General features: G+C 46.0%; 2 protein-coding genes across 3 annotated transcripts; both read left to right on the top strand.

Annotated features, from left to right (window-relative positions):
- Positions 1-17625: 17625 nt before the first annotated feature.
- On the top strand, positions 17626-49289 carry LOC120703583 (kinesin-like protein KIN-14L). The gene is made up of 23 exons (XM_039987702.1): positions 17626-17992; positions 18666-18789; positions 19031-19117; positions 19219-19389; positions 19554-19660; positions 20808-20939; positions 21061-21239; positions 22177-22338; positions 22500-22591; positions 22897-23048; positions 24828-25001; positions 25719-25865; positions 39635-39820; positions 40508-40579; positions 41269-41324; positions 41425-41641; positions 41885-42076; positions 42190-42408; positions 42708-43058; positions 43266-43364; positions 43532-43672; positions 43759-43917; positions 48577-49289. The coding sequence occupies exons 1-23, from the start codon at positions 17780-17782 to the stop codon at positions 49003-49005; spliced, it is 3861 nt and encodes a 1286-aa protein (XP_039843636.1). The 5' UTR covers positions 17626-17779; the 3' UTR covers positions 49006-49289.
- A 1012-nt stretch (positions 49290-50301) lies between these two features.
- LOC120703582 (mediator of RNA polymerase II transcription subunit 6-like) lies at positions 50302-56720 on the top strand. 2 transcript variants are annotated; one of them, XM_039987701.1, is made up of 6 exons: positions 50302-50713; positions 50801-50975; positions 51188-51257; positions 55879-55988; positions 56254-56460; positions 56491-56720. In XM_039987701.1, the coding sequence occupies exons 1-5, from the start codon at positions 50457-50459 to the stop codon at positions 56410-56412; spliced, it is 771 nt and encodes a 256-aa protein (XP_039843635.1). In that variant the 5' UTR covers positions 50302-50456; the 3' UTR covers positions 56413-56460; positions 56491-56720. The 2 variants fall into 2 exon arrangements, with proteins under 2 accessions (XP_039843635.1, XP_039843634.1); XM_039987700.1 differs by having other exon boundaries at positions 56254-56716.
- Positions 56721-72089: the final 15369 nt, after the last annotated feature.

Here is a 72089-nt window from a genome sequence, read left to right as displayed (position 1 = left end):
ACTTATCCGATTTGGGTGCAAGCTTGTCAGAATGTAGACGTTTGACAAATGCTTCACAGCCCCATATTTTCAAAAAGACAAACTGGGACTCTTCCCAGTCCAAATCTCATATGGTGTCTTAACTACGGATTTAGACGATGCTCTGTTTAATGTGAAAGCTGCTGTTTCTAGAGCGTAACCCCAAACCGATAATGGTAGGTCCGACTGGCTCATCATCGATCCAACCATGTCCAACAGAGTTTGATTACGTCGCTCAGACACACCGTCTCTCTAAGGTATTCCAAGCGGCGTAAGTTGTGGAACAATTCCGCAACTCTTTAGATGACTGCTAAACTCATGGCTCAGATATTCGCCTCCACGATCAGATCGTAAAGTTTTAATTTTTTTTGCCACACTGATTTTCAACTTCACAATAAAATTCTTTGAACTTTTCAAAGGTTTCAGACTTATGCTTCATCAAGTAGACATAGCCATATCTACTCAAGTCATCAGTGAAAGTTATGAAGTATTGGAATCCACCTCTAGCAGTCGAGCTCATTGGTCCACACACATTAGTATGTATGAGTTCCAGTAAGTCCGATGCTCTCTTTGGAAAACCTGTGAATGGCGTCTTGGTCATCTTGCCTAGCAAACAAGCTTCGCATGTCTCGTATGACTCAAAATCAAACGAAGTTAGAAGTCCATCCGAATGGAACTTCTTCATGCGTTTCTCGCTTATATGACCGAGACGACAATGCCACATGTAGATAGGATTCAAATCAGGAAGTCAAGGCCTTTTAGCATTAATATTACAGACAGGTGAATCATCGAGATTTTAAACAAAAAGCCCATTCACAATGGACGCAAAAGCCACAAACATATTATTCTTTGAGATAGCACAACCATTGTTTTCACTCGCAAAAGAATATTCATCCTTCATCAAATATGAAGGAGACAGAATGTTTCAACTCAAACTAGGAACAAAATAATAATTACTAAGCTCCAAGACAAATCCTGATGATAGGTGAAGTTGCATCGTCCCGACGGCTACAGCAGCAACTCTTGCATTATTGCCGACGCGGAAGTCAACTTCTCCTCTTCCAATGCTTCTACTCTTTGTTAGTCCCTGCATCGAGTTGCATATGTGAGCAACCGATCCGGTATCAAATACCCAAGAATTAACACAAGGATCAGTGAAAAATATTTCTGTAATATAAATAACAAGCATGCCTGAGGTGGAAGAACGGTTCTTCAACGAGGCGAGGTACAGCTTGCAATTCCTCTTCCAGTATCCCTTCTTGTGACAATGAAAGCACTCATTATCTGCAGCTGGTCCAGGTTTAGCCTTGGGCGCAGGGTTTGGCTTAGGGTTTGCAACCTTAGCCTTGCCCTTCTTCTTCCAAGAAGAACCTTTCTTCTTGAAAGTAGGCTTGTTCTGGACAGCCATCACATGGCCGCCGCTTGTGCTCTTCTTGATGTCACTCTCTGTTGTCTTGAGCATGCCACATAGTTCAGTCAGGCCCTTTTCGGCCCCATGCATATGGTAGTTCGAGATGAAGTTCCCATAAGTTGGCGGTAAAGAGGCGAGAACGAAATCAGTGGCCAACTCTTGGCCAAGTGGGAAGCCCAGCTTCTCCAACCTCTGTGTGTAATCAACCATCTTGATTACATGCGGACCCACTGCTGCGCCTTCTGCCAGCTTGCTCTCGACAAAGGCCTTGGACACATTGAACCTTTCAGTCTTGGCCTGAGTTTGAAACATGTCCTGAAGCGCCACGATCATATCGTGTGCCTCATGGTTTGTCTCGAACTGCATCTATATGTCAGGTTCCATGCAAGCGAGCATAAAGCAGCTTACTTAAAGGATGTTGTCACAAGCCTTTCTGTAAGCAGTCTTTTCCTCAGCAGGTGCATCATCAGTAGGCTCTTCTGGTAATGGGGTATCCAGAACATCTTCCTTTTTCTCTGCCCTGAGAACAATTCTCAGGTCCGCATAGTTAGTCCCATTTAGTTTATCCTTCTCAAGGACCGAACGCAATGAAAAGGATTGGGTGCTGTTGCGGACCATGATCTACAACAAAATAATAATGCAAAATACTAAGACAAACATATTCATGATGGAGTAAACGACATTAAGCAATTAACAGAATTTACTCCCACTAAAATTAATATCCCTCTATTGATTCTTAGCGATTCAAGACCCACAACTATCAAGTCGACTAGTGAGCTTTAGCATCACCGCTAGAAGACTAGATAGATCGGTAAGCAACTTTTTGCTAATCATATCACATATGACTCTTGTTGTTGGGTGACATCTCTATGTCTCGGCTCCCAACCTTTATTCCCCAAGGTCCTTAACCGTTAAGATAACCTTGTCAAGCTAACCAACCTTTATGTGTGTAAATATCCAATACAAACATGTCTAGCCAAGGAAAACTGGTGGCGCCCTAATTTCGTAGACCCACCACCAATCGTACATGACATGGGACAGTGCAAAGTTTAGTTGGTAGGGCATAATAACTTAAAATTTGTGAGGGATCAATCATTCTACTTCTACCGTATGCATAAAACTCTTTATCGCATATTGAAGTAAAACGATAAGAACGGCAAGCACATGGTTGTGAATCAGTATAGCCCATGTTCTTTTGGTGATCTCCATCTCCATAGAACCTATTTACCATGTTGATCTCCATCTCTATGACTTATGTGCACCGTCCTCCATGTGATGAAGCCTCCAAGAACTATAACTACCTTAATCTAGTTACATTGTTGATACGGATCATCACAAGTTGGCACGCAGGCCATTACATCAAATGTAACAATTCATATGACTGTTGTCGAATTGTCATACTCATGACACGCCGGTCATGAAATAATTACACACATGCGTCTCATACACATAGGAGCCATACCGATCACAAAATCCTGCAAAACAGAGTTAATCGCTTCCGACGTCCAAATTTAAATCGCTGAAAACTCGATCTTTCTGACTGAATTTCACAAATCTAAATTCGGCAAAACTTCCATTGCTAGTCTGCATTGCGTGCAAAAAATTTTGTAGATGAATTTTCATATAAAAATCGCCTCAATCCGAGTTCGTATGCAAAAGTTATGGTTGTTTTACCGAACAACATGTTTTTGCCTCTCTATCACAACTTGATGAGCAGATCCAATCTGCCTTGTGCATCTCATGCATATGGTGAACCATCCAAAGTTTTGATATGATCAATCTCATTGATCTCCTCATGCTATGACTGGATTTATGTGTGTCACTTAACTCAGATGGCGTATACCCGACCGGTATGAGTAATTCGTCACATGACCATCATAGCGAGGACATGAAACAATGATTAGGGTTTCATCTACGCCATGCATATCTCCATATGCATGCACCACGAACCTATAACCAGCAGCATCGGCTCTGATACCACTGTAGGGAATTGGGCACTGAAAAACAAAAATTTCTACCCATACCCAGGAACTACAGCTGTTATAGATCACGGGATTACCACTAGACGCGCGGGTGCGGAACTTCTGTAGTGCGTCGGTGTAGTGCAGATGGAAGCCGGCAGTGCAGTTGCGAGAACCTCCTCACGTGTGGCTCGTCCTTGTGCAGTAGATGCAGCACCTCCAAGGTACCCACACGTACGGGAAGAAGCGTCGCGCTCCGGACAACTAGATACGCGAGAGCGACCTAGGGCTTCGGCGCGCAGGAGGGGCAGCAAGCAAGAGGGGGCGGCGGCCAAGAAGAGGGGCTAGGGCTAGACCCCTTGGGTGCCCCCCTTGCTTTTATAGCCCCTAGGGGCGCCCCCTAGGTGGGCTCCCCTTGGACCCCACCTTAGGCGCCCTTTTTGGGCCTGACGAGGCCCATTAGTGCACCAAAGCCCAGTCTAACTTGGATCTCATCCTTATCAGGCTTATTTCCCTTAAGTGTGTGACCCTATGGGCTCACATGTGAATAGACATGGCCCGAGTACTCTTACATGGCCCAATAGTAGACAGCGGCCTCTAGCAAGACATGTCAACTCCTATACGCATGCAAAGATCATATCAGACCAGCCGTCACAATGTCATATACATGTTGTTCTTTTTGCCTCACGATATTTGGTCTTGCTCTAAGCTGACCTCTCTTTCTCGATGCCGTGATTCAGATCCTTGGTTAACTCTTAACCTTCGCATGGCCATGCACTTCTTGATCTGAATCACTCGAGGGGCCCAGAGATATCTCTCTCAGGTAGAGAGGGGCAAATCCCATCTCGACTGTCCATGTCTCACAGCATGCTTCTTGGCAAACCCGAAAACCACCTTTATAACTACCCAGTTACGGAGTAGCGTTTGATGGCTCCTAAGTAAGTCAATTCACATCTTGAGTACATGCGACAATCTCAGGTCTAAGGACACAACGTACATATTGTTTAATGAGAAATCACCATCTCTTGTGTTGGGTCAGTTCAAACTCATGTCCTACATGAGTTCACACTATTAGTTTGACATCTCCATGTCCATGACCTGTGAAACATAGTTATCAACTAATACATGTGCTAGTTTAATATTCATGTGTGTCCATGCATGAACTCCGACTAGGTACATGTTTAAAATATCCATACAAGTAAAGAGTTTCACAAACAATTCACATAATCGTTAATCAATATAAGTTGCCTTTCATGGATATTCAATGAACACTTTATTAATTAATCATGAATACAAGAAAATATGATCATCTCTATGATTGCCTCTAGGGTATATTTCCTACACATTGAGGTGAGACAATTGAATTTTATGGTGCTCTCAAAGAGGTAATAGAGTTGCAATATAACTCTAGTCTGCAACACCGTCGGTCAGTGGTCCTATTTCGATGCGACTGGTACAATCAAGAGGGAAAAACTGTAGGCATTAAAGATGATTGACATTTCAAGTCCATCAACATCAACTCATTTTGGTACAAGTCTGACCCTTTTATTCTCGCAACACAATCCACAAAGATATTTTATTTGAAGGATAATGATTTAGGCAACGATTGGCGAGTTGTGCAAACATTTGAGCACAGGGGCATTTATGATGTGCCTGAAAAGGATGGAGACGTACACCAAGACGATTACTGTTTTGATACGGAGCGTGCAGTACATGAGGGCGCTAAATATGCTGCTGATGATGTGCACCAGCAGTAGGACGCAGACGTCATTGAAGCTAATCTAGCAGACCTTGTAATGGAAGATTCATCAGATGAGGAGGAATATGAGGATGATGGAGATGACACTATCTTGGATTATTGTACTAACACTGACGCCAATGTGAATGGTGATGATGACGATGACGAGGACGACGATCTCTAGGAGTATGCATTATTGTTTTCGGACGTGTGTCTTGTTGCCTATTATTGCACATTCAGACTTGTCATGAAATTGTTGTTGTACTAGATTTGCATACAGTTGTGTTCATTCATGAAATCAGCAAAATATTGGATTGTTCATTCATTATGTTTCAGGTACAATATAATCTTCACCAAGGAAGACCTTGGTTACAACACTATCGACGCTGACTTTATTGGCGATTGCATTAGCGGTTACATCAAATTGCACAACGAGATCGTCAAAGCCTGCAAGCCCTTCTCCTTCAGGGAATACAAGCTCCAAAAGGAGAAGATTGTGCCCGGTACAGGTTTGCACCACAGCATGAGCAGTTGCAGCCCCCTGCCAGACACCGTGGGTGGCAATCTACCTGGCACGGTTGGGGATGTCCTGCTGGTGGTCCACCAGCAGGTCGCCTCTGGCGTTCACCGTGGTGGTGACGCCGTTCGCCGCTTGGTGGAGGACTTGAATTTGTGCCTCCAGGGCTATAATTTCCGTGCAAAAAAAGAGATGTTTATTAATGGGAACAAATAATCTTCATGGAGAATCAATTATGCTCAAAGAGAAGAACCGTACCTACAACTCTGCCATCGGCAGCGGACAAAATCGCCCGACCGGTGGAGGCCTCACCCTCGGCGGCGGTCAGGGCGGCCTGGGTGACCTCCAAGCATAGCTGGAGACGCACAATCTCACGAGTTGCCTTGGAGTAGAGGTCGCATGTCCCCTTCCACCAATGGAGGTAGCGCCGAGCGTTATCTCCGTTGTAGGAGTCACCGGAGCCACCAGAGGAATTTGCTGTGGCTGCGAATTCGGCGCCGCGAGCACCCCTGTAGGCCAAGCCGGCCATACAGATGGTCCTATATGAACAGAACAGAATTAGTGGTACGAACATATACATGAGACCTCGTAGGATTAAGATTTTCTTACCCTTGCAGGAGAAGGCGGGCACGGAGCGGCAGATTGCCCTCTGGAGCTCCATCTGCCAGGCGCTTGTTCTTCCTACCCATGGGAGATTGAGAGGCCATGGAGATTGACAGACAGGAGGATGATAGAGACTAGAGCAGATGAGAAGGTATAGATTGATTTTCCTGATTTTCTAAGGATTTGTATTTATAACCGCGGTGAAATTGACGGAGAAGGGACGCGGTCGCCGGCAAGTTCAGGCGAGGCCCGCGGGAAAATGAACCGTCGCGCGGGAAGTGGCATATGTCTAGCGCAGTGGTTTTTAGCGATCTCCAAACTGCCAGTTGTTGGCTCCTACCAGCGTCACCACCGGGAAAGCAGTGATGATGCCCGCAGACGCCAATTTGTGGTGGCAGTATTTCATGAACCACGAATGAATCCGCAAGCGCACGGAATACCGCTGTAGAATTTTACCCGGGAGTATACCAGGGTGTCATTTATATTTCCGCAGGGAAGGTGGTGAATGAAGAGATATAGACTAGTTGATGAACTTTATCTAGATTGGATATTCTCATGCATAAACAGGGGTAAGATATATAACATGGTAGGAGGTAGTGTGACACACACACACACAAACTACCCTCTAGATAAATAAATGAAAGAAATGAAAAGATGCTTTAGGCCGGGAGCAAGGTAGAAGTTAGAGCTCGAGTCAACTGTGCTAGGCTAGCTATATCTATGCCATCTTATAGTTAGATCGTCAGAGATTAAACTATACAACAGGGAGACCGCAATCGAAGCAACGGGAGGAGCCCGTACACCCCGGCGGCTTTTTGCACCTCCTACCCCCCATACCGAACGTGGAGGATTACTAGGGCTCGAACAGGGTTGTCACCACCTGCCGGCTACCTCTACAAACCATTGGTATAGTTGACATCCAGCAACTCTTATCTAATCTAGACACCATGTCTACACTAGTAAGCGATACTCTACTGTCCCGCGCGGAGCCCCCACCCTCCGAATGGACAGACATCACACTAGGGCAAACATACGAATACTGGAATAGTTGATAGAGTTTTAAGGCCGATATGTTAACCATCGCAAGCACAGGGCGATCATGCAATGCAAGCATTGAACAATAATGCAACCAGATCGAGAAACATATATCCGATAACTCAGAACATACTTCGAGCAGATATCGGTAACCATAGTCTACTTCTATTACAAACAATCGAATATTACAAGAGAGAGCTAGAGATGAACCCATACCAGAACTCTCGAGCAACTCCGGCGACTCGAAGACTCCTAGACTTCTCCTAAACTCCACTAAACCTAAAGACTATGCAAGGGGTGAGTGTTGTGAGGTGTGTGAGGTGCGTGTGTGTGTATGTGTCCTATTCTCCACCCCCACTTGTATTTATAGCAAGGAGCCACGGGGTGAAACTTGCAGAACCACCTTAGGCATCCAATGAGGAGGTGACACATGGCTGGTTGAGGCGGTGGGGCCCATCGGCCAGCTCGGCCGACCAGGCTGGTCGGCCGGAATGCTCGAGGCTCCAACCGCCCCCAACTTCTTCCAACGGGCTGTCTTGGGCCTCCTATTGTCTGATCACCGGGGCTTGCCTTGTCTTGAATGGATTTGGGTTGGTTCTTGGGCTACACTTGGTCCATATGAGCCTGAATCGTTGCTCTGATATTTTTTTGATTTTATGTCAGGCCAAAGTGTGCTTGCAACCTGCATTTTAGCTTAAAAACACAACTTGCATTTTCTAGAAGGTGAAGTGTGGTTTAGGGACTTTATTGGATAACGAGGCGTGTAAGAAATGCAAACTCTCATGATTTTCTGATCAAGTTGACACCTGGAAATGGTCATTAGTGAGCGTCAACAAGATCCCCCAAGCTGTCCTTTGCTCGTCCCGAGCAAAGTAGGACAAATCAGGTTGTTGATCAGAAAATCACTTTGACTCATACCTTCATGTCATAGTCTGAAGCAAAGATGTTTATCTATAAGCTTAAATAAGTTGGCTATCATACCTTTGCACAATTACCTTACTCCTTCATGGGGCTTCTTAGCTGTCTCCTTGTTTGGGCTGTTGAGAGTTAGAACGGTGCATAAAGTAGTACTTACTTGCTCATAGATCTGCAATCCATCTATAAATACTTTTTGAAAGATTTTTTGAAAACATGGCAAAGTTCCCAGAATGACTCTCTCGAGGCACTCAACTTTTATTATCCTCACCAGGGCAGTATCTGCCTTCGGTCTTTCCTACTGCTAAAAAGTCTTTGTGGAGCTCAAGGTAGAGTAAGAACAAGGCATACTTGCATTCCATATATTGTAAAGTCAAAGAGAGGATCCATGGAGAAACAAGTCATGCAATCTTGATAAAAAAAAGGTGCAAGTGTATGAGTGGATGGATGTATGGATGGATGTGGATGGATGTGGCTTACTCCTGAAGGCATTGGTTTTCTCTCTCGAATCATCCATGTCTCTTTTTTTAGACATGGCTACCCCTTTTTCTTCTCTTTTTCTTTTTTTTGTCATGCTTCTTTGGCATGCCATCTTTTCTCTTTTTGGGGCAACCATAATCTAACTTTATTTTATTTCAGGGATGTTCTACGAGAGAGTTACCAAGACATGGAGCATTTATTAATCGGAGATGGATGGATGGTGGTGCTCAATTCCTAGTGTAGGAATGTAGCAAATGGATGGGATGTGTACGTGCTTATGATCGAGAAAGCATGAAAAACATCTCACTAGGGTCACACAATTTGACAAAATTCAACAGAACATCAAGCAGCATATGTGTAAGGTTTTTCATAAAATATGACATATGGCTCTGGTAGGGCTTTACTTATCACTGGAGAACTTGACTTTTTAGATTTTTAAAAAACAACTCCAGATTTCAAGCATCACTAGAACAAACTTGCACAACTTTATTTATCATATCTATACTCACAACAACTTAGACTCGAATCAAGCATATGCACCCCACGGAACTTTCAGGTTTATTGGCAAGGTATTCACATAACCAACAGATATAAACTCAAGAGAACTCTTATTTCCAAACTGACTACAACAGACATGGTAGAGCAAAGCAAAACTCATCATTTCAACTTTTCATAAGGAGTTAAAACATTCTTACCGCGCATGATGAAAAGGGAAATAAAGCAGTAAATTTTTATTTTGTTTTGGAAATTTTATCAAATTTTATTCAGAAGCATCTAAAGGATACAGTTGACTTAGGGGAGGGAACCTCCCCCAAGCTAGCTCTTAGTTTAGGATCCGAAAAGCAGGACCTTTCTCCATACCTGATCAGGTTGAGGTCATTTCGTCCGTACCTGGAGAAGTAGTAGCGGTCGATGATGTCTTGTTCTTCTTGCGCCATATTTTCTTGTTCTTCTTTGGTAGCGTAGACGGCACATGAATAGGATCCTCGGATGTAGGATAGACGATCTCCAGATCTTCCCATACTGTATTTGTGATGAAGTTGGGGATCTTCTAGTCGTCTTCTACTGGCTCGGTTGGGGGAGTATGAATCTCCCAATCCTCCCAAGCTAGCTTGGAAGGGGAGTGATAATCTTGATCATTCCAACCGGGTTCTGCCCATAACCCCTGTTTCTTGCTATCTCATGAATTAGGAATACTTCCCTCTTGTTTTGAAATTTGAACTTCATGGTCTTTTCCATGATGCGGAGGCTGATTTTTCCTGTCCCTACATCAATTCTAGCGTTTGTATCCTTGAGGAACAGGCGCCCAAGTATGAGCGGGATCCCAAGATCTCCTTCCATATCGAGGACTACGAAGTCTACTAATATGTAGGTATTCTTGACTTTCACCATAAGATTTTCGACGACTCCTTGGGGATATCTCACAATGGAGTCCGCCAGCTGAACACACATAGTAGTAGGGGAAATTGATCGTAGCCTAGCTTTTCAAGCGTTACCTTGGGCATAATGTTAACGCTGGCTCCAAGGTCACACAGGGCGTGATCAAATTCACAATCGAAGATTGAGCAATTTATCACTGGGTTCCAGGATCTTCTCTTACTGTAGCTGCTAACTCGCCTCACGTACCTCTTCTTTGGTGTGTGAGCTTTTCTGCATAGCTGAGGGGTGTCTTGCTAAGTGGCTCTTTCCACATAGCATCTATATCATTGACGCTCTCTAGAGTTGATATAGGTTGCCCCGGAATCTTCCCTATTTCAGCAGCAGGTGTGGCAGCAGCTAGCTGAGCCAATTGAGTTTCGAGCATCTTGTTGAAACTCAGCTGGTTCTTGATAGCAGTGGAGAATCCGTCCATCTTGGCATTGATGGTCTCCATAGATTTGTCTGTAGCGGCCAACTTCTTCTGAAGGGACTCATTGATCTTCGCTTGGCCGTAGACAAGATCTCTCAAGGTAGGTTGGCTAGGATTGAAAGAATTTGAATTTTTATTACCTCCTTGATAGTATGGGCGTGGTTGATTCTTTCCTTGACCTCCTTGTGGACGAAACCTATTGTTGTTGCCATTGAGATATAATGCTTCTTCTTGGGTTTCTGGGCAGTTGTCGCCCGAGTGTCCAACATTCCCACAAACCTCGCACGTCATGCGAGTTCCCAAGGCTTGAAGTATTTGCATTTGAGCTTTATCTTGGGAATAATCCTCGAATTTCTTGAGGAGGAGATCAATCTTTATAGCGAGCATGTTGGCCTCCTTAACGGAGTGCATGCCTCGCTGGCGTGGTTGGAGGCGATCATCACAACAATCTTGGTTGGACACCATCTTCTCGATTAATGATGTAGCTCTTTCAATGGTCAGCGAGAAGAAAGCTCCACCCGCAGCGGCATCCACATGATCATGGGATGATTGAGTCAACCCGTTGTAGAAGTTCTGAACAATGAGCCAATTGTCCATTCCATGGTGCGGACACGCTAGAATGTACTCCTGAAGTTTCTCCCAAGTTTCAGGAATTAACTCATTTGAGGTCTGCTGAAAGTTCGAAATCCGTCCGCAAATAGCATTAGTTTTGCCCGTCGGGAAGAACTTCGAGTGGAACGCTTTGGCACATTTGTCCCAAGTGTCCACAGCAGCCTTGTTAGCATAAAACCATTGTTTCGCTCTCCCCAAAAGTGAGAACGGAAACAGACTGAGCCAGATTGCATCTTGCGATACACCCTTGATAACATAAGTACTGCAGAGCTCCAGAAACTGCTGGAGATGAACGCTGGCATACTCATTGGCCTTGCCACAGAATGGGCTGGCCTGCACCATCGTAATGAGACACGTCTTGATCCCGAAATTTTCCCATCCGGTGTTAACCTCGGGCCCGGTGGGGACCTAGTTAGCAAACAAAGCAGAGTAATCACGGAGTGTCTTCTGGACCATAGCTTGTGAAGCTGACGACGATGCAATGACTGGTTCGGCTGCCGAGAGTGGTCTCTGAGGTGATACGAGGCGAGCTCGCATCCTCCTCAAAAGTGACTCTGGATCAGAATGAAAGTTTTGCGGCAAGTCAAAACCGGTCATACACTACCCTGTTTTCATATCAACAAAGACAAGAAAACAAAGCCAAGTTAGCCTGTTTAGCAAGCGAATACCAATTTCGATTTTGTTCATAACTTTGTCTATATACTTCAATCTGTGCCTTCCCCGGCAACGGTGCTAAAAATGCTTGTTGGCGCCTACCAGTGTCACCACCGGGAAAGCAGCGATGACGCCCGCACCAATTTGGGGTGGCAGTATTTCATGAACCACGAATAAATCCGCAAGCGCACGGAAAACCGCTGTAACATTTTACCCGGGAGTATACCGGGGTGTCATTAATATTTCTGCAGGGAAGGCGGTGAATGAAGAGATATAGACTAGTTGATGAACTTTATCTAGATTGGATATTCTCATGCATAAACAGGGGTAAAATATATAATATGGTAGGAGGTAGTGTGACACACACACAAACTACCCTCTAGATAAATAAATAAAAGAAATAAAAAGATGCTTTAGGCCGAGAGCAAGGTAAAAGTTAGAGCTCGAGTCAACTGCGCTAGGCTAGCTATACCTATGCCATCTTATGGTTAGATCATCAGAGATTAAACTATACAACAAGGAGACCGCTATCGAAGCAACGGGAGGAGCTCGTACACCCCGGCGGCTTTATGCACCTCCTACCCCCTATACCGAACGTGGAGGATTACTAGGGCTCGAACAGGGCTGTCACCACCTGCCGGCTACCTCTACAAACCGTGGGTATAGTTGACATCCAACAACTCTTAGCTAATCTAGACACCATGTCTACAATAGTAAGCGATACTCTAGTGTCCTGCACGGAGCCCCCACCCTCCAGATGGATAGACATCACACTAGAGAAAACATACGAATACTCGAACAGTTGATAGAGTTTTAAGGCCGATATGTTAACCATCGCAAGCACAGGGCGATCATGCAATGCAAGCATTGAACAATAACGCAACTAGATCGAGAAGCATATATCCGATAACTCAGAACATAATTCGAGCAGATATCGGTAACTATAGTCTAATTCTATTACAAACAACCGAATATTACAAGAGAGAGCTAGAGATGAACTCATACGAGAACTCTCGAGCAACTCCGGCGACTCGAAGACTCCTAGACTTCTCCTAAACTCCACTAAGCCTAAAGACTATGCAAGGGGTGAGTGTTGTGAGGTGTGTGTGTGTCCTATTCTCCACCCCCCTTGTATTTATAGCAGGGAGCCACGGGGTGAAACTTGTAGAACTGCCTTAGGCATCCAACGAGGAGGTGACACGTGGCTGGTTGAGGTGCTGGGGCCCATGGGCCAGCTCGGCCGACCAGGTTGGTCGGCTGGCCTGCCCGAGGCTCCAACCGCCCCAACTTTTTCCAACGGGCTATCTTGGGCCTCCTATTGTCTGATCACCGGGGCTTGCCTTGTCTTGACTGGATTTGGGTTGGTTCTTGCACTACACTTGGTCCATATGAGCCTAAATCATCGCTCTAATATTTTTTGTGATTTTATGTCGGGCCAAAGTGTGCTTGCAACCTGCATTTTAGCTTAAAAACACAACTTACATTTTCTAGAAGGTGAAATATGGTTTAGGGACTTTATTGGATAATGATGCGTGTAAAAAATGCAAACTCTCATAATTTTCTGATCAAGTTGACGCCTGGAAATGGTCGTTAGTGAGCGTCAACACCGGTGGCCCATCTTCGAACCCGCGCGGCAGCAGATTTTTTCCCATCTTTTATGGAACGTTCGCCACACATGTTTCCAATGCGGGCCTGTTTCTCTTCCTGGGCCGGATCGAGCTAGACCCCGGTTACACGTGTAAACCACGTCGGCATGCTGCCCGGCACTCCTACACGTGGCTGTCAGCTACACAAACTGGACCAGTCAGCCAGCAACGTGGCAGCTGGTCTGGTTCTATGACGAATCGCGCTGATCGTAGGGACGAGAAGTTAATTGGCACACCTTTTTTATGACGATATGAAATGTTGTTCTGTGACACGCGTTGTATTTTCGTCATAGTTTCGTAGGGGCTGAAGGTTTCGGTGATGAACGTTGATGAAATTCCTGTTTTCACGTGGCGCGTTTTTACTTTCGTCACGGTTGAGCACTGTTTGAGGGATGTAGACGAGGACCTATGATGAACCTGGAATTTTCGTCATAGATGGGATCTGTTCAATGACGAAATTCAAAACGTCATGCGCAAAAACGTCATGGATGCTACTATTTCTACTAGTGTAACTAATATAATCCATCTTAACTCATCCAAACACACACCACATCAAAATCCACCCCATAAAACTCATTTCAACCCAACCCATTAACACGACGCCAGGGGGAGCAGCCTACAAGCCGGAATCCGCATACGCTTTCAAGGGCTATTATTTACGGCGTGCATGGCTGGGAGATAAGCCATCTGAGAAGGCTCATCATTGATCGTAGGAGCTCGCCACAGCCCCTCCCTTCTCTTCCATCTCGGGCTGCTTCCCATCGCCGAATCCACAACTGCTGCCACCCTACGTCCTCTTGTCTCCTGTCCGACCAGCCCAACTAGGCCCAGTCATCTCTCACCTCACTTCCACGTGGGTCCCATGTGTCATGTTTCTTCTTTCTTCTTCAAACACATTACTCACCCAATCTGGGGTAGAATCGGGCGGTGGCAGGAGGGGCTCGATGGGCGAAGCGAACCGAGTTTGGGCGGCAGCAGCGCGCCTTTAGGGTGGCGCACCGCAAACTCGGGCGGCGGCGGAGGGTGAGGTCCATGGCAGTGGTGAGGCCCGTGGGCGGCGGCAACGGCGGCCCACCCGTGCGTAGTGGCAGCACGGCGAACAGGGAGCTCGGTGCACGGGGTCACGTCGGACGGGGAGCTCGGTGGATGAGGCCACGACGGAGAGGCGTGATGACTAGCTTCACAGCGAGGGAGCTTGCCGGATGGGGGTGGTGCGGCCAGGGGGGGCTTGACGGTGGTGAGCTTGGTGGAGGGGTGTGGCGGAGGGAAGCTCGGTGCAGTGGTTGACCGAGAGTCAGAGACGGGAATAGAAGAGATGAAGCGTTATTTTTTGTGTAAAGAGTGGCATGGTGGGTAATTTATCCCAACTCCATCAACTTCAAACTTTGGTGGAGCACCTCTAGAGGAGCTTCAGGTTTTGGGTGGAGTGGAGCTAGTTTTTGGTGAAGTGGAGTGGAACTGGTTGAGGTGTTTAGGTATTTTTCATGAAGTGGAGCCAAATTTGGTGGAGCAGAGTGCTCCCAAACACCCTCTAATTCTTCGATCCACTCGAAGGAGTTGCAATAGAGTGAGAACTGAGGCCGGTCTCAATGAGAATTTCATAAAGAGTTTTGTGGCATCAAATTCTATATCACATCATTAATTTTGGTGAAATGGCAAGGAGAGAGTAACTGTGCCAGATGGTTTTCATGGTCATCACCATGAAACCCATCTACTCCCTCCTTGCGATGTCATAAAAAATGATAATATTTAATATCATAAAACTCTTCATGAAAATTTCACTAAGACTGACCTGAGAACCCCCCCTCCATACCACTTGATAACTCCAACGTTGGCCACTATTTTTCATAGTGTTTTATTGGAAAATGCTACCGCATGCCTCTGTCATGGATGAATCATGAATTCATGATGGAGTCAAAGCCGGAGCGGATATATACAAGCTATGGACTCATTCATCATATAAAATCTTTATTACTTTGATCATTTGGCATACCTCAAATACTACTAATTAAATTTAACAAATAAAAGATGATAAAAACGTATCGAAAATGATTTATCCTATACATTGGCATTACTAAGTGAATTGATTAGCTAAATTTATCCCTGATCTAAGGAGTCCGGATCAATTTGGTCCCTGAACTGTAAAAACGTCCACTTTAGTCCCTGAACTATTCTAATTGACCCAACTTCATCCTTGAATGTGACGTGACACATAGGCTACTTCAATCATCGCTCAGTTAGTTTGAGGTATGAAATGTCCTTTTTACCCTCCATCTATAGAGCAGGCTTAACACAGACAGCTTTTCAGTCTGCGGGTGTGTTTGGTTGGGCTGTGGCTTTTGAAAAAACTGTTGTGAGCTGTGGGCTGTGAAAAAGCTGCTGTGAGTCGTGAGCTGTGAGAAAGATAAAAGCCGTTTGGTGAAATAGCTATGGCTTTTTGGAAATGCTTACGAGCGACCCCACGTGTCATTCGCGCTTCCCCTACTCAACTCTCTCCCTTTCCCATTGACAAGCCGACCCACGTGTCAGTGTCTTCTTCCTTCCAGATCTCACTCCCGCACCGCCCATAAGGCCCTTCTCTCCTCACGCTGGCCTCCGTGGCCCTGCCCCTCCACGCCGGCCGCCGTGGCCCCTCCGTTCTTCCAGGCCGCCGCGGCCCCGCCCCTCCACACCAGCCGCCGCAGACCCGCCCCTCCACGCCAGCCGCCGCGGACCCGCCCCTCCAAACCAGCCGCCGCGAACCTGCCCCTCCAAGCCGGCCACCACGGCCTCTCCGCTCCTCCCGGCCGCCGACGGCCGCCCCGGTGGCAGAGCTCGTACGCGCTCACCAGCGGCCCGCCCGCGACGGAGCTCGCATGCTCGGAGCAGAGGACTGCGCCGGCCGCTGCCCTGCCGCGGCTGAGCACGCACCTGGCGCGCAGCCCCGGCGGAGGAGGACACGGCGGAGGAGCCGGCCACGATGGGGAGGCCTTGGCGCGGCTCACGGCGGTGGAGGACGCGGCGGAGGAGCCGGCGTCGGAGGAACGCGGCGAAGGACCTCGGCGCAGCTCACGGCGGAGGATGACGCGCAAAGGAGCCGGCGCCGGAGGACTAAAGTGGAGCTGGATGCAACGGAGAAGTGGATGGAGCTGGCGGCCCGCTCGCAGCGGAGCTGGATGCAGCGGGGAAGTGGATGGAGCTGGCGGCAGTGAAGCTCCCGGCGGAGGAGCTTGCGATGGAGGAGAAACAAAAGAATGAAGCGGTACCTACATAACCGATGGCAATGGGTAATTTTCATGAAGTTACCGATCTCACAGCCAGAAAAAGCAGCTCCTTACCTGCTGTGAAAAATGAACTAGATGAAAGCTGCTTTTCTTGAAAGCACTTGAGCTACAGCACTCCATTTGGTTGGCTTTTTGGCTTTCCTGAAAAGCCACAGCCCAAAAGAGCTGAACCAAACGAACCCTGCATCGAGCCGACCGCTCCCTCCCTAGCAATAGCAAGGTCGAGCAAGGTCGTCGCCTCTTCTAGGCCTTGTTTGGCAACGCTAGGATTCTAGCACGCACAAATCCCGAAAAAAGAATCTCGCATGCATGAAGTACTAAATGAAGTCTATTTGCAAAATCTTTTTAGGGATGGGTGTAACTTTTCGCGACGAATCTAATGACGGTAATTAATCGATAATTTGCTATAGTGGTGCTACAGTAACCATCCTCTAATCGCGCGGTCAAAGGCCTCATTAGATTCTTCAGAGTCACTAGCGCGGGGGTTCTGAAGTTTATTTTGTAAACTGGCTTTGTTTGACACCGTAATTAGTGGTCAAAAATTACTATTCATAGCGTGCACTAGCATGCCAAACAAGGCCCTAGTAGCGCAGGTCATTAGGAGGAGGGAGCGGCTCGATGCAGTTTTGCCAACACGCCATTTATTACTCCAAACAGTTTCGCAAGGTTTGTCAAAGGGCATTAATGACCCCGCAGGTAAAACACCGGGTACGCCAAGCAGTTACTCCCTTCACGACTTCACCACTCTGCGTCCCCATCCGTGGACCCCGCCGATTTCAAACCACGGTCAGAAAGACAGAAACGAACAGAAACCGAAGCCGGAAAGCTCCCACCACGACCATCCGCCGAGGCGGGGACGCGGGGTCACCCGAAAAGGGGAAGTGGAACAAAACGAAATGCGAGGGCGGAAAAATTTCTGGCCCCTGTCCTCCGCTCTCTCCCCCCATTCGAAGCGATAGATAGAATACCGGAGGCGGGCGTCTCCCTCCGTCCACCACCGCCTCCTCCTCCTCGGCCGCCTCCCTCCCCTCTCCAAAACCCCCTCGCGATCTAGGGTTTCCGGCCGCCGCGGCGCCAATGGCGGGCACGCGCGGCCGCTGGTCCTGGGACGTCCCGGGGTTCGAACCGCCGCAGCCTGCGACGTCGGGGGCGGCGGCGGCCCCGACCGCGATGCCGCGGGCGCCGCCGACGGCCATGGTGCTCCGCCCCTCCGCTGGGGCGCCCCGCGCGCCGCCCGGGGACGCGGTGCTCGTCGCGGACCGGCTCGAGCAGCTCGCGGACAGCGTGCAGGTGCGCTCGTCTCCTGCCTCTTGGGTTCTGATTCGGTGGCGGCGGGTGCTCGTGGCGTGTCCGGGGTTTGCTCGATTCGTTCGCGGGAGCCGCTGTGAGCTGGCGTCGTAGCTTGTAAGGTGCTGGAGTGCCGCCGTTGATGAAGCATTTTGCATCTGTTGAGTTTACTGACGCAGATGATTTGGGCTTCTTTATGTTGTGGTGATTTGATTGGAAACCATTTTGGTCGAGCTCGCCGTGGTGCGTCTGTTGCAGATAAATGTTGGGAAATTTAAATTTTGTTGGAGGGTGCACTAAATTGGAGCGTGTTCGATTGGCACTGCTGTAAGTTCGGGGGATTAGGGAGCCCATTGGCTTCAGTTACTGATGTGGCTGGCCATTAGTGAATAGTGATACTGTGATAGTGTTGTGTGCTTTAATATTGTTCCATTGGACTATTGTGTGATGGGAGGACAGTGTTGGAAGTAATGTACGACCTGATCACAAGGAATGAAGTAGTGCAAATGAGTTATAGAACCCAAAAAAGAAATTTCCTGGGCAACACTGTAATCCAGTTTTATATGTTTACTGCCTTGGTTTAGCAAGACATCACATAAAAATCTGATCTTCTCTTTCTCTCTCTCTGTTGCCATCTACTCATTTATGGCCAACTTACATTTTTAAACTCATTTAGCTTGCTAGAGAGGACTGCTTGGAGCTTAGACAGGAAGCTATCGACCTTCTTGAGTATTCTAATGCAAAACTGGGCCGTGTCACCCGCTATCTTGGATTTCTTGCTGACAGAACTCGAAAATTAGGTAAATTCACTCTTCATGTCTTTCAGTAAATTTAAATTTAGTTGATTGGCATAACATATGGTATTATAGCTGGGATATCTTTTTTCCCCTATTTGTATCCCAGTCAGTTGTGCAGGTGCCAAGGAGGCTTATTGTAGAGTGGCAACTCTCATATCCCCAAACTCATGCTCTCGTTTGAGTTATCATCCTTGTGTTTTGTATTATTTACATTGTTTTCTGAGAAATTTCTTTTCTTGTTTAGATCAAGCTGCCCTTGAGACTGAAGCTAGGATCACCCCTTTGATTCATGAGAAGAAAAGGCTTTTCAATGACCTATTGACCTTGAAAGGTACCCCGCAATGTTCTAGTTTTTATCCAGCTTAAAACTATCTTTTATATATGACATATTTAGTTGTCTGTAATAATTTAGAAAATTTCAACATCGTTCAGGCAATGTCAAAGTGTTTTGTCGAAGCAGGCCACTATTTGAAGATGAGGGTTCATCAGTAGTAGAGTTTCCAGATGATTTTACTATCCGTGTAAACACAGGAGATGAATCCCTAACCAATCCTAAGAAGGATTATGAGTTTGATAGGGTATATGGGCCCCACATTGGGCAAGGTAAGGCTAGTGGAGTGGTATTTTAAATATCCTTTCTTATTGGTAGCTGTACAGCATTGTAGGATGCAATTCAAAGGATCTACATTGTGCAAAATTGTCATAGAATACTATGTTGTCCTTCTATATTGCTCTTACATTTTTCAGTCATTCAATTTTCTTTTTAGGTGAACTTTTCCATGATGTTCAACCATTTGTGCAATCTGCCCTGGATGGTTACAATATTTCCATATTTGCATATGGTCAAAGCTGTTCCGGCAAAACACATACACTGGTAAGCATCGCTTTTTTATGCACATTTTATCCCCCTTAACTCCCATACTAGAAAGTGATGGACTATGGATAAAAGCCCCCACCCCTCCCACTATAACACCTGGGTTTTATGGTCGGGTTGGCTAGGTGGGGTGCGCTAACATGGTACCAGAGCCGAGGTCCCGGGTTCGAACCCACCCGGCCACGCATTTCCGCTGCGCGATTTCCCCTGCGCCTCTCGTGTGCTGAGACCTGCTGCGGGCTACGCCGGGCACTAGAACCTGCTGCGGGCTACGCCGGGCTCGCACGCCGTAGGGGGAATGATGGACTATGGATAAAAGCCCCCACCCCTCCCACTATAACACCTGGGTTTTATGGTCGGGTTGGCTAGGTGGGGTGCGCTAACAGAAAGTTCATTGCTTTGGTTATTTTTTACATCTTTGCACGTACCACTTTATCCTACTATTTTGGATTTAGTCATGTGCAACTTGTCTTTTAGCACCATATTAATTTCTTACCTGATATGACAGATACTGTCTTAAATGCTTCTTCATAGCGCAAGGCTACACAACGTTTGAACCACCAAGATCCCAACTTAATATGAATTGTGGGATCTGATGCAATGACACTTTGATTTCATACTACAATCAAAGTTCATTTCCTATGTTTAGACAATGGCTTACTACTTTGATTTCATACTACAATCAAAGTTCATTTCCTGTGTTTAGACAATGGCTTACTATACGTTGGTCTTCTGTAAATTTACGCCGTCTCACAAAATAAACAAATTTTACAAAGCTACCATAATAAAACATAAGTCATAAGTGTTAACTGTTAATTGCTTGCACAAAAAAAACATAGCAGACTTCTGAAGTGTGACACTCTTACATTGGTTTGGTGGGTAAATGTTGTACGTTATGAGCTGTCATGGGTGATGCTAAGGTTTTTTTGTATTGGTTGATGCTACGGTTTCTTTGTCCGGTGATGCTAATGTTTTAGAATTACTTTGTTTTGATAAATCCGATTTTGAATCCTCGAATATCTATATACCACTTTGTCATTTAGTACAGTACTCGATATTCTGACATGATTTCTTAGCTGTTTTCTGACATGTGTTTAAATACATGTGTGCAACATCTTTTACATAAATTTTCATGTGCTCTTTCCAGGAAGGATCTACTCACGATCGTGGCTTATATCTGCGGAGCTTTGAAGAACTGTTTGATCTTTCAACCTCAGATACAACTTCTACTGTGCATTTTAACTTCTATTTTACTGCCTGTGAGCTTTACAATGATCAGGTGCCTTTGAGCTCTCCAAATGTTGTCACTGATTTTCTTTATTCTATAAAGACATGCTCCATGTTATTTTACTGTGTATGGTATGATAAGGAGCTAAGGTTGCGTATTCTTTCCAACACAGGTTAGGGACTTGCTGTCAGAATCTAGCAGCACTGTCCCAAAAGTTCAAATGGGTGTTCAAGAATCCTTTGTGGAACTTGTCCAAGAAAAGGTTGAAAATCCACTAGAGTTTTCTGGGGCACTAAAGACAGCACTTCAAAATCGATCAGTAAATTCGCCAAAGGCCATGGTTTCTCACCTGTACGTGAAACATTTCTTGTTTTGCTTCTGTAGAATGCTATCACTGTTTATTATTATGTATCCTTATATTTTTTTCAAGTTTACTTGTTTAAAACTCTTGATATAATTATTTTTAGCATGTAATGATTCATGCAAGTTAGGTGACAGATTGCTATCTCTGTTTTTGTTCCTTGAACATAGACTGCCAGCTCTGTTTGCTTGCTGGATTAAAGGCAAAGTAGGCATTATGGTCCTTCAACTTCACTCCAAGGATCAAGCTCATCCCTCAACTTTCAAAAAAGGCCAATTTAGTCCCTCAACTATTGTTTTTAGGTCAAATCCATCCCTAATGTGATGCTCCATAATACCATAAGACTAACATGAAAAGTCCTCTTTACCCTTGGCTATTTCCTCTCCTTCACAATTTGCAGGTTGAGTAGTGCTGCGGAAAGCTGATCAAACATGTGCATGTTCTTATATAATCTAGATTAAATTGAATACGAAAGGGCACTTCAATAAATACGAGAGACAACAAGCCAGGAGAAACAACAGTGGACCTATAATGTCATGTCATTGATTAATTACAACAATACAATAGTGGAAATTGAGTATGAGAAGGAGCCAAGGGTAAAACTGACTTTTCACCATCAGTCTCATGTTAGTAGGAAGAGCCACATCAGCATAACGATAAGTTTGACCTAAAAATAAAAGTTGAGGGACCAACTTGACCCTCGGAGCAAAGTTGAGGGACTAAGATGCCTATTTTGCCATTTAATAATAGCACACTTTCTCTTCTGCAAATAAAAGTGGTGCTCTTTCCTGCTTGCTTGTTAGTCACTTTTTTTTCAGCAGCTGGTTATAGGCTGTTAATACTCTGTTTTGCAGTGTTGTTTCCTTCATCATCACCTGTCTATTGAAATTTGAGTTTTTGGTTTGTTGTTTTGATTGTTCTTTTCAGGATCATTACCATTCATATACACTACAGAAACTACGTAACGGGAGAGCATCTGTACAGTAAGCTCTCTCTAGTGGATTTGCCAGCAAGTGAATGCTTGCTTGAAGAAGATGCCAGTAGGGATAATGTAACAGATTTCCTACATGTCTCGAAGTCACTTTCTGCGTAAGTAGTTTGATTTGAGACCATATTTCTTCTTTTCCGTTTGTTATAATCATTGGCCATTCGATTCCTAGTAAACTGGGCCCTTGTTATGTGGCATACTACCTTTGATGGTGCATTCTTTTCCTTGTACCTAAAGCTGCCCCCATCTTTTGTTTGCATAGGTTGGGTGATGCATTTGCCTCTTTAAGCGCCAAGAAGGAGCCTGTTCTATCAGGGAATTCAAGAATCACACAAATCTTAGCTGACTCATTAGGTAGCGCCGTTCATGGGCTAATACTTTGTTTTGATGCCTTTCTTCTGTAAACATGTTGGAAAAAATTGTTGTTTGATGAATTGGAGGTAATCCACTTGAATAATGGCAACGAACAAAATGAAATGCTAAGTACCGTAGTTAACAATTTGTCTTAGTTTTTTTCCCCAAATGAAATGCACCTTTGTTGTGGAAAACAGTCTTCTTTTGACTATGGAGTGCTTCTGCTCCTCCATTAGAAGCAAAGGCATAATGTAATCCTTGCCGTCTGTTAGTGCCTATATTTTGACATACCTTCATTGGTGCAGGAAGTAGCTCAAAGATCTTGTTGATTGTGCATGTAAGTCCAAGTGCTTCAAATTTGTCAAGAACTTTGTCCACACTTAGTTTTTCTGCAAGAGCACGAAATGCTGAACTGAGCCTTGGCAATCGTGACACAATAAAGAAATGGAAAGATGTGGTATGATTCTGAATATTTTGATTGATATCTTTTTTTTTTGTGAATGTTGATTGATATCTAAATTGTTCCAATAACCTGTGTTACTGATACACTCAACTCAATCCCAGATTTTTTTTTTGTGCATCTACATGTTCGATGCGGTTGGCTTTGTGTCACATTTCCTTCTTGGGTGCTCATGATTAGCATGCTACAGTAAGAGTTTGTAGTGCTGTGGAGGAAGAAGGGAAGGGAGGTGGGAAAGAAGAGCCATTGGGAGCTATGTTGGCCCTGCTATATTCATTATAAGGCCCCGTTTGGCAGAGCTCCTAGAGCAGCTTCTAGGCTGAATCCACGAGAAGCTCTGCCAAATAGTTTTTTTGAGAGAAGTGATTCCATGCTGCTATTTTTTCAGCTCCCAGCTCTTTAGTTCATTTCAGAGAATCACTCCCATAGAGAATCAGAATCAGTTAGAGCTCTACCAAACTGGCCCTAAGAGATGCACTATGCCTTTTGCCCATTTCTTTGCTTTTCTTCATGGGAGCAAATGGTGCACACTGTAAAGTTCATTGAGGCGTATTAATCTGGTTATGTTTGTAGGAAGGACAGATTGCGTAAGAATCGTGGGTTATATTGCATTGAGCCTCGAGGGCGTATAACCGTATATATAGGGGGTACAAGACTTGGGGGGGGGGGGCAAGAACAAGAAGTCTCCCTGAGATATTTCCTATACTACGAACATCCCCCCGGAGTTGTAGAGGTAGCAACACGAACGATCAGACTGGAGAACAATGGAGACATCCCCCGCAGTCGTAATGCTGGTGTGAACGTTTCGACTAGAGTGGAAATCAGCGAGTACCTCATGCAGATGATAGCCCCTTAAACCGAAGTTGCTGAGGTCGAGGTGGACATGGTCGAAGCCGTGGCGAAGGGCGCGGGTCCGAAGCATCAATGAAGGCACTCCATTACACAAAATCAGCAGCTTCTTGTCAATCAGGTCAGCAGGACGATAAACCAACTGCGTGATGGATGGTGCAGCTAACAAGCGCAAAAGCGTCTTCCTTCAGCAGCATCGATGGAAGTGTCTACGAGCTGGTGGCAGTAGGCGCGGACTCAGACCAGGAGTCAGCATGGAGAAGCAGACCAGCAGCATGGGACCGCTAGTGTCTGAAAAGGTAGTGACACCGGCGGTGATGGCCTGATTACAAGTGTTGGCGCTGCAGCTTGGGAAGGCGCAGCGACAATGCAGCAACGACGAAACGGCAGGGTGACACAAACATAGACTTATGATGCCATGTAGGAAGGATAGACTGAGAATCGTTGGTTATATTGCATTGAGCCTCCAGGGTGTATATATAGGGGGTACAGGACTTGGGGGGCAAGAAGCCTAAGCTAAGAGGGTTACGCCCCAACGAGTTTCTTGTGAGTTTCAAATCCATTAGAGTGGCTATTTTTTATGCTGGTTTGCCAAAACCTAACGCAACTCTCCTCCTTTACCCGGGCTTGGGACCGGCTATGCTGAGACGACTCAGGAGGGAGAGAGTCTTCCAGTCAGCATAGGGAGAGAAGCCTCCCCGAGATATTTTCTATACTACCAAATATACTCTAACAATGTTTTGTTAGTTTCAGTGCTGCATACACATCCAATCTAATGGGTATTTTTATTGACATAAAATATATTAGGAAGCTTGATCTTTGGATCCCATTTGTTTGCCGAACATGGCACCCACATGCAAGTCTGGCACTGCAGCAGCATCATTCATAGTATAACTACCTGTAACCATCATTCTGGTTTATTTACAGGCAAATGATTCACGCAAAGAATTGCATGACAAAGAAAAGGAGGTTCTAGACTTGCGGCAAGAAGTTCTGGGGTTAAAGCATTCTCTAAAAGAGGCTAATGACCAATGCACACTGCTCTTCAACAAAGTTCAGAAGGCCTGGAGAGTTTCTTCTACACTCCAAGCTGATCTCAAGGTTGCTTTTGATTTATCTGCAGTGGTTGCTTCTGATTTATCATGATGCAATTAGAAATTCTTCTGTTGAGTTGTCTTAAGTTTAGATGATAATTTCTCTGAGGTCAGATATTTCAGCGTCCTGGTAGTAGTTGATTCTAATATGTTAGCAGCAATAAGACTACACATTCAGATAATATATTTAGTGGAATCTTTTTTCTCTCTCGAACCAGTGGAATCATTTCTCTCAATGGATGAAGCAATGAAACATTATTCTGAAGGTACATATACTGAATCATAATTGCTTGTTCTTGAGGAGCAAGAAGAGGATTTGTTGATATTTCTTTAGGGACAGGCTTTTATATAAGCCATTTTTTTTCTTGTGCTGGACTGCTGGTCATTTCTTGTTGTCTTGTATGTACTTTTTCATTGGATCCTGTGGATCTTAATGCTATTACCAGTATATTTCACTAGGCTCCTTGCCTGCTATTCCCTGAGAAGAAGGCCTTGCTTGCTTAAGTGGATGGTCATATTTGCTTCATCAGTTCATCTTCACTATTCATTCTTACACCTGTTATGATGCATCTATTAAATCCATCCTATATGATACTCTGACTCTTGGTTGCAGTTTACTTAACAATAGCTTCCAGACTTGATATACAGTATTCCATCCGTTTCTTTTTGAGATCTTAAATATTGAAGATACTTGACATTTTAGTTGTCTCCTTGTTGGTTGCAGTCTGAAAATTTAATGCTTGCTGAGAAACACAAGATTGAGAAAGAGCAGAATAACCAGCTAAGGGATCAGATTTCTCAACTTTTGAAAGCTGAACAAGAACAGAAACTAAAGATGCAAGAATGTGATTTAACAATTCAGTCACTACAGGTTCAATTTTATCAATCTGTATATTTTTCTAACAAATTAATTGAATCATGTTTGGCAGCACTTACATTTTTTTGTATTGCCTTTTTTCCGGTCACTTATTTATAAATGTTGTAGGTTTTTGCTATTATTTTTCTTCACGATTACAAACATGCATTTTGACATATATCTGACATGCCTTACCTCCACTGTACTGTCAGTCTATTATATATGGTACTATGAGAGCTAAGATAATATTAGTTTTGTGGTTTATATATGGGCTACTCAATCTCTCATTAATGTATATGTCGGTGTCAGGTAATCCATATAATTGGTGGGCAGTTTAATTTCAATTTAGCAAGTATTGGCTCCATAGTGAAGACAACCATGGGATGGGATCACATCATTTCCTGATGAGCACGTTTCGGAATGCAGCCATAAAGTCTATACTCCCTTTGTCCAAGACATGCTTTGTGCCACATTTAATAACTCAGTACCAGCCTCCTTGAACTTGTTGCTTTTCACCGTGACATTATCCTATATGTGCCTATTTGTCCTGTGTCCAAACATACCAAATTTGAACTCTGCTAAGATTATGTTTTGCCCAAGTGACTTTACATTCATTTACTAGTTGGGCATAAAATATTCAAACTTGATTGCTCTCTCTTTCTAATAGTTCTTTGTTCATTAGGGATAGTGATTAGCGAGACTATTGTTATTGTTAGCCCCTGCTGATCATGTCTACTCATCAGGGACTGCCAGTCAAATTTGATTTTTTATTGGGAGATGTCATTATAGTCTTCCGATTGAGATTCCACCCTTAGTGTAACACTCTTACACTATTTGGAACTGATTTGAGCACGGTGTAGCACCTAATATTATATTCTTCATAAACCTGGAGTGATTCTTTTTTCTCGAATACGCAGGAGAGCTGCGTATCTTTGTATTAATAGAGAGAGAATAAGTCGGCCCCTTACAAGCAGCACACCTCACTCCGAGCCGAGCTGTGAGTGGCTGAGATACAGAAAGTTAGGTTTCTTACAAGTAAAAGAACACTTGACCACGAGACCCACTCAGGACAAAAATGAAGAAACTTATCCTAGTCCACTGGCTTGACCAGCACTCAAGGAGTTAAGGCTCCGAGCGCCTGCAAGGCACCACAAATGATGTTCATCCTTGAAAGCCTGAAACAAGTTGTCCAAGCTCGGTCTGGCACCCTCAAAGACACATGCATTTCGATGTTTCCAAATGATCCAAGCACCTAGCACAACCAATATATTGAAACCTTTCCGTTTGTCTTTCTGGATCTTTTTGGCACTCTTCCTCCACCAATCTGAGAAAGAGAATTCATGTCTTGAGGGGACACAGAGCTTCCAACCAAAACTTGATAGGACGCGAAACCAGAAATCTCTGGTGAATACACAAGTGGTGAGTATATGTTGGATATCTTCGGCTTCCTGATCACAAAATAAGCAGCGTTCAGGATGAGGGAGATTTCTCCTAGCCAAACGGTCTGCTGTCCAACATCTATTTCTTCCAGCTAACCACAGAAAAATTTTGCACTTTGCGGGTGCCCATGTTTTCCAGATTCTGTGCCAAGGTTCAAATGTAGTTGCTCCATTGAAAAAGGCCAAGTATGCCGACTTAGCTGTATACTGTCCTGAGGCATCCAATCTCCAAATGTGAGTGTCATCCTCTTGAGTAAGCACGAAATCAGATAGAATGTCTGTCAGCTGGAACAATTTATATAGCCCGATTAAAGACAAACCTCCTTGTATGTCATGCGCCCATCTGTGGTCAACCAAAAGCATCTGCAACTAGGCGTATGTTGCGAGCACGTGTCGGGACCGCAGCAAACACCGTTGGTGCGAGATCATTGATCGAGTTACCATGAATCCATCTGTCTGTCCAGAATTTAGTAGTAGATCCACTACCAATTGTAGTTTGCAAAGCAATCTGAAAAAGTGCAGCCACATTGGCGTGTATAGGAATATCCAGGGACAGCCAAGGTTTGCTTGTATCAGTTTTTCTGAGCCAAAGCCATCTCACTTGTAATGCCCAGCCCATGATCTCAAGATTCAGAATCCCCAAGCCACCCAATTCTAGTGGTCTTTGCACCTTTTCCCAAGCTACCAGGCAGCAGCCACCCTGTACTTCTCGCCTTCCCTTCCAAAGAAAAGCCCTCCGAATCTTGTATTGGCAGAGCTGAGATCACAAATCGTACCCAAGTTGCTCGACCCGCCATGTTCATCAGATTAGCCTTCCAAATAGGCAACTTGTCACCGATCCTTTCCACCCAAGGCAAAAGGTCCGTTTTCCTTAGTTTCTTGTCGGATATTGGTAGACCCAACTAGGTACATGGGAATTCGGCAACTGAGCAGGCCAACGTTGAAGATATCTCTGTGATTTTAGTTTCTTCACATCTGATGAATGGCACAGCTCTTTTGAAAATTGGTATGGAGCCCTGATGCTTCTCCAAACACATCTAAAGTTGGCCGAATGAATAATGCAACATCATCCGCATACAGAGAAATCCGCTGTCCATTATTACCTCTTGTAAATGGCTGTAACAATCCCAGTCCCTCCGCCTTGGTGAATAGGCTGTTTAAGACGTCCATAACCAAAATAAATAGCATAGGCGATAGAGGATCGCCTTGCCGGAGGCCACGCTGATGTCTGATTACTTCCCCAGGTTCCCCATTAACCAAAATTCTTGTGGATGCCGTTGTGAGCAGACGAGAGACCAAATTGCACCAAGCAGTACCAAAGCCCAAGTGTTGCAAGATTTCCAACAGAAATGACCAAGATACTGAATCAAATGCTTTTGAGATATCAAGCTTCAAGAAAATGCTTGGTACCTTCTTTTTGTGCAGCAGCTTAATGGTTTGTTGTACAAGCATATAGTTGTCGTCGATGCATCTTCCTTGCACAAAAGCACTTTGATTGGTAGCCACTAGTTCCTTGAGCATCGGCGCCAAACGATTAGCCAATATCTTAGTAACCAATTTTGCAAAACTGTGCACTAGACTAATAGGTCTGTAATCCGTGGGCAAATAAGCTTCCTCCTTCTTTGGTATTAATGTGAGATAAGCCGAGTTAAGAAGCCATAATTTCTTCACGTCACCCTGTTGTAGGGTGAGTATTGCCGCCATCAAATCTGACTTGATTATCTGCCAACAGGACTTGTAGAAACGTCTAGTATACCCGTCTGGACCAGGAGCTCTATCTGCCGGAAGTTTCTTGATGGTTAGCCAAACCTCATCTTCAGTAATAGGAGCATCCAAAGCTGAAAGATCAATGCCTTCCCGATGGAAAAAATCAAGATCCAAAGTGGAGGCCCTCACAAGTGGAGTGCCAATTAGGCCATCAAAATATTCAAAGAAGGTAGCATGCTTATCCTCCTGACTAGTGACCACCTCTCCATTTTGTATGAGTTTAGAGATGAAGTTTTTCCTCTTACGAAATCTGGCTTGACTATGGAACAAGGCTGTGTTTGCGTCCCCATCTTTTAAGAACCTAATCCGCGATCGCAGCCGGGCCACAGTTCTTTCCAGGGAAGACAGGACCAAACAATATCTCTTGGACTCACATCTCAACCATTCTTCTTCCGGAGTCAGTGCACGGCTGTCTTGTGCAATCTCCAGTCGATGCAAAATCTCCCGAGCTAGCCCTAGCTGTGTTTTTACATGTCCCACTTGTTTTTGACTCCAAGATTGTAGAGCCTTAGTGAGCCTTTTCAACTTCATGGCAATCTGCTCCATGGGACAAGAAGCTGAGACTGGCTGTTCCCATGACTGTGCAACTGTTTCATGGAAATCTGGGAACTTAGTCCAAAAACTCTCAAAGTGAAATCTCCGCTTACCACGGTTCCCTTCTCTGAGGCCAAGAAGCAAGGGGCAATGATCTGATATTTGAGATGCCTGACTCTGAAGAATACAATCCGGGAAGGTGTCCTCCCAATCTGAAGTGCAAAGGACTCGATCAAGTTTAACTAGAGTCGGTGCCTCTCTTTCATTCGCAATGTTCTCAAGGCGCTGCGGCGACTCGTGGCGACCTACCCCCCTCACAACGCCTAGGCGTATAAGGCGCACGGCGAGGCGACGCCATAGACGTATCCAGGTATCCTAAATATACTATGACAGCAAAAAATTTAGTAGCATATACATACCTTTGTTGAGCTGTTGTACCATAGATTCTTCCCTTCCCAATTGCTCCTGCCATCCTTTCTCTTCTCCCAAGCAGCAAGCTACATAAAGAATGAGCAAGAAATCAATCAGTAAGACCAACAACAAACCTAATTAAGTGAAAGCTGGACATTAGCAACATAAATGCATGGGAATGACAATATAACTAATATCATTAGTTAAGTACTTCAGTCCACAAGCTTAGAATCTAGTGGGCATGATTAATAGGTCCCCACAGTTTTGGACCACATTACATAATAAAAGATAATAAGTAGGGCACAAGGCAAAAGCAGCATGCATTAGTCTAAATCTCTCAACTCCCATCTCTCAGCTCTCAATATCCATCATCAAATTCATTGGAGTTAGCAGCATCTCTGTTTTCTTCAGCATCATTGGAGGGAGAATCCTCATCATCGGTGACATCTACATCATCATATGGATCTTGAAGCTCTTCCTCTTCTTCATTCTCTGAACCCATGTGTTCATCTTCATCATCTTCAACAATTGTAGCAGAACTTCTTGCACGTTTCCTGTAAGTGATTGGCTCACCATGGTTGTTTCTATGAGCTGTCCTAGGAAGATTGCGACCACGAAGTGCTTCTGATGCTCCAACAACTTCATCAACAAGGTTCCATGTGAGACCATCATCTAACTCACAGCCACGATGACCTTGAGGAGGTACATGCAACGAATCAGCCCATTCATTGTCCCAATCAAAATGTGAAATGACCAAAGGATCAATGTTTTTCTTCTTCTGACGCAACATTTGAAATCTAGTTTTCATCTTGCGGTTGTATGAAATGAAGACAATGGCATTCAATCTCTTATGTAGCAGCCGGTTCCTTTTCTTTGTATGGATCCATGAAAGATCATGGATTAGTAGTTATATATTTTGCTGAAAAACAGCAAACAAACTACATAGTACAGTAACTCACTTGTTCAAAGGTACTCCAATTTCGCTCGCAGCCAGCTGAGGAAGCACATAGACCAACAACACGCCTAGCAAATCTTTGCAAGTCAATGGCCAAGCCACCATAGGAACGCCACCAATCAACTAGAATGGCAAATTCAAGCATAGCACACATTAAGAGTAATGAAATCAACTTAGCAAGCTGTAATAAATTGCAGAAATTAACAGCACTTACGAGGGCTCTTTGATTCAATGTTTTCTATAGCCATTTCATCTGAAAATGCATCTCCTCTTTGACACTCATAGTCCATGGCTTGATCATTGATCTTGTTCCGAATTTCCCTCTCCGGTACCATTCTTCGAAGCACTTTAAGGAAGCAAGCCCTTAGCTGCCCAACAGTTTCATCATTATCAGCTTTTATGAGGGGAAACAATTTTCCTGGATTCAAATACAGCGCAGCCCCATACAATGGATGATCCATTTGGTTCAACCAATGTTTCTCAATAATTCCCATGATTTTTTTGAGCAGCCCTGACTTGTTTTGAGTGGCAAAGCTTAGCTTTATCTTTTCCTTTGCTAAAGCCATTAGTGCAGCAACCTCCGGCATTGCCGGCTTTTCATCACCATCAGCAGCCCTTAGCACAATCAGCAGTGGGGCTGAAGCTCTAAGACAATCTTCAACTGAGTTCTAGAATTCAGTAGAGAGCATAGTGTCATGTGCTTTTGTCCCAGCATTAGTTTTTGCCAACTTGCTGGTAGTCCATATGTCGCAAACAAACAAGGCCTTCAATGGATCCTTGAGTGTATACAAGCTCTTCAAAGAAAGATATGAAGTTGCAAATCGAGTGGCACCAGGTCTCACAATTTCTTTACCATTTGTCTTCTCCCTCATTGCACTAAGAATTCTCCCATGCCTATAAATGAAATTGGCGACCCGCTTACCACATGTAATAGTCTTCTTAAATTCCTTCAAATTCCCTATGTCCTCTAGCATAAGATCCAGGCAATGTGTAGCACAAGGACTCCAAAACAGTGTAGGAATCCTCTCCATTAGAAGCTTGCCTGCTGCCTTGTAGTTAGAACCATTATTAGTGACAACTTGAACTACTTTGTCTTTTCCAATCTGATTAATTCTCTCCTCCAACAGATCAGCTAGCAAATAGGCATCATGTACTTCACCTGATGCATCAATTGACTCCAAAAAATAAGTCCCCTCTGGGCTATTCACAAGAAAGTTGATCAAATGACGCCCTCTCCTATCAGTCCAACCATCTGACATAAGTGTGCAACCATAGTGCTTCCATGCTCGTTCATGGTCAACTCTCATGTTACCTGTCAACTTGACACACTCCCAAAGCAATGGCTCCCTGAGCATGTATTCAGAAGGAGGCACATATCCAGGACCATATTGTGCTGTGGCCTCAAGTGCAACCTCAAACTGTCTTGCAGCATCAGCATGGATTGCTATGCCTGCCTCGTAGAAAAACAGAGCCCATTGCAGATCCACATAATGCTTCTCATCCTTAGTCCTCATGCTGTTTTGGATGGTCTTTTGGAACCTCCCTGAATGCCTTTCATCAACAATCTCTTCAGGAGTTCTAAACATAGCAGCAACTGACTTCTTATTCCCATTTGGTTTTTCCTTGCCCTTGCTAGCTGCTGCAGGCTTGAATTGGAGGGTTGATTGTCTTCCTTTAGCTGCTGTTCCTGAACTTGGCACCTTGGTGGTGACCTGGGAATTTGCAGTGGCAGCCCTTGAAGCCTCTTCTTGTACCACCTCCACCACATCTTCATCTTCCTCATTTTCTTGTTCATCCAAGTACAGTAGCCTCCTCTTGTTGCCATCCAAGTATTCTTTCATCCTTTTCCTTAACTCAGTGCTAGACCCTGGACATAGGATCACATCTCCATAACCACCAGCTAGATGTTGCTTAAGCCTTTTAATTCCTCCTGGAATCTTCTTGCTGCACATCTTGCATGTCACTTTATCTCGATCATTAGGATTTTCCCAGTAGCCAAACTCCCATCCTGGATCTTTTGAGTTGGCTGGTCTTCTCTTTGGATCAGTCTTGGGATCGTACTCGGCTGCCACAGAAGCTGGACTTGCTGCTGTGTTGCTGGTGCTGGTGTTGCCCTGTTGGCTGTGTATAAAGAACAAGAGAATTATTAAACTATCAAGCACTTGCACAGCACAACCGAGAGAGCAATATAGTATTATCTAGCAAACATTATACTAATCAATTGACAGTAATAAAGTATACATCAGCTAGTCCATAGCACACAGCAACATCGCATGGCTCAATTAGTAAATAAAAGAGGCACAAATTACAGAGCCACGCACTACTAAAGCTACCAGCAGAGGCATAAAGCAGAGCAGCATACCAGCAAAGCAGAGGGAAGAAAGATTGGAGATGGAATTACCTTGCCATTGCAGTCTTGCAGGGCCAGGGGTCGCACGAGGCCGCAGAGAAACAGAGGAGGTGGACGGAGCCGCGGCCGCACGGGGCTGTCGACCAGCAGATGCGCCGCCGCGCGGAGGCTCAGAGGAGGCGGGGCCTAGCGGAGGCGGAGATGTGCGGGACTGCGGGGCCGCACGGACGGCGGAGATGTGCAGGGCCGCGCGGCGGGTCCTCGCGGACGAGCAGAGATGCGCAGGGCCACGCCGTTCCTCGCGGACGGGAAGTTGAGCGAGGCAGCGAGGTCGCCTTGGCCGCCTCGCCGAGATCCGCTCCGACGCTCCGTGAGTTCTCCCGCGCTCTCCTCTGTAGTTTGTTTCCCTTTCTTCTTTCTTTCCCTCGCTCGATTAAGCCTGCGCTCACTCGATTTCGCGCCCAATTTTCGCCCTCCTTTGTTTCCCGCTCGGTTTCCCGCCCGCTCGCTCGATTTCCCGCCCGGCACAAGGACGGCGCTCGCCTCATCCTCCATGGCGTCCAGAGGACGCCTTAGGACGCCCAGGCAGACGCCTTGCCTCTAAGGCGGACGCCATATGCATCCTGGCAAGGCGATGGGGACGCCTAGCACCCCGAGGGCGCCTGGACGCCTTGCGAACCATGTTCATTCGACCACGTATATCTCCTACCGATCAGCGGTATCTCCTTCAACTCAACGTCGTTTACAAACCTTCGGAATCGCCCCTTCATAGCACGGTTTAAGTTCTTGTTATTCTTGTCCTCGGCTGAGTAAATCATAATAAAATCACCCCCAAGAACCCACGGACCAGTGCAATGGCTTCTGACCTCCCGGAGTTCATTAAGAAAGCCAGCCTTTTCTGCATCTTGGTGTGGCCCATAAACCCTTGTAAACCACCAATCCGGCTCATCATCGATCCTGAATCTAATAGAAACAGAATGACGATGCACCCTATATTGATCCGAGGTGAGAATCCCCTGTCTCCAAGCAACTGGAATTCCACCTCGAGTGCCTTGAGCTGCCAGATAGACAAAATCTTGAAAATCTCGACCCAACATAGAGATAACATCTCTCTGTGTGATGACCGCCAATTTAGTTTCTTGGATACAGACCAAAGCCGGCTTACAAGAGTCTACAACTTTTCTAACCGAGTCTCGACGTGCATGATCATTTAGACCCCGTGCATTCCAAATGAGAAAATTTATATTATCCATTGGGAATCCAAAAAAGAAACACAACCTAGAAAAACACCAAATGTTAGACCACAACAATAGCACCAGATGCCTGCACCGGGAGTTCTTCCGGCAGCTCCTTGTGCAACATGGCTGCCATTACCTTCACGTGATTCCTCTCAAGTGGTGTGTTGAAGAAAACCTGATACTTCTCCATCATGGCCGCCGATACCCTTGAATCATCCTCTGTGAAGCCCAGCTCCCGGCACACCGAAGCGGCAGCCGGATTATGATTTTCAGGCGGTAATTTAGCGATGCGACGGCTCCTCCTTGGAGGTTCGGTCCCCACATAGTTCTGACGACGGCGTTGTTTCACGGTTGGTATAGGGAGGGCAATATCCAGTGGCTTTGACACCTTCTCAATGAAGGTAGAGCTTGCAGCTGGAGGAGGTGGTGTTCTTGGGGGGGGGGGGGACTCTGGTGGCTGCGTTGCATGTTGTACACTTGATTTAGGCCGCCGGGCATAGACCTTGGACAGCTCCCTGCTAGCCGATGTTGTGAATACACAGGGTTCAGCCAAAAATTCAGCGGGAAGAACTTCCTCCGCCGGCCGCCAAGTAATTGGAGAAGAGGCCGAAAGCGCAGGAGGCTCCAACAAAAGCTCCGCAGAGGTAGACTCCACCCGAGCAAGGTTTGGAGGCAGATCGTTGTGCTGTGGTTGCAGGGGACTTGCTGAGATAACCTCGGTATTGCAGTTTACTGGAGCAAGGCCATGCAAATCGATCGGGTCGCAGTGGTGCCCCTCTTGCTGTACTGCCGATTGTACTCCTGAAGTAGGGCTGGGAACTGCAAAGCACACCATGGTTGGGGACTCCATAGAAGGGGATGCGTCTGTCACCTGTTCCTGGCAGACCTGTTTGCTCGGGTTGGGTTCCAAAGGCTGGGAATCAGCCCGGCCCACAGGAAGGCCTAAATCCCCCTCTGCGGAGCCCAAATGGCCATCTATTGTTGCAACGGAAAACTCCTCATGATCGCTGTTGCCTCCTTCGAAAACAGGCGCCGGCTCCTCGGGCGATAGGGCAATAACTTCAACCACCATGTTTTCCACGGGTAGAGGATCGAGGCGCGTCACCTGGGAAAAGGATCCATCCGCCTTAACTGAGCGCGCCACGTGGCTTGCCCCGGAGGCGTCCGGTCCCAACCTATCCCTGGCCGACGGCCTACCCGTCGTAGCAATGGCGGCCGCACCTCCATGGGAGCTCGGCGAGGCCGCCCTTCTCCGCTGCCATCGCCGGCTGCCGTTGCCATCCTCTTCCTCAGCTTCGGAGGCTGCCCCATCAGTACTTTCAGCCCCTGGCTGTAGGATCTCGGTGACACGAAACGCAACTGTATACTTCAAGGATGGCTTTCCTGGCGGGACCAAAATTTCTCCAATGGGCGGCTCAGCGATGTGGAGATCACGTGCACCAGGTATCTCCCTTGGATTGAAGCACCAGGCTGTCAACTATGTTACACGGACACTGATACGTGTATCAGTATCGAGGCCGATACGGATACGGCGATACAGCACTTCCCCAAAAAAACCCCGATACGTGGATACGTTTCAGAATTTTTTTAATAAATAAATAAAGAACAATGCATATCAAAGTTCACAATAATAAAAAATTAAAGTTCAATACCAGTCATACATAGGCAAATACCAAATAGTAGTCAATACATAACAAACATAGACAAATCTAGGAAACTAATATAATTTATTAAGGACAGCTTGCAGGCTTGCAGTTCGATGCTTCATGGCTTATGCTTCTACATCCTCCACAAGGTGCTTCATTCTCATGAATGGTAACATAATCCCACGATGGAGCCTTTATGTCAATCGTGGATGCAGATCCTACACTACCACTGGCACTTGCGCTAGCATTAGAACCTCCAGCAGCAGCACTAGCACTAGCATGGCTCAATGTAGCCATCTACAGAAGAAGGCAAGAACAGATTGAGGTCTCTAGATCGGGGGAGGAATCAGAGAGGGAAACAGAGGAGCAGAGGAAACTCACCGGCGAATGGGAGATTGCAGCCAGCAGTCCTCCTTTCCGGTCGCCGGCGACGGCGAGCGGCGGCGCTCGTGCGGGAGGGACGTCTGGCCGCCTGGTCGGGGGAGTGGACGTGCGTGCCGCTGCGCGAGGGAGCATGGGGGGCAGAGAGTGCTAGGTCACACGAGGTGAGATATGGGGCTCAGGTGCTTCGTGGGCTGGGCCGTATCCCCAAAACAGGCCGAGACGTGTCCAGTCGACGTATCAATGTATTTACCATTTATTTTTTTTCCGATACTCCATAGACACGTCTCGACGCCGTGTCTGCGCCGTATCCGTGTCCGAGACGTCTCGGACACGTGATACGTGGCCTTTTTGCCGTGTCCGTGTAACAGAGGCTGTCAAGCAAAACGCAGAATAATCCTCCTTGTTTCGTGTCTCTGGCTGAAGGAGGTGTGGCCATCCATAGGGGCTGAGCAAGCTCTCTGCTATTGACATCTCCCACGCGTGTTCTGGGATCCCCCTGAGCTCGATATTGGCCAGCACAGGAAGGGCGATGCCATCCGCGAATGATTGGCGGGACCATCGTCGGCAGTGTAGCTGCAGGTTCCCTGGAGTTGGAGTTGGCCCAACATTAGTGAGCCTTCTGATCGTAGCTTCTTCTTCGACGAACATGATGTTGTGGTCGCGGCTGGAACGACGAAACACCAAGGACTCAGGATTGAGGACAAAGGCATTCGCCATCACTGTCTTGAGATCATCGGTGGCAATCCCTGTGATATTACCGACCACGGTCACTAATACTGCCCTTCGAAGATCAGCCTCGGCTCTCGCAAGCTGCGCAGACTAGTTGATGAAGCACGGTGGACCTTGGGCCGGGGGAACGCCATCATCCGGCACCGGGGGCGCAGGAGAGGCATCCCTACCGTTGCCCGTTGCCGTGTTCGAAGGATTGGGAACCGGAGCAGCGCTGCCCAGGGGGGCGCGACGTCTTCTGTGGCGTGGCCTAAGACGACGGCGACCGCAGCGATTGGAGTCCGGCGGCAGCGCGCCAGACTCCACCGCACGGGGCACGTGGGAGGCCACACCATTCGCCGCCAGCGAGTCAGCCGTCTCCATGGCTTGAGCTGATCCCGTCGGGCCCTGCTCCAGCACCGGTGCAATGCGCCTCCAGACGGTGGCTCGTCTGGGGAGCACCGCCGAACTTCTAGCACCTTCAGAAGTGATGGGCACCTATCTAGGGCAGACGAGTGACCAGTGGCCAAGAGCTCGGCACTTGAAGCACCGGGTTTGAGACTTGCACTGTGTGGCCCGGTGTGCGCCTGAGAAGCAGTTGAAGCACTGGCCCCGGAGGTCCACAGGGACCGGACGACGAGGACGTCGCGAGAGCTCCACACGCGCCCGGCGCTTGGAGCGCGATTCCACTTTCTCCCAGCCGTCCGCGTCTCGGGAGCGCCAGGCTAGCAGCGGGACGTGAGCAGTGGCCGGAGGACAATACATGGCGGCGGTTTCGCGGCCGCCGGCGACAGCGGTCTGGAGGGCGCCGCCGAGATGCCTGGGGTCACCACGACGTCGCGGTAGGAGCGCCTCGCAGACGTAGCGGCCGCCGACCCGCCAGATGAAGACGACGCCGGGCTGTTGTCGATCCAACGTTGCTCCTTGGATTGACCCGCTGGAGGTGACGAACGGGTGTATGGGTGGGGAGGCGGGTGGGGGATGATCGCAGGCGCCGGGGTAGCAGGGTTCACCGGGGCGGCGGGGTGGGTGGCCGACGGGTCCGGAGTGGATCCCGGCGTGAGGTTGGTGGTAGGGGAAGGGGCGCCTGGGGGGAGGGGGAGGGGAGGCGAGCGGTTCCATCTCTCCGCTTCCTAGTTTGAGCCTATCGCGCCGAAGTTACGAGATTGTTTATCACCTTTACCTGGAGTGATTCTGTTTCTGCTAATTGTTGTAATATGTCTGAAGCATATACTTTTTACCATGCCATGATATTCCCTTATTGTTATGGTAGTGGGACAGGGATCAAATATATAGGTCAGGCGTATACTGCTCGCGCAGTTACTGTAGCACATGATACTGATCTGTCTAACAATGGGGCAGAGTTGGGGACGATGGTGAGGCAGTAGTTGTGTGAGCTGCACAGTTATTAGGACCGGACCGGCCAATCCGACCGGTTGAACCACGAACCGAAGGCTGCGCTGGTTCAGTCCACGTAAAAGACTGGCCTGCAATCAAACCGGAGAATATCTGGTTGAACCGGCGGTTTTTAGCGAAAACCGAGTGGTTTTTATTTAAACGGACCGAAGAAAACCTTCCATGAGCCGAGACTGGGAGAGAAACGTGAGGGAGGAGAGTGCTTGGGTGGTAATAAATGGGCAAAATGGTGCGGATGGGAGATTCGAACCTTGCACAAGGTTCCCACCCAAGCAAGTTACCACTAGTTACCACTGCACCATTTTGTGCCTTGTGTTGTATGCCAAAACTTAACCTATTTGAACCGTTTTGAACCGCTGGTTCATCTGGTCGGACCAATGAACCAGTGAACCAAGCACACTAGCGGTTCGATTGCCGGTCCGGTCCTAATAACTATGGTGGGGTGGGGACGATGCGCCGGTTTTGGTGGGCTCAGCTCGGGCGGTGCAGAGCGGCGCGTAATGGGAGTGGGCCGTTCTTGGTGTGTGGCACTGTGGTCGACCTGATCGGCAGATCTATTTATCCACACCAATGGATTAGTTGGCCTCTAATGCAATTGGACTTGGTTAAAACCATGTCCATATAAGGAAAACCAGTTGGAAATCCTGCTTAGGGGTTAATTTGTGCCAGTATTAATAGGAGGGATTAAATTGAGTCAACAGTTTGTTGAGGGGGTGGGATGGACAAAGTGAAAAGATGAGGGGAGTAAAATGGACTTTTTTCCCAGTAAAAGAGAGCCTTGTTCGCAACCTAAATAGTTCAGAGCCTCCAAGGGAGGGAGAACTGGTTTATCTTGCCCTTGTTCTATCTACCCTACCATTCCAGTTCTTCTTGCTATCCCTAGTCCTCCCATATCACTTATGGCTTCCATTTTTGTTTCTTTTATATAATTTGCAGGCAAAACTCAAATCCATTGAATCTCAGCTTAATGAGGCCCTCAATGCTAGTGACACTAGATCAACTATTGGGTCTGAAGCTACTTCAGTTATTTCTTCCCCAAAGATAATGGAGTCAACTGCTGACTCATCATCAGTGACCAAAAGGCTTGAGGAGGAATTGGCAAAAAGGGATGCCCTTATTGAGGTATAGATACTCCATGGAACCTTTCACTAAGGCTTGAAAGTTTGAACGATGGACTTTTATTCTGATTGCCTGTTAATGGACACCCATGCAGAGTGACCTAAATTTGGCCATCTTGAGTTGTTTGAAACAATAGTTGCATGATAGAACAGAATCTGCAGATTGGATGGGTTTACTGCTTGGAGCAGTAGAACAAGTTTCCTCTGTTATGGATGTTTTTGTTTTGTCATGGTATCATTCGAAGTGCAATATTCTTAATTATTACCTGATTTCTGAATTGAGAAAATATGGCCTGCCAGTTTAATTCTAACTGCTCTGTTTTTTACATTTACTTTGCTATCTTCACCTATAAGTTTAGAGATCTGTTGACACTGATTTATTTTAAAACCTTTGGCTGAGGACCTTATCCTTTTTGTTCTCTAACTTCTGCTGATTAGAAGTTGATTGTTCCCTACCTTCGGCTACTTTTGTTTTTTAAAATTCTTGCCATGCTTTTGCGATTGATTGTGACCGCTGGTGCATGATCTGCCCATTCTTTATGTTTAGGTTAACAAAATTCAAGCTTCATGTTGACCTCCAGTTGAAACTTGTTTTCTTGCAATTTGATCTAAATTTATTTTGTAGCTCCTTCATTTGTTTTATCTTATTTTGACATACCTTCCTTTTTTCTTGCTGCAAAAACAAATGCAGAAATTGCATGAAGAGAACGAGAAGCTCTTTGACAGACTTACAGAGAAGTCGAGATTGGGAAGCACACCACAGGTCGTCACAAGTATTGTTTGTCCTTTTTGTTGTGCTCTGTGTTCTTAATTTCCTTTTCAATTATTTGGTTGTTTCGGGGGACTGCCTTCCTGCATGCGGAAAGGACCAAAGATTCATGTCACATTTTGCTGTGTCTGTGATTTTTGTCAGACATCTTGTGGCAACTTACCTTTTTTTTTGTTAAGGGAAACAACAAAAATTCAACATTCTAAATTCTGTAGTTGATGATCAATATCATTCATTGCTTGTGTCCTAGCTTCTACCCGAATTTAGTGTATGAAGAATAGGTGTCTGTCATATTCTTTTCTGTTCATTTAACGTGATGGATTTAGTAAAGACCTGTTTGTACATATTAAGAAAATGCCCTGCTGGTTGTTCGTTTCTTCAATGTTCAGTAAACTTGATTTTTTGACAACAATTTTTCTGAAACTTTATTGTGCAAAGCTTATTACGGTGTAGATATGTAGCACCGGCATGAGAGTTGTAGTTACTGACTTGCTGCCTTCTTTTTTTTCCCACTGTCAAATCTCAAATCTCATCTTCTATATGAAAAATGGACAATACTTTCTATATAAACGGTGATAGTGCTAAAGTTTTTTCTTAACATATGTGAATATGTAACCTATTAGTACTTGTGTTTCCAAGAAATTTCTACAAGGTTCTCAGGGATTTACTGACTACTTTCATAGGCTTCAAGCCCTTCAGCAAACAAGCCAGCTAATGCTCAGGGAAGGGAGATAAGCAGGTAATTAACTGCTACACATACATTAGTCAATACTACTGAATGTAAACTTGTAAAGAGCATTGAGATATGGTGGAGTCAAAATGTACAACTCTATCTGCAGGAGCGACAGCAGCAAAAGTCGATCGCCAGATGTGTTTGCATCACCGGCGTCTCAGGATAAAACTGGAATCAGTGGAGCTATTGTGAAATCAAGCAATGAAATTGCAAAAACTACACCTGCTGGGGAGTACCTTACGTCTGCACTGATGGATTTTGATCCAGACCAGTTTGAGGGATTTGCTGCAATTGCTGATGGTGCTAACAAGCTTTTGATGCTGGTAATGAATACCACCCCAACAGATAGTATCAATATTGGATATTTTTTTTTGTTTTTTGCAACTAAACTTCTTTGCCTTCTTCCCTTATATAGTCCCCCCTCCCTTACCCTAATGCATTCCTGAGTACATACACATACATTCACCTTTTCTTCTGAATGCTTATTTTGTACAGAGCTCGTGTCTGTTATTTTTACAATTTCATGTTTCCAAGCAGAAGCAATAGTGAAAATGTTTTCTGTGTAGGTTTTGGCTGCAGTTATCAAAGCTGGTGCAGCTAGGGAGCATGAGATACTTGCTGAGATCCGTGATGCTGTGTTTTCATTCATTCGCAAAATGGAACCAAGAAAAGTTATGGATACTATGTTAGTCTCAAGAGTCAGGATATTATACATTAGATCTTTGCTTGCTAGGTCACCAGAACTACAGTCCATCAAAGTATGATGATTTTACTCTTTTGTCTTTTTTTTTGAAGAAGAACTCTAAGCAGCTATGTTATAATTTTGTGTTAACCATAACGGTATATGTCTCTCTGACCTTGCTTCATAAAGGTCTCTCCAGTTGAGCGTTTCTTGGAGAAATCAAATACTGGACGAAGTAGAAGTTCAAGCAGGGGAAGTAGTCCTGGCAGGTCTCCTGTTTACCACCATGATCATGGTTCGCGAACTGTCCTAGTTGATGAACATGTGCATGGTTTCAAGGTGAACATTAGGCCGGAAAAGAAATCAAAATTCTCCTCGATTGTTCTGAAGCTTCGTGGTATTGAGGAGGTAAAATATTGTTCTTTGAATGTTGCTTATAGATAACTCCTTAATCTTAGTTGCAGCATTTTTATGGAACTCATTTACATACCATTCTAGTGAACCTTCGCAGCACATATATTTTCCAATGAGATCCTATGCTTCATTGTTTCCAATGTAATCATGTCCTAGTATATGGATTTTAGGTAGTTGTAGTGAAGTCAGTGTCTTGAGTTTTGACATGGTATGCTGATCTATTGATAGCCATTTGACCTGGCATTTATTTTCCTTTTGGATCAGTCTAGTGCTAATGTCATAATAATGGACAGGAGACTTGGAGACAACATGTGACTGGAGGGAAGCTTCGGGAAATTACTGAGGATGCCAAGGCCTTTTCAATTGGAAACAAGGCTTTAGCTGCTTTCTTTGTTCACACACCAGCTGGTGAATTACAGCGCCAAATCCGGACATGGCTTGCTGAGAACTTTGAGTTTCTATCTGTAACTGGTGGAGATGCAGCTGGTGGAGCTTCAGGACAGCTGGAACTGCTGTCAACTGCTATTATGGATGGATGGATGGCTGGCCTTGGTACAGCACAGCCCCCCACCACTGATGCCTTAGGCCAACTTTTATCGGAATACACAAAGCGTGTCTACACATCACAACTACAACACTTGAAGGTTTTGTTTCCTGGACTCATCATCTGGTCGACCAAATTTATTAAAGTTTAGTTCAAAATAGCTGGCAATAGATTGTGCTATCTCCCACTGTAGCTGATTGGGGAGGGTGCCGCTATTTGCTTCCATGGGCATTTGAGTGGCTATAGCTTCATTTAGCCAGCTATTTTGTACATTATGTTGTTTATCTTATCCTTCACAATTTTTCAGGACATAGCTGGCACATTGGCAACGGAGGAGGCTGATGATCCTACACATGTCAGTAAACTCCGTTCTGCTCTGGAGTCTGTTGATCACAAAAGGAGAAAGGTGCTTATCTGAATCCGCATGATGCCCTCCATTTTTTATCTTTCTACTTGTTGCACTTGCCAGATCTGTGCTTTGGTTAATCAAATGATCTCTGTCAGAAATTTAAGCGATGATGCATTCTTTTTGTAGCTTCACATGCTTCTTTTTGTATTTCGTGCTCTTATCAGATCATGCAACAAATGCGAACTGACACGGCCTTGTTAACCAAAGAAGAAGGTGGTTCACCTATTCGAAATCCTCCTACCTCTGCTGAGGATGCTCGATTAGCATCTCTCATATCTCTAGATAACATCTTGAAGCAAATCAAGGTCTGATACTTTGTCCATGCAGATATAGTTATCTAGCTTTTAATATGTTTGCTAACTTGTGGTGCTTGTTCATTCTGTGACATCAGGAAATAATGAGACAAAGCTCTACAAGACCTATGAGAAAATCAAAAAGGAAAGCTATGCTAGAATCATTGGATGACCTCTTGGCACAGATGCCATCTCTTCTTGACATAGATCATCCATGTGCTCAAAAGCAGATCATGGAGGCTCGGAAAGTTGTAGAGGTATGTAGATAGTACTTTGGAATCATTGCTTCTGAATTAATAGAATAAATATCAATGTTTAGGTCGAGTGGCCACTACCTAATTTTATTAAGAAAGCTAGAAACATACATACTACTTTTGAAAATTATTATTGAGAGAAGATATGGCTCGGTAGAATAGTAGATTGATTAACCAAGGTACAAGGGTGTACATTGTACAATATATAGGCAAGGAGATCCTAGGGTTTATAGAATCAGCACCCAATCAAGGAGATCCTTGCCTAATACAGATATCATCTACCATAAAACCCAAGAGGCTGATGGGCTGCTAAGCCCATGTGCCTAGCCCAACTAGGCCTGCTGCAAATACTGTCTAACAATTATGATGACATGATGAAGGTATTTTATCCGGTTACCCCTCAATGAGTTTGTTTTCCCTACATCTTCTTTGCCATTATCATTTCATCATTTGTGAGACTTAAGTGTGCCCATCTTACTTCTGACTTTTCAGTTATCTACTTACCTTCTTTTTTTTTTCTGCCCAACTTTGCACATAATCTACATTAGTGAGTCTGAACAGGAACTAGGGATTTGACATTACATGTATTCTGCATCTTATCTTACACATGAGTCAATACCAAGGTTCAAAAAAGCGCTACGCGCTGAGCGCGCGCTCGAGCCGTGAAAAAGCTTAAGCGTGCTTAAGCGTTATTACGCGCGATTAAGCGTTTTTGCTAATATTGTTAAAAATCTAATTATATAGCTTAAAAAAGGGGATAGGTGTCTTACAGCAGTAATTTCTTGTCTCTTGTCCTCTTCTTTTCTTGAGAGCAGGTGTACCTACACAAAGTGCAACAAAATAATTAGTTTCTTAAGTGCTGCTGTGCTGTGCTCCCCTGAAGTGCTGCTCCCCTTCGTGTGCTCCCCTCCCCTGCTGTGCTGCTGTGCTGTACTGCTCCCCTCCGTGTGCTCCCCTCCCCTGCTGTGCTGTGCTGCTCCCCTGCAGGCGGGGGTTGGCGGGGCGGGCAGCAGATCAGGAAAGCAGAGCAGGCGGCCTGGCGGGGCGGGCAGAGCAGAGCAGGCGGCGGCGGGGGAGGGGTGGGGCGGGCAGCAGGAGAGGAGAGCAGAGCAGGCGGCCGAGCGGCGGTGGGGGAGGGCCGGGGCGGGCTGCAGAGCAGAGCAGGCGGCCTGGCAGCGGCGGGGGAGGGGCGGGGCGGGCAGCAGAGCAGATCAGGGAGGCGCCACGCTTAATTGAGCGCTTAGCTGCTAAGCGACGCGCTGACCCTCCGCTCAGCGCTTAACCGCGCTTTTTCGAACCTTGGTCAGTACATCCCAATTTGCTAGAATCATGGTTATTTGGCAGCACCTTGGCAAATATATAGCCCAAGCATATTATTTCCTCCAAATCTAGGCAGTCTTTTCCAGTTTAAAATTAACTTTCAGAATCAGGAAGTTCGAGAAGCGAGCTATTTTTTGTGAGGTAGTAGCATCCTGCAACAATTAATCCAGTCATTAATGTCTGTTACAGCATCCACGAGACATTTTTTACAATTGCAAAACTGTTAAATATCTATCAGCCTGTGAAAGTACAAGAGATTGCCTCATCTCCATGTCTTGTTCACACTAGAGGCCAGAGGAACAACAGTACATCTAAAATTCTAAATAAACGCACTCAATATTCAATATTTAGGACAATTAGAACTAGCTAAAGACTTCTAGCAGATATTAGACTAAGCAACACCTTCACTTTGTCACTCATGGAGAAAGCTTATTGTATATACAACAACAACAACATAGTCTTTTTTCCCAAGCAAGTTGGGTAGGCTAGAGATGAAACCCGAAAGAAATAAGTTCAAGGTTCAGGCACATTGATACTAGTCTCCAAGCGCTCCTATCCAAAGCTATCTCTTTAGAGATATTCCAATCCTTAAGGTCTCTCTTAACCGACTCATCCCACGTCAGTTTAGGTCTATCTCTACCCCTCTTTACATTATCGACCCACTCAAGAACCCCATTATGCATCGGCGCCTCAGGAGGCCTTCGTTGGACATGCCCAAACCATCTCAGTCGATGCTGGGTAAGTTTCTCCTCAATTGGTGCCACCCCGATCCTATCCCGAATAACTTCGTTCCGGACTCTATCCCTCCTTGTGTGCCCGCAAAACCACCGCAACATCCGCATCTCTGCTACACTCAGTTGCTGGACATATCGTCTTTTTTAGGCCAACATTCAGCACCGTATAACATCGCCGGACGAATTGTTGTCCTATAAAATTTGCCTTTTAGCATTTTGTGGCACCCTCTTGTCACAAAGGATGCCAGAAGCTTGCCGCCATTTCAACCAGCTAGTTGAAATTCTATGCCTAACATCTTCATCAATGTCGCCATCCTTTTGTAGCACCGATCCTAAATACCGAAAAGTATCTTTCTGGACCACCACTTGCCCATCTAGACTAACGTCTCCCCCCACATGCCTAGTCGTGCTGAAATCGCACATCATGTACTCGGTCTTGGTCCTACTAAATCTGAACCCTTTCGACTCTAACGTGCGTCTCCACAGCTCTAACTTCCTATTAACCCCTGCCCTACTCTCGTCAACTAGCACTACATCATCAGCAAAGAGCATACACCAAGGGATCTCACCTTGTATATCCCTTGTGACCTCATCCATCACTAAAGCAAATAAATAAGGGCTCAATGCTGACCCCTAGTGTAGATCTATGTTAATAGGAAAGTCAGTGGTGTTGCTATCACATGTCCGGACAAACGTCGTCGTATCTTTGTACATATCCTTAATGAGGGTAATGTACTTAGTTAGGACTTTGTGCTTCTCCAAGGCCCATCACATGACATTTCTCGGTACTTTGTCATATGCCTTCTCAAGGTCAATGAAGACCATGTGCAAGTCCTTCTTCTGCTCCCTATATCTCTCCATCAATTGTCGTATTAAGAAAATCGCCTCCATGGTTGACCTTCCAGCATGAACCCAAATTGGTTTTGGGTCACACTTGTCACTCTTCTTAGGCGATGCTCGATAACCCTCTTCCAAAGCTTCATCGTATGGTTCATCAGCTTAATCCCACGGTAGTTAGTACAACTTTGAACATCGCCCTTGTTTTTGAAAATAGGTACTAATATACTTCTCCATTCTTCCGGCATCTTGTTTGACCGAAAAATGAGATTAAAAAGCTTAGTTAACCATACTATTGCTCTATCTCCTAGACATCTCCACACCTCAATGGGGATACCATCAGGGCCCATCGCTTTACCTCCCTTCATCCTCTTCAAAGCCTCCCCGATCTCTATCTCCTGAATTCTCACAAAACGTCTGTTGGTATCGTCAAAAGAGTCATCTAACTCAAGGGTAGGGCTCTCACTCTCCCCATTAAACAACTTGTCGAAGTACTCTCTCCATCTATCCATGATCTCCTCATCCTTCACTAGCAGTCGATCTGTTCCATCCTTAATGCATTTGATTTGGTTGTCCCTTGTCTTCCGCTCGCGGATCCTAGTCATCCTATAAATGTCCTTCTCTCCTTCTTTCGTGCCTAGCTGCTGATACAGGTCATCATACGCTTTATTTTTTGCTACACTCACAGCTCGCTTTGCAACCCTCTTTGTTAATTTATAGCCCTCGATGTTGGCTGCACTCTTGTCAAGGTGGAGGCGCTTGAAACACTATTTCTCCTTAACAGCCCTTTGCACCTCGTCGTTCCACCACCAGGTGTCTTTCCCCTCCTGTTTGCCTCCCCTACTCACGCCAAACACCTCTGAGGCCACCTTCCGAACACATGTTGCCATCTTTAATCACATGTCATCTGCGTCTTCTCCTTCTTCTCAAGGCCCCTCACCTAGCATCCTTTCCTTAAACGCTTGTGCCGCTTCCCCTCTAAGCTTCCACCACTTTGTTCTCGCAATCTTTGCACGTTTGTCCCGGTGGACACGTACCCGAAGACGGAAGTCCGCCACCACAAGCTTGTGTTGAGGGACAAGGACAACACACCCCTTAGGTATCACCTTACAATCTAAGCAATCACGTCTATCCTTCCTCCTAGCAAGGATAAAGTCACAAGATGAGATTTTCTCTTCTTAAACACAGTATTCGCTATCAACAAGTCGTAGGCTAACGCGAAGTTCAACATATCCTCCCCCTCTTGACTCCTGCTACTATACCCAAAACCCCCGTGCACTCGCTCGAACCCTACATTAGTTGCACCCACATGGCCGTTGAGATCTCCTTCTATGAAGAGTTTCTCGCTGGTAGGCACGATACTAACTATACTATCTAGATCTTCCCAGAACTGCATCTTGGTGCTCTCCCTCTGTTTTATTATGTGACCAAAATTGTTTCCTGATATGCATATCAAAATTAAGTTGGTTGACAATACATCCTTTCAAATCCATTAGAGTGGCTATTTTTTATGCTGGTTTGCCAAAACCTAACGCAACCCTCCTCCTTTACCCGGGCTTGGGACCGGCTATGCTGAGACGACTCAGGAGGGAGAGAGTCTTCCAGTCAGCATAGGCGGAGTTAGAAAGCTTATTGTATATGATTTGCACAATGTTTATTTCAAGCATCTGTAATGCAAAGTCTCCATACTATCTTTTCTTTAAAGAATGTAATTTCACAACAACGTGCAGTTCAAGCCTATTTACACAATAATGTCGTGTATTTGGTGCAGTCATTGGAAGAAGACCCCGATGATCCTGCCTTGCAGTCTAATGCATTGGGAGAAAGTGAGGTGTCACAGTGGAACGTCCTGCAGTTCAACACAGGAACAACTGCGCCTTTCATCATAAAATGTGGAGCAAACTCGAGCAGTGAACTGGTGATTAAGGCTGATCTGCGAGTTCAGGAGCCTAGAGGTGGCGAGGTAATCCGCGTCATTCCAAGACCATCTGTTCTTGCAGACTTGAGCTTTGAGGAAGTAAAAGGCGTGTTTGAGCAATTGCCAGAGGCAGTCAGCTTGCTTGCCTTGGCCCGAACAGCTGATGGTACAAGGGCCAGGTATTCAAGATTGTACAGAACCTTAGCCAGCAAAGTGCCAGCCTTGAAAGAGATCGTTGCGGAGATGGAAAGGGGTGGTGTTTTCAAAGATGTCCGGTCATAGTAGAGTTAGTTGATTTGTAGAGTTATGTGATGTTGTATATGGATGCCATTTGAGGGCATCCCTTGTAACTGTTTTTGTTTATACTAAGAGGAAGCCTATGTTGTAACACTATTCGTTGGCAAGAGATATTCCTTGCCAGCGCCTGTGCCTGTGCCTGTAACCTGTCATGCTATGTATGCGTAAGGTCCCGAAATACAATGTAGCTGCCGTTGATAAATATCTGCACTGCTGTAAGTCTGATTACTTTCCAGCTTAAAGTAGTAATGGTTCATTTTGATGTTGTACTGGGCCCCGTGTGGCAATTCCTTTCCGATCAGCATCAATGCATCATGGATATATTGGTATATATGTGAAAAATAATAACACATTTAAATGGTCGCATTCTGTTGAGCGGAATTTACTTGTGCACGTATATGAACTGAACGTTATTGCTCTGTAAATGAAGTTCTATATTTTTCTAATAAACAAACGTGCTGTATTTACCTTGAAAGTTATATATTTTTCTCTAGTAGAAGCATGTTTCATTTTTATTATGGGATGAGTTTCAATGAGCCGTTCATCGTTCATCGTAAATTCGTAATCAAAGGTTATGCATGAATACTATACGGGAAAGCTACTACCGCTCTATATATGACTGAAATTTTCTATCTATAACATCTATACCGATCTATTCGGAGGGTGTTAGCTGCTCGCCTGCACCTAATACTCCATCCCTCCCCTAAAAACTGTTTATTTAAAATTTCAGACATATTACTAGTAGTAAAAATAACCGTATTACCTCTAATTAACTATAGCAGTTGTGATTGAAGACCGTGCTATTTATTTGGTTCTCTAGATTCTCAATAAATACAAGTGCATTGAAACCAGAAAAATAGCAACTAACTAAATATTTGATTGGCTCAATGCCCTTCTCAATAAAATTCTTTCTTAGTATTTGATATTATTTTAACTATATAAACTTTACCACAATCTAAACGAATAGTTTTTGTGGGACAAATGAACTGTCTTTGCATGACTGAGGGAGTATACCACACGCCAAACCAAGTAAATCTTCTTTTTTTTTCAAGTGCGAAGTATTGCAGAGAACTCAACTGTAAAAACTTGCAACCATTTTGACATCCTGTTGCTGTACAGCGTCTAGTGCGTGCCCATTGTAGAAATCTACGTCTTTTTAATATTTGCTGGGCGTGTGGATGGGCTACCTACCCTTTAGTCTCTTTTATAGCTTGTAATAATCGTAGGTTGGCCTATAATGACTAAATGTCAGCATCTGATCTCACAATGAGACGTAGGTTTTCAAAATTAGCTCATTTTGCAGCACTTGTTCTAGTCCCCTAATTCTGGGCCACATCCCCTCCCCTGTCTCGCCGCCTCGCCGCCGCAACTCGCCTCACGGGCACCGCCACCTTCTGCTTACTAGGGGGGTGCAGGGGGAGTCCCCGAGCGGAGCGATGTCGGCGACGCCGCTGCCCCCGCTGGGGCAGCCGCCTCCGCCCCCGGGGACCGACGGCGCGGGCGGGCTCCCGCCCCCGCCGGGCACGGACATGACGGGGATCTGCTTCCGCGACCAGCTGTGGCTCAACAGCTACCCGCTCGACCGCAACCTCGTCTTCGACTACTTCGCTATCTCCCCCTTCTACGACATCACCTGCAACAACGAGTCCCTCCGCTCGCGACAAATCCACCCCCTCGACATGTCCCACCTCACGTATGATCCTAGCCCGGCTCCCCATCTCCCACCGATTCGTTGGGATTTTCGGTTTGATGTTCGATTCGTGTGGTGCGGTGGTCGCAGGAAGATGACCGGGATGGAGTACGTGCTGAGTGAGGTGATGGAGCCGCACCTGTTCGTGATCCGGAAGCAGAAGCGGGAGAGCCCCGAGAAATCAAGCGCCATGCTCGCGTACTACATCCTTGACGGCTCCATCTACCAGGCGCCACAGCTCTGCAACGTCTTCGCCTCACGCATAGTATGTCCTCTCCTCTTTTTCCTATGTTTTGCAAGGGGATTGTAGTTTCTGCTCTCTTTTTTTCTAGATTGTCAATTCGATCAAATGTTCTGTGAACATTTTTTGTTAGCTGAGCATTTTATCCTGTGGACATTTTCAGTAGGCTGTGCTGATGGGATTGTGTATTTTTGGTCCTTGCGAGATTTACTTGTAACTATTCTTGCAACATGCAGAGTAGGGCTATGCATCATATATCAAAAGCCTTCACTGTGGCATGCTCAAAGTTGGAGAAGATCGGGAATGGTATGATCCTGGTTCCTTACCTGATCTTTACATTACTTTTCTGTTTGCCTGCTTCTCACATATTGATGGTAAAAGTGTCTCATCGCCATGGTGGTATATGATTCCTGGTTAAAGAACTTGATGTCTTAAATTGCATTGCGGCCAAAATTTTGTTCGTATCGCTAGCGAGATACTCCCGTGGAACAATCAACTGGTCTAATTCTTCATGGTGTGCCATAGTTTACCAACTGAATCAAACATTCGTTGGTGCCATTACTCACAGAAAAATCTGTAACAGATTCATTATGTGCAAACGACTGTATTAACTTTCAAATGGAAACATGTGATTCTTAAGCATCTGATATTTTTTATTTATAAAATAGCTTAGTAAATTGCAAAAGCAGTAGTCAGCTTACAAAAGAATTGTCATTCTCAATCTTTCCAGTTTTATGATAGCACCATCAAATTGAAATCCCAGAAATCTGTAATTTCCTAAAGAACATGAGCGTTAAATTAGTTAGAGATGCCCAAATTGGTTTAAGCTGCAAGCTATGCACATTTTGTTGCACCAATGTTTTACAATCTGGTTTCCCAACAGAAAATATGTTACATGTCAATTTCATGTTACTGAGTCAGTGTGTTTTCTTTTCATTGTTACCGATTGTTGGCTTTTAACCTTCTAAAAGTATTAGTTTCTATGTTTGATTCAACAACAAAACTTAAACTCTCTGAACCCAACTTTACAGAACATGGTCCAAGAGCATAAGTTCTGAAATTTTTGTTATCACCAGATGGAATCCTGGGTACAGAACAGTGAGTGCTGGCTGTAGTGAACATTTTTGTAGGTGCGGCTGTAGTTGTTCCTGTAGGAAAGTAGGATGCGTATAATGTGATCGATATATTGCTTGAGCCCTTGGGCTGATTATATAGGAGTACATGGTTTGGAGGGCAAGTAACCTCTCCTAGAGATAAGGAAGGTTATCCCGGGATTACAATCAATCCTAAACTAACCATATCCGGAGTTGCCTAATATACTCTAAACAACCCCCCGCAGTCACAACGGGAGCGCACAAACGATGAGACTAGAGAATAAGCCAAATAGATGACATCCCCCCGTAGTCGCAACCATCGAAGCGCCGCAGATGTTGTGGCTGGAACGGGAGCCGAAGAGGCTTGTCAAGCAGATGGTAGCCCCTTAGTGCCGAAATAGCCGAGGTCAAGGTGGACGTGGTCGGAGCCATTGGCAGTGTGCAAAGAAATCAGTAGCAACTTATGCATACATTAGCAGCACATGCATCACCGCAGAGCTTAACCCTAACTTGCTTGGGAAAAAGGTTTTGTTGTTGTCCTTATATGGTTCATGGGTCATGGCACAGGTGAATAAAGTAGTTCTTGTATTTTTCCCCCTCGTGAAGAAGAGTATTTTAATAGTTTGATACAGGCTTTTGCAATCTTTAGCGGTAGTCTGGAACTCAATTGTTAACTTGGTCTATTTGCTTATTAGTGCTTGGCTTGGCCATTTTTATAATTCCTCTTGGCTTGGCTATTGGAGCTGAAAACAGAAACAAAATAGTGGGTGTTGTTGGTGTATATGTGAGCCCATGTATAGAGGCTCATCTAGAGACCCATGTATAGGAACTATATATCCCACCCTTATAGGGTTTGGAGGAATACATCCATTATTCTCTCCTACATAGTATCATTAGCTTAGGTTTCCCTCTCCCTCTCCACCCTCAGCTGCCGCCGCCGCCGCCGCCGTCGGCGAGATGGCCGGCCGCCGGAGCCGCCCCTTCCTCCCCCCTTCCCTCTCGTCCTTCCCTCCCTTCTCTTCCGCTGCTTCGGGCGCCACCGCCGGCTCGATCTCCTCTGCTTCAGGCGCCGCCGCTGGCTGGATCTCTCCTGCGGGCGCCGCCGGATTTGCTCCGGCCGCCGGCCCCTGGTGCGCCCCAGCCACCGCCGGCCCGTGGCGCGCCCTAGAAGCCGCGGGCGCTGCCGGATCTGCTCCGGCCGCTGGCCCCCAGCGCGCCCCGGCTGCCGCCCTGGCCGTCCTGGACCCCGTGCCGGACGCCGCTGCGGGCACTGCCGCCGTGGGCGCTGCCGGGGCTGCAGGCGCCGCCGCCACGACCGAGGTCCCCCTACAGCTTGTGCAGGGGCCCCCCGTGCCGCCCGTGCATGTGCAGAGGCCCCTGTAGCTGCCCGACGCCGCCGCCGCCGCCCACCGCGCCGCCGTCGCTACCGGCCAGCAGCCCGCCGCCGACGCCGCTTCCGATCCCGCTTGGTCTGGGCTCGGGATGTTTTCTGCGGATGCGCCGCTCGCCGCCGCCGCCCTACGTGGGCAGCAGGCTGACACCGCTCTCGTTGCGGCCCTCCTCGCCGCCAAGTCGGAGGCTTCGGCGGCCCAGGAGCGGGTCCGCGTGGCTGCCATCGCTTGGGAGCGCGAGCGCGCCACGGCCGACACCCTTGCTCTCCGGGTCGCCGAGGCGGAGCACTTCCTCCGTGTCTCCGGCCAGCTGCCCGTCGACCCCGAGCACGGCACCTCCTCCCACCAGGCCCCGCCCCCTGGATCTGGACCCCGACACGACCCGACCGACCTCATGGTCGCCCAGCTCCACCTCCAGGCCGCCGGCGTCCAGAACATCAGGGCCCTGGTCACCGTCCTTCTCGACCCCACGTCCTCCTCTTACGGACGCTGGCGGGACCAGGTTCTGCTCGCCCTTCGCCGCTACGCCCTCGACGACCACGTCCTCCCCGACACGCCGATTAAGGCGCGGGACGTGGTGTGGCTGCGCCTCGACAGCGTCGCCATGTCCAGGATCTTCGGGACCATCTCCCTAGATCTCCAGGACCTCGTCAGGACCCACGGCGGCACCGCGCGATAGGCCTGGGTGGCGCTCGAGGGGCAGTTCCTCGGCAACGCCGAGTTCCGCGCCCTCCGGCTCGACGCCACCTTCCGCACCTTCGTGCAGGGGGACCTCTCCGTTGGTGAGTTCTGTCGGAGGATGAAGGGCATGGCCGATGCTCTTCACGACTTCGGGTGTCCGATCGGGTCTTGTGCTCAATGTCCTGTGGTGTCTGAGCAGCACCTATGACCACCTGAAGACCTGGATCACCCACCAGAGGCCCTTCCCCTCCTTCCTGCAGGTCCGGGACGACCTCGCCCTCGAGGAGATCACCAGGAGTCTCGCGCCCGGATCGTCCTCGCCCACCCCCACCGCGCTCGTCGATGCTCCACCGGCCTCCTCCGCCGCTCCTGCCACCTCGCTCCTTGGTGCTGCTCCCGCCGGGCAGACCGGAGGTAGGGGGCCGTGGACGTCGTCGGGGGGGGGGGGGACGGGGTGGTGGTGGCACTGGTGGCCCTGCTTCTGCTTCTGGGGGTTCCGGTGCCGGTGGGGGCCGTCGGGGGCGCGCCGACTCTAGCTCCGGCTCCCGCTCCTGCCCCTGGAGGTACGCTCTGGCCATCCTTCATCAACCCATGGTCAGGGCGCATCTCGATGTGGCCGCTCCAGGGTCCGGGGGGGGCTCGTCCTCAAGCTCCAGCCGGCGGCCATGTTCACCGGTGCTGCTCCCCTCGTCGCGCCGTCCTAGACCCCGCCCGCTTAGTCCAGCCAGCAGCCGACCTGGCCTGGATGGTGGGACCAGGCCGCTCTGACGCAGTCCTTCAGCACCATGGGACTGACGCCGCCGGTCTGCACCGAGTGGATCGCCGACCCGGGTGCCTCCTTCCATACCACCCCTGATGCCGGTATCCTCTCTTCTGTCCGACCCCCACACTCCTCTCGTCCCTCTTCCATCATGGTTGGTGATGGGTCTTGCCTTTCTGTCACCGCCGTGGGTTCTGCTCCTTGTTCTTTTCGCCTTTCTAATGTCCTTGTTGCTCCTCAGATGGTTCACAACTTTCTTTCCATTCGCCAGTTTACTGCTGATAACTCTTGCTCCATTGAATTTGACTCTTCTGGTCTTACTGTGAAGGATTCGGCTTCCCGGCGTCCACTTGGTGAGTTCAGACTGCGGGGGGTGTTGGCTTTCTTGTTGTCCAGTCTTGAACACCGCTGCGCCGGTAGTTCAGACTGCGGGGGGAGGGGGGGTGATGGTGTATATGTGAGCCTATGTATAGAAACTATATATCTCACCCTTCTAGGGTTTGGAGAAATACATCCATTATTCTCTCCTACAGGTGCAACTTAGTTTTGATGCAAAAGTTTCTTTTATCTTGACCCGTTGGTCATAATAGTTGCTGAGTTATTCATTTGTATTTTCTTCTTGTCCAGTCTTGAATACCGCTGCGACGGTAGTTCAGACTGCGGGGGGTGTTGGCTTTCTTGTTGTCCAGCCTTGAACACCGCTGCGCCGGTAGTTCAGACTGCGGGGGGTGTTGGTGTATATATGAGCCCATGTATAGAGGCTCATCTAGAGGCTCATGTATAGGAACTATATATCCCACACTTCTAGGGTTTGGAGGAATACATCAATTATTCTCTCCTACATGTGCAACTTAGTTTTGATGCAAAAGTTTCTTTATCTTGACCCGTTGGTCATGCTTGGTAGTGATAGTTGCATGAATAGTTGCTGAGTTATTCATAAACCACATGTTGCTCCACTTTGAAAAAAGTGTCACTGTGAATGTCTGTTTTGTACATTGCAGTGGAAACCGAGTCTGATGCAGCAGCCTCTGAATCAAAGACACAAAAGGAAGCAATCGACCTGAAGGAACTTAAAAGAATTGATCATATCCTCTCATCCTTGAAACGGAAGGTAATTGTTTCTTTTTTTTCTGCGGTTATTAATAACTTAACGTGTTATGTGGGATTGTGGTTCAGGGGCGAAATGCCTTCTGTTACATGGTCACTTGGTACAGATGATAACAGTAAATAGACAAAAGAGTAAATGTTGTATAGATATTCCTCCTTGGCTAACTTCTGACTTCAAATTGTAGGGTAATTGTTGATCCTGTTGAACTGCTATCTATTCCCTTGTTGATTAATTATATTTTAAAAATTCGGACACGTTTTCTTTGCAGATAGGCGCTGCCCCTCCCCCTCCACCTTATCCTGAGGGCTATGTTCCGCCATCAGCAGAACAAGAGAAAGCACCAGATGATGTACTTGCATCAGAGGCACCGCCTCAACTTGACCCTATCATTGATCAAGGCCCCGCAAAAAGACCAAGATTCCAATGAATGATCTGTAGCTTTAATACAGCTGACTCAAGAACTGCCTGTATGCTTTAAAGTCGCAGATGTGGACTTTGAATTCAGTCATCATGGTTATTTAAGGGCGAATGACAGAACTAACCCCCTTACAGGATACTCTAGGCCTGTTTGGCAGAGCTCCGGCTCCTTCAAAAACAGCTCCGACTCCGACTCCTTTAGTGGAGCGGCTTTTTTGGTGGAGTTGAAGTCATTTTAGAAAACGTTTGGCAAAACGGCTTCACTTATTGGATTGAAGTTGTAAAATATCTAAACTACCCTTCCCTATATTTTTCTTTTTTCTTTTTATGTTTTTCTTTATTTTTCTTCCTATTTCTTTTCTTTTCCCCTCCCATTCTCTCTCCTTATCCATTCAAGGGGCATCCTCACGGCCGCAGTTGCCCCTGCCTGCGGGCTGCACGGCGCCTGCCAGCGCTGCGTCTGCCTGTGAGTTGCTGCTCTGCCGCTGCTGCTTCTGCCTGCGAGCTGCTCCGTCGCTGCTGCTCCTGCCTGCAGGCTGCCTGGAGCTCCGCCGAGGAGCAGCGGCGTGGCGATGTTGGTTGAGGCCGGTGGGGCGCGCGAGGAGGGAGATGCCTGGCGCCGCCCACGAGGAGGCGGATGGCCGCCGCCGCGAGCTCCCACCGGCTGCTGCCGCGAGCTCCCACCGGCTCGCCGCCCATCTCCCACCGACTGCCCTCCTCTGCCGCGGTTGCCGCCCGCAGTCTGCGCTCGTCGAGCACGGCCACCCCGGCGAGTCCCACCCGGGGGCAGGGCTGGAAAAGGTGCCGAGGAGCTGCTCGGAGTCGGCCGGAGCCACGTTTTTGTGGCTCCGCCTCGCCCGAAGTGCTCCAGTCACCGGGATTTTAGGGACTTGGAGCTGGAGCTGGCCGTGGAGCACCCCATTTGGCAGGGCTCCGGGTGAAGCTGGTTTTGGAGCCGGTGATAGAGCCCTGCCAAAGGGGGCCTCTTATTTCTGTACGCTTATGGGTTAGACTGTAGATTAGCCAATGGCATTCGATCCGGTGTTATACTGTTGTTGTTGACTTGTTTCCACAGATATCTTTATGACTTCATGAGGTGGCTATAGTTTTCCCCTTTTGCAGATGCGCCAAGGCGCCATGGCTGGCCAACTCATGCGTATGTGGTTTGTAAGTCATATGACCTGATAGCCGATTGCCATCTGCAACTTCCACTTTCAGCTGATGCGAATGACGTTGTTACCGTTAGTTATTTGAGTTAAAATCCTGATTGGAGTGTATCTGCATATAATGTCTGACCCCGTGTATCTATTTGCTGACGTTATCCTGAGATTTTCTTTAGAATATAAGCATTCTCCAATAGAATACACTGTTGTACTTTTAACCTACATGTACCTAAATTTCTTCGCTAAACTCAAACCATCCCTGCAAGCTAGCGCCTCCATGCAAGTAGCGTACCATCTCGCCGACCCTCCCTTAAAGCAGCCATGGTGGTCGCATAGAACAGCTCCTGTTGCACCACTTCCATCCGAGTAAAAGGCACCATCAGAATTACATTTGATCCAACCTTCCTCTGGTGGTTTCCATCTAGGCAGCATAAGGGTTGCTAAGCTAGGATGGCAAAAGCTACCCGCGGAGATACCAGATACGGGTTGGTTTCATGCATGCATGCTCACGGCAGCACGGCCCGTTTTGGCGTTTGTTTTTTATCTTGACATTTCGAGATCCTAGTGTAATCAAGGACAGGTTTAGCTTTTCCATGAAAAAGGGACAGGTTTAGCTTATTAGCTATTGCACGGACAGTGCAGTATGTTAGAATCACAATGATACAGTGAATGCCTTCAGGGAGGAGCTTTAAAAAAGAGAACAGGTTTTGTATACAGTTTAAGTGATGAGAAGGTTTCTAGTTTCTACTCATTTTCTTACGCTATTCAGTTATTAGATCGAGAACTGGCACCCATTAGCCATTACTCCTGTTACAAATTATAGATCGTTTGACTTTTTTAACCCTAAATTTGACCACTCATTTTATTTAAAAATTTGTGCAAAATATCACTTATTTTGTTGTGGCTTGCTTTATCAATACAAATTCTTCAAGAATAATTTAAATTTAACTATGTTTATACCAAATTTTTTAAATAAAATGAGTGGTCAAATTTAGAGTTAAAAAAGTCAAACAACATACAAATTTGAAATGGAGGGAGTATGTCCAATCCTACCCAATTATGAACCTAGCCATGTCTAATTCCTACCCAATTAAGACCCAAGCCATGTCTAATCCTAACCAACTAACACTACTACAGAATATGGATGCAGTAACACCAACTTGTGTTACTATAGATCAATAAAAGTGTTATTGCGTCTCCTAGTAACACATCTTGTTAGTGTTACTATTTCTAATGTTACTATAGTCTGATCTATTAGAACACAAGATATATATTCTTTTACATCCAAAAAAGTGTTACAATTTTGTAACACAATTACTTATTTATTGGATCATTTATCAAGTGTTACAATGATTGTGTTTGTAACATGTTTTGTTAGCTCTAGTAACACTTTCACCTTATGGTAAAACATATAGTTTAGAACAAAGGAACATATGGTCTGTAACACATATCTTATCTTTTGTAACACATTCAAAATTTAAAATAAATATTTATTTTACACTTGCATGTGGCCTATAATGTTGACACGGAATTTCAAAGTAAACACAACATATTGCACCAACCAAATATTTCAAAAACCATATAACCTTGCATTGATTGTAGGAAAGTTTCAATTGTAGTACATGTTCACATCACGTGAGTGTATATATACATAACATTATGATTCTAAACAGCACATGTACATTGCAGTGAACATTACATGTCTACACTACTGGAAAGCAAAATGTAAATATATCTAGTATTCTTGAACTTCAATACTTCTGTATCCATTCATGTACGCATCAATATAAGAATTCAGTCACTGAAATCTGCATAGAGAAAGCAAGTTGTAACATTAAATATTATACTATCCATATATGCTAAAGAAAAAATATAAATATTGTTTTAACAAATATAATTCAAAGGCCAATCAATTGGTACTCCTTTGGCATCGACATCACCCGTGATGTTGTAGCTGGTCATGGGCCTTACTGATAGTTCATCTTTTGCAATAGGATGATATGCACTTTCTAGAAATTGGTTTAGATGACCCCACACCAACTGTTGGTTTTGGACTAGACCTCAATATGAAGCAGCCTTGAGTTATCGACTCAACCCACTTTAATTGACACCATCACTAAACAACAAACAAGCATTCGTAATGTTAAGATCATGAAGTTAGAATAATTACTATAATGGTCATCCATCTTAATTGGAGGTTGCATATGCTTTGAACGCCTCTGGCTTTTGTGATGATTATAGTTGCTGTTGGCACTACTTGTTGATCCTTACCATCGTAAATGAAATATGGAATAATAGAAGGTAAAAATATACTACAATGAATGAAAAATACCTTTCTTACCTAGCTTTTTTTTTTTGCTGTTATTCTACCTCCACTTGAATTCCTTTTATGTTCATCAAACTGAAAAAAGAGAAATGTAATTGCATTTATAAAGTGGTAGAATTGGGCAACATTAATCTTGAATAAATTAAACATATGATGACTAGTATATCTTCTTCAATGATTTAGCTAAGTAATGTTCAGAAGCAAGTAGTTCACCAAACACCACAAACGTGCAAGCCTTGCCTAGATCCAATGAGCTAGTTTGGCCAATTAAAGTAAGCTAGAGCTAGACCCTGCTAAAGATCCACACGCACCCTTGGTCACCATTGTCAAGACCCCAAATTTGGGCAGCGGACTGTCCGCCGCTGCTCTGCATCGGCGTGCAGGGCACGCATCGCGGCGTGCCGTGTGTCGGCTTCGCCGGCATCCATCCTTGTAACACGCGTCGGCAATCCTCGTTCCGCGCGCGTGTCCTTATCCGCAGCCGTCATCGCCGGCCTTATCCTCCCCTCTGGCGTGTTCCCCTTTTCCTCCTCTTCTTCCTCGTGCACGAGCCGAGCAGAGCTGCCCCGTCACCGCCCCCGACGCCGTGCCGACCAACTCCAGCTGCCATCCCCCGATTCCGCGCGCCAGGGGCTGCCCCGCCTTGTCCTCCACCTCCCCTTCCCCTCACCGGACTTGATTGAGCCCAACCCCAGCCGAAATCGACCCTGTACCGGCCTGGCCGCCATTGACGCCGCCGCGAGGAGCTCCGCTGCCGGCCTCGATTCGTCATCTCCAGTGAATCTCCCCTCGATTCCTCACTTGTGGAGCATCTCCTCCTTCTCCTCGCTCAATTTCCCTCCTTACCCGGCCCCCTCCCCCTCCCTGCAGGGCCACCGGCGAGCGCCTCTGCCCGCCGCCGCTGTTCGTCGTTGCGCCGCCCCATCGTCGCTCCTTTCCGCCCATGCTCTTGCCGGTGAGCCTCACCGCCCCCTGGGACGTGCCGTGCGCGCGCCCCCTGGGCCGCTCCGGCCCCGCGTCGACGCTGGCGTACGCGCGCGCCCCGCGTCGCGTCGCACCGCGCCCACGCCGCGATCAAGCACGGCCTTGCCTTGACCTGGCCTGGGTGGGGTGTCTGCCCATGGGGCCCACCTGTCGGCCTCTGGGCTGGCCGGCTGTGGGTGGATCTAGCGTTTAGGGTTCGTTGAATTGTGCTGTGATATTGTAAATTGCATAGAAAATCGTACAGACCTCGGAAAAATACGAAACTTGTTTTGTTGGATTCCACTAGCTTAGATCTAGTCAAAAAATATTATTTTGTATGTTACTTTGCTGTAGATTTATTTATAGTTTTATCTTTCAAAAGTGAGTTTAATGCATAGTTATTTGTATATTACTCTAAAAATGCCAAACCAAATTTTACTAGACTACTTGTGAAGTGTAATTTCTAGTGGTGCAACTTGCTCTTGTGTTTCTTTGCTTTTTGTTAAGGTTTTAGTGTGATTTCGTATGCTCTATACAAAAATGGTTTAATGTAGAACTTTTGGCTGGAAAGTGAAAAAATGGTGAAACTAGTTTTGTTAGCTTTGTATTCATTCCTAGTAGCTATGATAATTTTCTTGAATTTGTTTAGTTAAGTTTGCATGCCTTTTATGATTTATCTTGTTTAGAGTAGCTGAAAATTGATATATTGATGATTAATTATAGGAAAATGCTTTTGCTGCAAAACCAATTTTCATGAGTTCCTTGTGATATCCTCTACCAGTTCAATTTAATTTATGATTTATGCTTGTGGTGTATGTTCATTTCTTAATTCTTGCTCTAGCTTCCTCGTTCGCGTTTGCTATAGCGACCGTTTGTCGTCGCATGTGTTTACGTGGTGTATCATCGCATTTTGTGCCATTCATTCTTCATGCCATATCCTCTTGCATAATCCATGGCATCATTCTAATGCATACACATCACTTCATGCATTATAGTGACTGAATCGCCGGAGGTCGAATTCGTGGAGCCCACCAAGCCCGTTGAGCCTGAACCCGGAGTCCAGTTCGTGGTCGAGCCCGAAGTTAACCAAGGCAAGCAGCTAAGTAAGATTCCTTGATCCTATTTAATCTGAATTAGTTAGTTATCTCACCGGGTAATGTTGGGGTATATATTATGTATGTATTGCATTCTTGTACCTAATTCCATGCATTGCCCTTCCTTGAATTGTTATCCATGTCCTTGTCACTTGTTAGGCAATTAATTACTTAACCTGACTAGATGCTTAGTTCTGCTTAGAGTACTCCTTTTGCTCACTAGAAAGGTTATTTTGGCACATCACACCTGCTGGTTATCCTTGATCACACTTGAGTAGTTGGGGTTCTGTTGGAGTAGTAGTACCGAGATTCGAGCGGAATGGTAAAGCCTCGAGAATGTTGTCACATGGGCATAGTCCGCTTGGATCGTTTAAGGACCGTCCGTGGATTCCATCAACTTTGAGCACCTTTTCGTGCTACCACATATCCAAATAATGGTACGGATGAGCCAATTACCTTCTTTGACTTGATCATTGATGTGCAGTCCTAGATACGTGGCCAAGGGCTATGCAGGGAGGCTTAGGGGTGTCCCCGGTGGACCTATGTGTAGGAAAGTTTAAAGGTGTCCCCGATGGACCTAAGTTACTCTACGCGTAAGCTAGGTGTGAAGTTCAATGATCGAGCCTTGTTGGGAACGGTTGACGCGAGTACCCCATTATCCAACTTTGGCCAGTTGGATGAGTTGCATGGTCCTTGCATCGTGTGGGTAAAGTAGTACACCCTTGCAATGTTTTAATCAATTCGAATTGCCGCGCTTTCGGATATGAGCAAGCTCTTGGTTCGTCGAATTCGTCGTAGAGAGTTTCGGATATGTTGGAGTGGTTCTTGCCACCTTTATAATCATTCATACATTATGCTCTTAAGCAACTAAAACTTTTAGGGTTTGGGCAAGAATAATTAATCTTGCTAGGTGATAGTTTAGAGAACTCTTGCTATGCAATAATTACTTAACCCTAAAGCTTTCAATTGAGCCTTGCATAATCCTTGTTTTTTTTAATCGCGTAAGTCTTGCGAGTACCTTTTGTACTCAGATTGCTTTCTAAACCTAGTTGCAGGTGAACCGGGAGTGGTGTTCGGCCACTTCTACCCCGCTGACCCAAATGCGGAGGAGGAGTAGGTCGTTGTGGCTGTGATGGTGTCCTTGAGCAAGACACCATTATCTTAATAGTTTTTTTCGTAACCGAACTTCGTGAGAACATGTAAATATAATAAATTCTAAGTTCTATTTAATATGGTTTTCGTGAGCCCAAGGCTTGTAATGGGAGATAGTTTGAACCCTCCTATATCTAACATGTATGAACTTTGGTAATGTAAAACTGGTCTTTGTGGTTATGTGGTGATGTATCTGATTGTAAATGGTATGTGCATATGCTGGATCCTGGGTGTATGTTAGAGCACATACCGGGACTACCAAATTTGCGATCGTTTTAGATGAATTGTGTTGATTAAGTGCCTCTAAGATGTGGATTAACACGTGGCGTGTCGAGAGGCGGACACGTGTAAACTCTCATCTTAATGGATTAATCAATAATTTTCACTTAAACCGAGTGCAAATTGGGCGGTTCTCACAACCATTAACATCATTATCACCGTCTTTCTGGTCATCAGTTCTGTTAATTTTATTGGCACTAAGATTTCAATTTGTAAAAAAATTAATTCCCCCAGCAATTTGAATCTATTAGCTGCAAAGTCCAGCGTTGTGTGTACCCCTAATGAAAGAGTGGAGGAGTTAATAATTCTTCCTACATACTGAATTAATAATCTTTCTAATCTAATTATGTTTCAGCTGTGCCAGTTAATTCATTCTGTATGTGTGTGCCCTCTCGAGGGCTTTTCGGCTTTTCGTGATCAGCATGTCCCAATTGAAAACACAAAACAATTGATCATAAGAGCACTCCGGCACCGTGAATAGTTGGTACTGAAAAAAAGGTAACGTGCCATAAAAAATAGTTGTGTGAGATGAGAGGGGATCTCACGTACTTATTTCTTGGCCTGGTTCCCCTTGTCTTGGCCCGCAACTGCAGGAATCTGAGACCATGCAGAGGATCATGCTGCAGCGAGGGACGACAGGAGTGCTGGGCGGCGACATCGTCAGGCGCAGAAAGGGCCGGCGATGGTGAGAGGAGGTGGAATTGTCACGATTCGCGATCTCCCCTTGCAGATGGTGCGGAGACCGGGGAGCCCAATGGCAAGCGGTTTCTCTCCGATCTCCAATCGCGGCATGAATACAGAGTCGCAGGTTGGGAGGCGGCGGTGTAATGAACACTAGGGGAATAAGGCGAGCAGCAGCAGCAGCCAGGAGGACGGCGAGGGCCGACTGGGAGGTGGCACGGGGTGATGATCCCCGGCACTGCAGAGTCCGCCGGAGGACGGCGAGATCGGACTGGGAGGCGTTGGGGATGGCGAGGGTGGACTGGAGGCGGCGGTTTCTGCGATGGTTTTGTTTCCGCGAGTGGGGCAATGGATTTGACGTGAGTTTGTTGTTTTGACAGAGGACAGATGGAGAGAGTAGATTAGTTTTTGTTGGCTGACCCATTAGAACTTTAGAAGTAATTAGAGATTTTACAAACTTCTTTTAGTTTCCATCATAGTGTTATACTGTTATGGTTATTGTATTTACTTAATTAAAAATGATATGTGGTGATAAGACTAAGATGTGTTTATCGTTGAGCTATTGAATGAAAAATAAATACTTTCAGGACCGATCGATTATCAGAACAATTTTAATTATAATTCATAGGAACAAATTTGAATAAAATATTTAAAACATAGGTATGTAGGTGAATGGTTCCACCAATAACAAATATCTTCTTCTATTTTGTTTTACCAGTTTTTGCTATTTTTTGTTTGACAATGGGGCTGACACATAACTATGTCAATATTAATACCCTTACACATGCTGGCTCAGCGGTATACCCTTACACATGCTGGCTTAGCAGTAAGCATAGATATATACGAGTGAAAGTTGGATAATATGAACTATATGAGTTGGTCGCATTGATCAAGGTTCTTGTAGTCATAGTAGCTAGTCTTTATTATTATTAATGAAAAATATTTCCATATGTGCTTACCCTTGTGATATTAGCTAGAAAGACGGAGGTAAGATATGCATGTTTCCTTGTAACACTATAGATGTATCATTATTTTGTGTTACTATATAAGAAATGTCTCATGACACATTTTACATCTTTTCAGTTTTGTGTTACAATATACTACCGTTTTGTAACACCTTAGGTGTAACAATAATTTTGTGTTACTATAATCTTAGTTTGTAACACAACTTTACAAACCAAACGTTTTGTGTTACCTGCTATGCCTGTAACACTTAGTTTTGTGTTACTCTGAAACTTCTCTGTAACATTTTGGTGTATGTGTTACAAGAGTCTGTTACAATATCTATGCTTTGTAGTAGTGTAAGTACAGTTTGAACTTAACTATCAACCCATGCTCCTCACCCGCTGCTCCAACATTGCTCCTCGCAGCACTACCTTGCCTCAAAACCACCGCTTTCCTAATCTCATGTCTCTCCCGTTGTTACTGCTAATTAGTTTCTTTTAACAAAACACAGTCGAAGCCGTAAATGCTCATACACACACAGACACTAATCTATATATATTATATAGAAGCAATCCACAAAGCATTTATTGTTATTTCTCTCTTATCTCAATCAGTCACGTCACCTTGATTATTCTAACCGTCCGATTAACTTCGTACTCATCTTCTATCCATTAGATGGGTGTCTTTGGTTTCTTCCTTCTCCATTCATTAATTAACTAAAGAGTAACTAAAAATTCTGTTCTCTTCATCCAAGAGATCGCTCACATGGCTTTCAACATAATCTCTATAGGTGCATCGTTTATACGAGCAACTAAACAACCACATTGATTTTTTTATTTGATTTAATTATTAAATGGTTTATTCCATAAGATGAATGTTGATGCATGTGTGTCAGCTACCATTATGATTACATCTCTAATTAAGCCAAAACTACCACAGTGTCATAAGCAATATTTATCTTTTTTATGTAAATATCTTTATCTATTCTATGTGAATATCAATTCTATTTTGTATTAATTTTCTTCATGTGTTAATTAGCCCCATGAATTTTTTTCTTTATTAGAAAAATCTACCATTTCATGTTTTTCAATAAATCGATCTAAGTGCTTTCTTTGTAATGCTACATGCTCTCCATACTGTTTGATCTATTATTACATCTTTTGTTCACAGTTTATTGGAAAGCTCCTTCAAATCCTACAGCAACACGTGGGGAATCACCTAGTAATTATAATTGCTCAGAACCGCTACCGTGTACCATATCCTCCTAGAGCCAATATCCTCATACTACACTACACACACAAAAAAACATCACTACGGATTCTTAATTGATAGTGGGCAACTTCTTAATTGATAGTGGGCAAGTGGTAATTAAAAATAGAGTACGTGGGCCCTTCATTTGGTTTTGATGATTAATGTTATCATGACCAGACTAAACGAATTGAGCATAGCTCAGTTGTTTACTTATGATAGAATCTATCTATCTAGTTGAAGTGTCTTGACTTAATATCGGTGCTTACATTTTCCTGGCTCTATATATTCTTTCAGTCGAGGGCGACGTGCCTGTCGATATCGATCCATTAGCGACTTCATGTCTTCATCAATCTCAACATTTGTCCATCTCTTATTAGTGGTGCTTTATAGGGGCAAGGTGTGCGCGCATATATTATAGGGATGAGTGTGCTTTATCAATCTTAAATATGACCAATGCTCTCGGAGGTGCTCACGCCTATACCACGTTCAGCAAAAAAAAATGATCATCATGACTAATACGAGTAAAGAATCAAATGACCCTATAGCATGGCTTAGTGATATTTGTGTGCTAAATGCTGAAATGGCCGTGGAATAACATTTGCTGGTATACATGGATGCAAGATGATAACTTGGCTGAGCAAACGCCTCAAATGGACATGTTAAAGACACAAGATCTTAAGAAGAAGATCCAAGACATCAAAGAAAACTAGTGATCGAAGCTCGTGACACAAAGATAGTTGGACTAGTCCTTATTGTGAACACTAGAAGCTTCAAATGATGCTCGACTGTGTACAAAATTAATGTGCACCAGAAGCATCACACCAAATAAATTAGCATGCATGAGAGTTCGAAGATGCAAGAATTTAGTGCTAAGACAAGTCATAAGATGTATTAGCATGCATGAGAGCTCGAAGATGCAATAAATTAGTGCTAAGACGTGTCATAAGATGTTTTGGTGATGGGAATTGAGTTCACCGGATGCTTGATATAGGACAAATCAACAGGAGCTTTGTAGTTAGACACAAAGGAGAGGCATGATGAGGACCACCTCATCTGATGGTCAGGATCAATGGGGATGATCCGCCGGTGAGTTGGCCAAGAGAGTTCGATGACTAGTCCAACATCTGATAAGTTTCGTACTGGCCCAATATTCCAATGAAGATCATTTATCTTGTTAAAACCAGAACATCATGAGAACAAATTTCGTGATGATTAGTTCAAAATAAACTAATCAAGATGCTATAGGGTCATTTGATCATTTATTAGCACACAAATATTAGTTCAAAATAGGAAAAAGTCTAAATTACTCCCTTTAACTATAGCTAAAGTCTGGATAACCCCTTAAACTATAACTTAGTTCATTTACCCCCCAAATTATACCATTTGGTTCAAATTACCCCCTAATGTATTTTTTCCTTTTCATTTTGTCCATGCATAGGTGGAGTTTTAAGTTGAAATTTTATAATACAATAGTACACACCTGTTATCGCCAGAATTTGACCAGGATTGGTAGGCCAAATGTCAGAAGAAGCCCACGGTAAAGGAGTCCACTTAGCCAGGCTTATATCATAAGTTTGGACAAATACAATGATAATTGGGCACTCAAGGGTCAAGCTGAGATGGGGTCACGGGCCTAATCCATGTTGAAGCCCAGTCTATTCATGAAGCTGGATTGCAGGAAGAGGCTGCACTCGTTGACACCTCCGACGCGCTACATGCGGCCATCGGCCGATCCCAGCCGACGTCTGCGTGGGAGGTCTGCCTTGCCCGACCCCGCAGCAGGGGTTCCCGATGCTGCTGGAATCACGTCAAGATACGTGTGTTATCACCATAAATTAACAGGGTTATTTAATGGGCCGCGAGCAAGTTGGGCTTAAAGCAAGAATTAAAGAAGGCTTGTGAATCGGCTCCTGCGTGAGTGTTTGGGCCATGTGGGCCATGTATCTTTAGACTTAGTTCAGTTTGGGTTAGAGATAGAGTCTGATTTGGACACGTTGGTTTAGATTGTTTTCCAAATCTCCGGACTATAAATATGTACCCTATGATATTCGTAAAAAGAAGAACGTCATCACGTTTTTGCAACAACAATTCTCGGCGCACCACCACTCCTAATCCTAGGGTTTCATCTAAGTAAGCGCCATGCTGCCCTGATCACTTCTTGCGATCAGGGCAGCATTATTCTTGCTTTTACCTTGGTATTACTCGTACTGAAGCGTTTTTGATGGCGAGTAGTGCTAGTTATCCTGATGTTCGTAGCATGGCCTTTAGTAGATTTATCATGCTCTTGTTGTTTATCATCTATGAATATCATGTTATCTCTGCGTGATCATGTATTAATCTTACGCTAATTCTCGTTGCATAGAGTTAGTCGCGTAGAGATAACACCCTGCTTCTTTTCTATCTAGTAGATCTAAGCTGTTATGGTTTGTTCTTATACTTAAGAATCGGTTTAATATCTGATAGGTTAGGCCTTGCAAACGGGTTGGACGATCCGGCGACGTATTAGATGCTTTGCCTTTATCTTAACAGGGATTGATCCGGGAATCGGCTTTCGCTTATTCTTAGGCCTCTATTCTGGTTAAGGTTTGGTTATCTATTACGCTCATTAGGTATAACTACGTGTAGGATATTCCGATCTAGCAGTGAAGCTTTTACCGTCGTGGATTGGATTAGCTAGATCTAATTGAAGCAGTTTTTGCAGTTATTTGCTTTATCTATTAATATCCGGATATGCAGATCTGATCTGACACCGGGACTCGATCGGCTCTTTAAAGCCGACGCAAGAGTCGTCCCGGGGAGCCGACCACAGCTCGGACTAATGTTTACACGTGTTTGTGCATGCAGGCAAATCGTCGAAAACACATTCGCACCTTCCTGATCGGGTATAGGTCAGGTGGCACGCCCTGCATCTCCAAAAGCGTCGGCGTGTGCCAGGATCTGGGCCGTTGACCGAGGGACCGGTGCCAGCCAGCGCCCCGGCAGCCTCCCGGCTCTTCGTGTTGCCTGTCGCTACTCGCTGGTGGGTTTTGACCGACAACAACACCATAATACATGTTAGAAAAATAAATCATAATTTTTTATCACTATTTTGATAGTTTAGGATATTAATTAATCATTGGAGTTTAAAATTATATGAAAACTAATGGGGCAACATTATAAAACTTTTTCTAAATATGCATTGTGATGTCCTTATGGGGTAAAATAAACTAAATGATATAGTATAGGGGTTAAATTGAACCAAGTTATAGTTTAGGTGGTTATCCAGACTTTGGCTATAGTTGAGTGGAGTAAATTGAACTTTTTCCTTCAAAATAAACTAATCAAGATGCTCTAATGTTAAATATAAAAATGGTGGCAGCAAATATTTATACATCAGAACCTATCGACTAATTAAACAGAACAAGGTAAGAGACACAACATAATAAGCTGATCGAATTATGCATGTGAATATGCGTGTTTTGTGAGCATCTGCGTTTGTATTATATTTTTTTAGGAAAAAAAACTGTGCATGAAAGTCGTTGAAGCGATGCATGATACACACATTCTCTCCGTGATCTAATATAGCGCTCCATGCACAACCTAATGCAAATCAATTAATCACACTCGGTGTCTTTCTTTTTTTGACAATACGTTTCTGTATTCCTTAGTTCAGGATGGCGTACAAGTACATGTAGAAATACAGAAACATATGTGGAGGATACAAGGATAGCTGTTTCTGCCCAACTACGCAAAGTACCCTGAAGAAACTAAAAATTACAACAGCACCCTTGGATCATTCGCGAACCAATAGGACTCGAACTCCTCGCTGCCGACCGTCTCCGCCGGAGAAGTAGCCGAGCGCCCCTATGAACCGGAGGAGCCCCATTGCACGCTGGCTTTTGTTGGAGTCGCAATAGCAAAGACCATCGGCGGATGCACATCGACCGGGGTCACACCCCAACACGTCCAGTTCCTAGATCCAACCACGCGTCGATGACTGCCACCACCGAGGAGAAACCGGGCCGGATCCAGCCGCCAAACATCCACAGCACCCGTAGCCATCTCTGCATCCTTGAAGCAAAAGAAAGCCAGCACCCACCCCATCAGGCAGAAAAGGAGACTCACCGGCCTCAGGCTCCGAAACGGATCTCCACGACCTCACCGGTGAAGCTGGAGCAGAGCACCACCAGGGTGAGGAAGAAGCCGGGAGACTTTATTCCTCTGCGCCGCCATCGCCATCGCCTCGCCGACGCCGCCAGGAACACCATGCCACAGAGGACCAGCCCCCGGCATAACCTAGCTCCGCCGACGACCACCGACGGCAAGCACCACCTAGGACTGGGAAGAAGCTACCTATCCTATATACACCCACACGTCGATTCCCCTGCCCCGCTCTTGACTCCACCATGTTCAGTATTATCATTCCTGGGGCACTTAAGGGCGCGCGTTCGCCACTTCCAGTTGCAGCAAACGAGCCACCCTTTACTACTGTTCTTCTTCCTCCTCTAGCTTCTTCTTCACCGCATCTACATACGCCATTGCACCACCCTCTTACCGCCGCCGCTCGCCTCCCAACCCTGCCGTGCCACCCGCCCTTCCCAGTGTCGGCGCTCGCCCCTGCCTCTGGCACCACCCACTCAGTTCTCCACCACCCGGCTGATGGCGCCATCGCCGCAAATCGCAACCGCCGCTGCCATCCCTCTAATCCCATGGGAGATTGGGCCCCAAACTGCGAAAACCCAAATTCATGACCCTAATCCCCTCAACCCAACCCCCCCACCCCCCCCACCTACACATCTAGCCTCCACCTCCCACCACATCGTGTGCTGCTACATGCGTGTTGTCTAAGAAATTTGTTATTATTCCCCAATTGACGCAAATGATTCCACATTTCCCTCATGCGGCACTGCTAATAATTTACTCTGTTTGGCTGGCTATGACTAATACTAATTTGCTGTGAGAGAAAGGTACTGCTGGCTAGTTGGTGACTGGTGCTGATTTAGTGTGAGAGAAAAACACTGGTGTTGCCAGCAGAAGAGAGCCTAGCGCGTCAATCAAGAATTAACAAAAGAAAACGAACCGCTACTGTGGCACACTGCTGACCCACATGCAGTTCGCGTACGTGCCATGATCACGCCCACATCCATCAGGAAACCGGCACGTCTCGCCACAAAAAGGTGACGGGTACTGCGCGATTCGCTACACCGGCAAATCCACCGGTCACTAGCTAGCCCTGGGCACTCACCGCACTCCGATGCGCGGCCCCCACTCCCCTCCAAGCTGGCGCGAGGGTTGTACCAGTCAGGTCGTGCTCGACTCGATGCAGCCACCAAATCCGTCGCGGCCACAACGAAAAGGAGAGCTAGCGCGGGCGAGGGAGCGCACACCAACCGGACGCATCGCGCGGTGCGTCGCACGCCGGTGACCACCCTCCGGCCCGGTCGCACGTTCTGGGCCCGGCGCCATCCGTTTCGTTCGTCCGGCTACAGCGCCCACCCGATCGGTCCCCGACACGTCTGCCCGCCGGACCCCCGCGTGACACCGCGCCGGAACAGGGAGGGAATAATCCCCCCGGCCCGGCGGCGCGCGGGCAGTGGCCACTGTTCCTTATCAGGTAGGGGAAGCCTGCTCCGGGGTGGGGCCCGCGCGTCAGCCGCACACGCGGGCTGGATATTTCCGGGCCATAAACAAGCGGAGCCCTCCTGGCTGTGGCTGGGTTGCTCTATTTGTGCCGGGGCGCCCCGCCAGTCGGAGAGCCAGGGGGCGTCGCTTTCCTTTCCTGTCGCTTCGGCCCGGCCTCTCGGCTCCCTCCAATTGGCGAGTCGCTTTCTTGTGGGCGTACTGGTAGTCTGGT

This window comes from Panicum virgatum, chromosome 4K (genome assembly GCF_016808335.1).
Source record: "Panicum virgatum strain AP13 chromosome 4K, P.virgatum_v5, whole genome shotgun sequence".
Classification (NCBI taxonomy): Eukaryota; Viridiplantae; Streptophyta; class Magnoliopsida; order Poales; family Poaceae; genus Panicum; species Panicum virgatum.
This window is presented reverse-complemented; position numbering and strand designations above follow the sequence as displayed.

Excerpts from the sequence above, each read along its gene's own strand:
- LOC120703583 (XM_039987702.1), top strand. The coding sequence starts at position 17,780 with ATGGCGGGCACGCGCGGCCGCTGGTCCTGGGACGTCCCGGGGTTCGAA. Across the intron at positions 21,240-22,176 it reads AAGGCCATGGTTTCTCACCT|GATCATTACCATTCATATAC; the intron begins GTACGTGAAACA and ends TGTTCTTTTCAG. Across the intron at positions 43,365-43,531 it reads TTGATCACAAAAGGAGAAAG|ATCATGCAACAAATGCGAAC; the intron begins GTGCTTATCTGA and ends TGCTCTTATCAG.
- LOC120703582 (XM_039987701.1), top strand. The coding sequence starts at position 50,457 with ATGTCGGCGACGCCGCTGCCCCCGCTGGGGCAGCCGCCTCCGCCCCCG. Across the intron at positions 50,976-51,187 it reads ACGTCTTCGCCTCACGCATA|AGTAGGGCTATGCATCATAT; the intron begins GTATGTCCTCTC and ends TGCAACATGCAG. Across the intron at positions 51,258-55,878 it reads GTTGGAGAAGATCGGGAATG|TGGAAACCGAGTCTGATGCA; the intron begins GTATGATCCTGG and ends TGTACATTGCAG.